Genomic DNA, 60948 nt, shown 5'->3' on the forward strand with positions numbered 1-60948 from the left:
TCCTGTTACTTTCAGTCCTGTTACTTATATGAAAAATAACAGGAGTGAGTTAAAGTAACAGGAGTGAATAGAGTCCTCTGTTTTGTTGATTTAATACTGTAAATATTATTTCTCTTTCCACCTCCTTTGCTGTGAAGTACTACTAGCATATAGTACATCACTTCAACATAGAAATATTATGCACACACAGTCATGTACACCCTCTCTTGTGCACACACATATGGACACTCATTCCTGTTTCCTGTTCCTCATTCCTGTTATGAAATAGTTCATTCCTGTTACCAAATGTTCATTCCTGTTACTATTATTTATTTATTTTCTAAAAAAATAAAGTTAAACCACTGTTTTTATCAGTTTTGTTTGGTCCATCATTTATACAATTGTTTAATAAATTAAATTATAAAAAAATATATAAACTTGAGGCTTCGGTCTTCTTTAAAATGAAAAAATGGCTTTGTGTTTTTTATTAAAATACACTTTGCCTTTATATATAGTGATTTTTTGTTAAAAAATATCAGTTATTTGAACATATAACCAACAATATCTTTAAAATAAACACTTTCTTGTGGGGAAAACAAAGGAATAATTGACATGCTTTTAAACATGCTTTTTAAATGTCACATGAGTTTTGGTAACAGGACTGTGAAAACATGCATCCATCTTCTGCTTAGAAACCTTGTAAAAAATTAAATAAAGTTGCCTGAGATTGACCAATACACATTTTGAATAGGTAAATATTTGAGTATTAGATTCAGTGTTGAAAAAAATCAAAAAATTAAGTTTAATTTTTAAGAGTTACAACAAGCAAATGTCACCCATTCGGTGGAATGGCCCATATATCATTTTGCTTAATATAATCTATATGTTTAAAAGTACAAGTGTTTTTTTTTTATTACTTTTTTTACTAGCTGTTCTTGCTCAGGAAGCTGAAGAAGAGGCTGATTGAGATGCTTTATTATCTTGTTAGTCAATAAAGAGAGAGATCTGTCTTATTTGTTTCCAGTTTTACTTTCTTTTTGTATTTGCTGCACCAAGTATTAAACTTTTATTGTCCATTTTTATTGTCTGCTCCTTCTTCTTGCATCAAGAAAACAAAAATAATTAGTTAATTCTAATGTTTTCCTGTTGTTAGTTTGATTGCTTCTATTGCTCTCCTCATTTGTAAGTCACTTTAGATAAAAGCGTCTGCTAAATGATCAAATGTAAATGTATTTTATTTAACAGATTTTATAAGGAAGCAGATTGATGGAGGTAAAATGTGTGCAATGGTACTCTTGGATCTCCAAAAAGCTTTTGACAGTGAATCATTCAGTACTGTAAGATAAATTAAGTGTCATGTGTTTTTCAAGTATGCTGATAGCCTGGTTGAACTTTTATTAAACTGTGAGAATTCAAAGTGTAGAAATTGATGGGTTTCTCTCTGAATAAACGATTATTAATAATGGAGTTCCCCAGGGAAGTGTCTTAGGCCCCCTTTTATTCCTCCTATACATAAATGATATGCAAGCAGTTTGTGACAGTAATTTGTTCTCTGCTTTACTGGTTTCAGACAAGGATGTCAGTAAAATACAATTGATATGAGGAGTTATATAAAGTAAGAGACTGGCTCTCTGAAAATAAACTCTTATTGCATTTAGGTAAGAAACGTGATCATGTTATGTGAGTCTAAAAGTAAACTGAACAAGGTTCCTAACCTGTGTGTCAAGGCAGGGGATTGTGTAATATCAAACAGAAATAGTGTTAATTATCTTGGCTGTGTCCTTGACAATGATTTAAGTGGTGCAAGTATGGCTATGAAAACTTTAGGTAAGGCTAATGCTAGAACAAAACTTCATGCTAGATATGTTAGTTTTCTGGCTAAACAAAATGTAAAACTACTTGCATCATGTTTAGTGCAATGTCATTTTGAGTAAGCATGCATTTCTTGGATGTCTGATCTGTTCTGTGTATGGTTGGATAAGTTACAGAAATCTCTAAATAAATTGATACGATTTTGGGTTTGAGTAGTTTTTCACATGTTGATGATCCCATTTTAGGGATTCATTGATTTCCCATTGATTTATTTTATTTCTTTCCCCAGCCAAAACATAAATACAATTTCTTACTGATCCCAAACTTTTGAACGGTAGTGATTAATATTACAAAAGATTTATATTTCTGTTCTTTGTAACTTTCTATTAATCAAAGAAGGATCATGTGACACTGAAGACTGGAGTAATGATGCTAAAATTCAGATTTGGTCACAGGAACAAATTATACTTTACTATATATTCACATATAATTAAAAAAAAATGTAATAACATTTGACAATATGACTGTTTTTTTAATACAGCCTTTGTGTGCAGAAGAGACTTTTAAAAACATGCCTGATAAAAGTTGAATAAGGCCACTGGGAATGGCATCAAATACTACAGCAAACTCTTTAGTAGTTACAGGGATCTTAAAATGATTAAGGAATTCACAGTAAAGAGATGTTCATTATTCTTAAATAACTGTCTGACCAAAATTATACCGTTATTGTACCAGTTTCTGTAAAATAAAGATTTATTTTTAAACGTAATATATTTTTGTTCCAAATCACAAAGTAGAGTGGAGAAAAGTTATGCTTAAAAATGAGTTTTTGATAGTCTCGCGGTGATGACGTCACCACTTTCGCGGTCGCGCGTCTCCTGAGTCTTTTGAGGTAAACAGTTCACACGTTAAATCTCGTAACTGCACAATAAAGTTTACTCAACATTTTACGGGGTGTTTTCAGGAAAGTTTTTATCGTGTGTCTTTCTTTTCCCATACAAAACGGTAAGATGTTATAGCGAACTACTTTGTTGTTATGAAGTTATTAGGGAATCGGATTCATGTGGACAAATTACAAGGGTTGATATTGTCATCAGCGGCTGTCTTTATATTTACATTTATATTACTGTTGTTATATTTTACTGTATCATTCGTGTATTCTCTATATTCTTGTTGAATGAGTATTGCTAGTCTATGGCTCATCACTATTATCAGAGCAGCTGAAAAGCCTCTTTATTTCATGTCAATAGATCCTGTTTTCTCCTCATTCATTATGCTGATGTCTTCAGATCTGTAAACACACACATTAAGCTAATTTTATTGTCAACAGATTTGAGCAATCGACACGATCAGCTATTGTGACATCTGCAAGATATAGGTAAGTTCTCTTACGAGAGTTTCTCTCGTACTTGCGTAATATCTTACGCTAGGGGAAAACCTCTTTTCCTCGAGATACTGAAGCCAAAAAATTATCCTTAATTTTGCAATGATGTAAAACGCATTGCAGCAGCATGCAGACATGGGCGAGACAGCTCGCGCGCCCATTGGCTGCTCTGCGGCAACTGCACCAGCCTATCGAGAGAGGCCCCTCATGACGTCAGAACCAATGAGGGCGCTTCGCGCCCAATACGTCATGTCCCGCCAAAAGAGGGTGGGGCTGAGCTATAAATATAGCCTCGAAGGGCTGGTTTGACCAGTTTTTTATCTCTTCAGCGAAACTCACGCATCGCTGGATCCCGAGAGGAAGAAGCCGCGCCGTCTGATAGAAGCACTGAGCGGGATTAGCGCCACATCTGAAGCTGCTGGACGACAACTCGCCGCCTTCAGTCGCCGTTCCTGCGCACGCTTTCCGGCGTACATATCCTTTCTCTGCTACTGTGTTTTGTGTATGTGTGTGTTCGCCGCCGCGACACACACTCCCTTTGCACTAAAAGAGCCGGGCGTCTTTATCAAGACACCCCTTTTTCCTGGTAAGGATCACGCAGCTCTCGCGCTCGCTGACGGCGCTGCCCTCAGCGAGCTAATGCCTACGGTGACTCTGAGGACTCGCCTGGCATCCTTCTCCGAGACTGCACCTCCGCAACCTCCCCCACCCCACAAAGCTCGCCGGTGCGCCCGCCTGCTTCACCTGCTTCGCTGAGTCTCTTCCTGATGGACAGTGGCCGCCGCGTGCCGCCGCTTCCGTCGTGGATGTAGACCAAGAAGCCGCGTCTGTGGGGGATGATATCTGTTCTCCCTCTGTTCGAGCCGCGCAAACTGCGCCGTTCACAGGGGATGTCAGGAGCGGACGATCACGGGGCTAGCTTTCTCTCTCCCTCTGTTCGAGCCGCGCAAACTGCGCCGTTCACAAGGGAGACCGGAAGCGTACGGTCACGGGGTTAGTTTTTTCTTTACGTTATAAGAAAAGCCGCCCCGCCCTAGTTGCGCCCCATTCATAATATGCCGTCAATGCTTCGCTCTGTCAGTTCCCTTAAAAGGCGACTGCAGATGTGTATTTTGCAGCCAACGAGCGCGTTGTACAACCCGCTCGCCTGCACCCATTCAAGCATGTTGACGCTCTGTTATATGCTCGTGCTAACTGAAAACTTATGTATTCTCCCCCTGTGGCTCAGCGGCAGAATCTTAGGCAGTCGCACGAGAGAACCGTGTTCGAATCCCGGGTCTACCGACACATAAAATTATGCCGTCAGTGCTTCGCTCTGTCAGTTCCCTTAAAAGGCGACTGCAGATGTGTATTTTGCAGCCAACGAGCGCGTTGTACAACCCGCTCGCCTGCACCCATTCAAGCATGTTGACGCTCTGTTATATGCTCGTGCTAACTGAAAACTTATGTATTCTCCCCCTGTGGCTCAGCGGCAGAATCTTAGGCAGTCGCACGAGAGAACCGTGTTCGAATCCCGGGTCTACCGACACATAAAATTATGCCGTCAGTGCTTCGCTCTGTCAGTTCCCTTAAAAGGCGACTGCAGATGTGTATTTTGCAGCCAACGAGCGCGTTGTACAACCCGCTCGCCTGCACCCATTCAAGCATGTTGACGCTCTGTTATATGGTCGTGCTAACTGAAAGCTTGTGTATTCTCCCCCTGTGGCTCAGTGGCAGAATCTTAGGCTTTCGCACGAGAGACCCGTGTTCGAATCTCAGGTCTACTAGAATGTAAATTATGCCATCAATGCTTTTGTTCTGTCAGTTCCCTTAAAGGCGACTGCAGATGTCTATTTTGCAGCCAACAAGCGCATTGTACTACCCGCTCGCCTGCACCCAAACACTGTTTCTATGGCAACACAAAGGATTCCTAGCCGCTGCGGCCGGACTCCCACCAAAACTTCTCGCTCGCTCAGTTCCAGTAATTGCGACTGTTCCAGCGTATTCTGCAGTAAACAAGTCGGCAACACAGCCCGCTTGCCTGCACACAAACGCCGTTTTTACGACGACCCAGATAAATCCCATAAAGAGTGTATTTTCTGGTATTCCGGCCACGGCCGATGGTGTTAGGAGTGTAGTAAAAATGCCCACTGCCCAGTGCCCATTCCTACACACAAACACGGCCCGCCACACACGGCCCGCACAAATAAAATCGACTCATGTCGATTGTGCACCAAATGTAGTGATTGTGCTTACGTCCCAGTGCCCGCAAACACTACACACTACATGTCTCATGGTTTCCGTAAAAACGAAACCAACGCACATACAGTCTGCACAAACAGACGGTGTTCTCAGCGTTTTGCATGGGCCCGATGTCCCGCGCCCTCATTCGCTCACAGACATAACAAACCCCACGGGGTTCGCCCCGCTCGCTCTCTCAGCACACCGCTGTAGGAGAACTGAGCGCGGGCAGGCTGCCCGCTCTGATCAGCGCACCCCCAGTCTCACACGCTGCAAGTGTGGCGCTCATGTTACAGCACACCGGTGCTCTCCGCTCGCCACTAGGTCGCGACCAGAGCCCAGATATCATTCTACCCTTAGCCACTCACGCGAAAGCGTGGGCAGAGCTTCCCAGGGTATCAAAGTGGGTGCTGAACACTATAGAAAGAGGCTATTCGCTACAGTTCGGTCGACGCCCGCAATGCCAAGCGGCGCGAATCGAAACTACGGTGAAAGAGGAAGTAGCACACCTACTTCGAGCCGAAATAGCGAAGTTACTGAGCAAAGGGGCTATAGAACCCTTATCACAGGCTCAGAGCGAAGGGGTCATGTACAGCAGATATTTTCTGGTACCCAAAAAAGACGGGGGTCTCAGACCCATTCTAGATCTAAGACGGCTAAACAAAGCACTTCTGAAAAGACGGTTCAGAATGCTCACGACCAGGAAAATCCTCTCGTAAATTTGCCAAGGGGACTGGTTCATGTCGATAGATCTGAAAGACGCTTATTTTCAAATAGCGTCACGTCACAGGCGATTTTTGAGATTCGCCTTCGAGGGCCAGGCATATCAGTACACAGTCCTGCCGTTTGGCCTATCCCTGGCACCTCGTGCATTCACGATGTGCATGGATGCAGCGCTCGTACCCCTCAAACTCCGAGGCATACGAGTGCTGAATTATTTGGACGATTGACTGGTTCTAGCTCGATCACAGTCAGAGCTCATAGAACACAGAACCATATTACTTGACCACCTCGAGAATTTGGGTCTCAGAGTCAATTGGGCGAAGAGTTCGCTGTCTCCCAGTCAGAAAATATCCTTTCTGGGTACAGAACTGGACTCGCTGTCTATGACAGCGCAACTGTCACCGCAGCGCAGGCTGAGTATTCGGCGCATGACAGAAACTTTTCGCCACGGCACTTTAGTCCCGCTCAAAAGGTTTCAGAAAATGCTGGGTCTCATGGCTTCAGCATCTTCAGTGCTTCAGCTGCTGCAGTACTGGTTAAAACCGCGCGTTCCGCGCAGAGCGTGGACATCCGGTCTCTTGCGCCTCAAGGTCGATCAGAAATGCATCGCAGCTCTGAAACCTTGGACAGTGACCGATTGGTACCGGTCAGGTGTAAGCCTGGGGACTTCCTCGAGTGTGAAGGTGGTGTCTACGGATGCCTCAACCTCGAGATGGGGAGCGCTGCTAGAAGGCAGACCGTTCTTCGGCCTGTGGTCAGAACGGGAGAAGCTTCTACACATAAACTGTCTGGAAATGATGGCAGTCGACAACGCGCTGAGGCGTTTTTGTCCCCATATAAAAGGACACCACGTCCTGGTCCGTTCGGGCAACATGTCAGTGGTGGCTTATATAAATCACCAAGGAGGTATCAGATCCAGAGCCCTTCACAGGCTGACGGAACGCCTCCTGGTCTGGGCTCAGCACAATCTGCGCTCGCTCAGAGCAGCGCAAGTGCCCGGCCACCTGAATGTGAGACCAAGACAGACTGTCCAGGAACAATCTTCCGGCAGGAGAATGGTCTTTACACCCGCAGACAGTCAAACTGCTGCGGAGGACATTTGGCAGAGCGAAAATAGACCTATTTGCGTCTCAAGAGAACGCTCACTGTCAGGAATTTCTCTCCAAGAGCAGGGATGCGCTGGCCCGCGTCTGGCCCCGCTGCCCGCTCTATGCGTTTTCCCCCTGTCACGCTTCTGCCCCAGGTGTTAGAGCGAATCAGGGAAAGCGGATGCTCGGTGCTACTCGTCGCCCCATTATGGACGAACCAAGCCTGGTTTCCAGTCCTGATGCAGCTGACGAGTACCGCCCCGTGGCCGATACCGGTGAGGAGGGATCTCCTCTCGCAGGCGAACGGCTCGATCTGGCATCCTTGCCCGGAGCTTTGGTCCCTACACGTGTGGGCCATCAACGGGTACCTGTTAACCTCCCAGTGGGAGTGTTAAACACGATCACGCAGGCTAGAGCTCCATCTATGAGACGGCTCTATTCCTCAAAATGGTCTGTGTTCACTAGCTGGTGTACAGCGCGTGGCACTTCACCCTCACACTGTGGGGTGTCGGAGGTTCTTTCCTTTTTACAAGAGCTTCTGGATAAGGGCAGAGCCCCATCCACGCTTAAAGTTTATGTGGCGGCCATAGCAGCGTTCGCTGAACCAGCGATTGGCCAGTCATTAGGAAGGAACGTTCTGGTCATTCGCTTCCTTAGAGGAGCTAAGAGGCTGAATCCTCCCAGACCTCCCTCGGTTCCCGTTTGGGACCTTTCCACGGTTCTGGATGCCATGAAAGGTGCCCCATTCGAGCCAATACAATCAATAGACCTAAAACACTTGTCTCTCAAAACAGTGTTTCTTCTGGCTCTCGCTTCAGTGAAGCGCATAGGGGACTTGCAAGCGCTCTCAGTGAGCGCAACGTGTATGGAGTTTGGACCTAATGACTCGAGAGTCATACTCAAACCAAAGCACGGATATGTTCCTAAATCCCTCAATACACCGTTTAGGGCACAGGTGATCTCCCTGTCGGCCCTGCCCGTGTCCGAAGAGGAAGGGGACGCAGGCTTCCTTTGCCCGGTCAGGGCGTTAAGAGCCTATGTGTCTTGCTCATCCGTTTTCAGACAGACGGAGCAGCTCTTTGTTTTGTTCAGCGGACGTTCTAAGGAACTAGCCGCATCAAAACAGAGTTTATCCAGATGGATAGTTGATGCTATAGCGCTAGCTTATACATCTAAGGGCCTGCAATGCCCGTTAGGTGTCAAAGCGCACTCCACGAGAGGCATGGCTTCGTCGTGGGCTTGGTCTAGTGGGATTGCCTTGCAAGATATCTGTATGGCGGCAGGCTGGGCCTCCCCGTCTACATTTATAAGGTTTTATAACCTCGAGGTTCCCGCTTTACAAGCTAAGTTGCTCTCGGTCTAAATTTTCAGTATGGCCTGCCCGATGCTATCGGCCCAGGATGCTGAAATTACTAGAGCGTCGATCACTGATCGTCTGTATACTTCTGTGGGCAGTGTGTAAGTCCCCCATGTTTATCAGTCCAGGCCGAGTTCGCCCTGGCTGTGTGGAACACTTGATATAATCTGCTCTTATTAGAGCTCTATATTACAGGAATGATGCTATTCTAGCCCCTCTTCCCGGATTCTCTGTGAGTCCCGTGTGATTAGGCACTGTATGAGCCCCGGGCACCTGCCCTTGGGACTTTAGTGTTGTATCTCAAGCACGCACGGCGTTTTACACTGTGTTCCCCTAGCGTAAGATATTACGCAAGTACGAGAGAAACTCTCGTAAGAGAACGTACTCGGTTACTAACGTAACCTCGGTTCTCTCTAGAGAGGGAACGAGTACTTGCGTATCTTGCCGTGCATGCATCACGCTCCGGTTCGCTTCGGCGATAAAAAACTGGTCAAACCAGCCCTTCGAGGCTATATTTATAGCTCAGCCCCACCCTCTTTTGGCGGGACATGACGTATTGGGCGCGAAGCGCCCTCATTGGTTCTGACGTCATGAGGGGCCTCTCTCGATAGGCTGGTGCAGTTGCCGCAGAGCAGCCAATGGGCGCGCGAGCTGTCTCGCCCATGTCTGCATGCTGCTGCAATGCGTTTTACATTATTGCAAAATTAAGGATAATTTTTTGGCTTCAGTATCTCGAGGAAAAGAGGTTTTCCCCTAGCGTAAGATATTACGCAAGTACTCGTTCCCTCTCTAGAGAGAACCGAGGTTACGTTAGTAACCGAGTACGTTTTATAATGCCTATTTCAATAATCTGTTTTGAACCATGTTTCATATGCAACACAGTAAACAAACAAGTTGATTTGATTTGATTAGCCTTTATTGTCTCCTAGCGGAGAAATTCATCTTGGGCATTCGGGACAACAGATGCAGCACAACATACAACACATAACATGATTTACTACACATAACATGAATTACTACACATAATTACCTTAAAAAACCGTGAACACATCCCACCTTCCTAGCACCTTCTGCTAACGCATACTGTAATCACTAGCCTCTATACCTAATTACAGCTTGCCCACACCCTATTTGTTTTTATTCAATATTTTAAAGGGGTGATGAACTGAGAAATCAAATTTTCCTTGAGCTTGTGACATATAAGAGATCATCATACTATAATAATATCCTGTAAGTTTCAGAACTGAAAACTACCTTGTTAGTCCAATAAAAGCTTTTATAGACATCAGGCTCAGCAAACGACTCGTTTTTCAAAGTGGGGAACTATGACGTCAAAGAGGATAAAACACCGCCTCCACAAAAGAAGATCAACGCCTACTTCAACACGGCCTGTTTAGCCCCGCCCACCGATTCGCCCAAACATGCTAAATAACATAGGACGACATGATGATTGCTTACCGGATCGAGCTACTTCCAAGCAATAAACATGCTGTTTACTAAATATTGTGCAGTGCCTGGTTGTGCAAGAAGACAGTCTGCATAAGCTTCCTTCGGATTCCAGCATGGTTAAACTTTATTAAATCAGTCAATCAGCACAATTTCCCGACACGGATCTGCCAGCAACATGTAAGTAACCATGTGTATTCTAATGCCTGATCTGCGATCAGTGATTTCCGATGTGTAATTATTCAAGTTCAGATATCTTTCTCTTAAAATCGTTCAATACTGTTTATGCATCAGTGACTAAACGATCAACTTCACATAATTTCTCGTAGTATTATGAAAAAAATAATAACTAATTATTAAATTATATACAGAAAGCGATCAAAGAACGATCCCTTTCCAATCGTCCAAGATGTCAATCAAACAGCACAGCGCGAGCCGCGAGAGCTTATCTGGACACTTACCAAACTCGTGATGAAATAATGACACTGTTACACTACACAACGAAGCTCTTACTGTGTATTCACATCGTGTTTGCATTGTGATTTGGTGTAAGCATTTGTGAGAGTGCAAAAATTGCGTTGCAATGATAAGATCTTTATTCACGCGATCAACAAACTGTCTGTCATCTGCTCAGTGCTCATCATGCTGCAACCTTTCATGTGATGGAATAGATTTAAATATAATGCTTTAAACGATACTTTTCACGATGTGTTAATCTCGATAGCTGTAATAGTAAAAACGTAGTCAAAGTTTTCGAGAGAGTTCATGTAATAATAGCTATTTCATATGCAAGCATGTCAGCCAATCACAGCAGTGGGCGATTGCACTGCAGTCTCACAGCAGACACGCCCCTTAAAACGGAGCGTTCAGATCTGAAGCTGAAATCAGGCTTGGAAAAATGGCTTTTATTTATAAATTATTACAATTTTTGATGTAAAAATCATACTAACATTATAAGGGCACCCCAGGCAACATTATAAAATAATAAAACAATCCAGTTCATGACCCCTTTAATAGAGAGTGGTACAAAGGAAAATTTAAACCTATTCAGTTTACAGGTCGGTACCCTGTACCTTCTGCCTGAGGGCATCAACTCATACTCACTGTAGAGAACATGATTCGGATCATTAATAATTTTAAAACTCTGTTTTCTCACCGCCTCCTCAAAAAGCTCATTAAGAGTAGTCGGTGGCACTGATCCAATTATCTTCCCTGCCCTTTTAATCAATGTTTGGAGCTGTGTTTTTAGTTTAACTGACAGGTTACCAAACCAAGCTATAATACCATATCTCAATATAGACTCAATAACTGTCTTTTGAAAAAGGAGCATAATATCTTTATCAACACCATGAACTCTTAGTCTTCTTAAAAAATATAAACGCTGACACATTTTTGATGAAACATAATCTACATGATGTGACCACTGTAACAGTTTATCTAAATTAATTCCTAAATATTTATATGTTGTTACTTGTTCAATCGGTACTCCTTCAATTTAATTGGGCTTTGGTCACCTATAGACCTAGGGTCAAAAATCATTTCTTTAGTTTTGTTAACATTAAGGAGCAAGTTATGCTTCTTGCACCACTTCTCCATCTCCTCTATCTCCTGTATATAAGTACCAATGTCTGACTCTTTGTGGAGTAAACTCAATATGGCCGTATCATCAGAAAATGTAATAATAAAATTGTTCCTATTGATGTTTCTACATTCATTTGTATATAATATAAAAAGTAAGGGCGAGCTTACACAGCCTTGAGGGGCACCTGTGCTTATATTAATCATCTCGGAAAGAGTGGAGTTAACTCTCACCTGCTGCTTCCTTTCTGTCAGGAATGAGCCATACCATTTAATAATGTAGGGGTTCACTTCCATCTGATATAATTTGTCTAGCATTGTCTGCGGAAGAATACAATTAAATGCAGAACTAAAATCCATAAATAATAAACGAACATAACATGATGGATTGTCTAAGTGTTTTAAGATAGAGTGGACAGTAGAGATGCGCGGTTGGTGGTTATAGCCGCCGGATCGGGCGGATGACGTGATGAAAAATAATATTTTAATTAAATTCGGGCGGGTGGCGGGCGGTTGAATCAATCAAATCAAAAATATATGTATACATTGTTAGATATTGTTATCTGACTATACCTACATCCAAAAAAATCGCTTTTGGAATTTTTTGCAAAGCACACTTTGAAATAGTCAAATTTTCATCAGGCAGTCGAGTCTATGCAGACTGCTTGTTATTATCAGAGATGGTAACACCGGCGAAGGAGGTACGTGACAAACTCAAAAAAGGAGAATTAAAAACAAAGGAAATAGAAGGTTATCCATACATTTTTTTTACCAAAACGCTATAAATCCATACATTTTTTCCAAAAATTGATGGTTGTCTTTTTTAAAAAGTCTTTTGTCATTTATTTTTCGTGTTTGCATTTATGAGGAAAAAACAATGTTAGCCTACGTGACAGTTCTCCATTACGGATCTGTAATCCGTCGCTCTCAGAGCGAGAGCGGCACTAAAAGACATTCAAACTTTCACAGAGACCTCAAACAGAAAGCACAAAGCCCTTCTTTAAAGCGAATTTCGTTTGGTATTAATTGTATCTTAATTTTAATCCATGTTTCATTAACTAACCATGTCCTGGATTTAATAATTAAAAAGTAAATAGGCTATCTTGATTGTATAGGCTATTTTTTCATTATAAGTGTAAAATTTTAGGCTGTGTATACCGACATGGATCAATTATTAATATTAGATTTCATCTGTCTTTTGTAGGCATAAGCCTAGCTGATGGCGCACCAACGAAAAAGCCTAAATGATGTGCCAAAATGCGTTTTCTATTAGGCTACAATGAAAATAATGTACAGTAGCCTATCAGATAAGGTCAGTTTTGCCGAAACACATTTAATTTAGGCTATTTATTTATTTATTTAAATAATTTATTTATTTTTGTCCCTGTGCGCCGATCGGAGACGGAGACGGAGTTCACTGCTGATATTCTGAAGTAAGAGCTTTCTAGTCTCGCGGCTGTCATCAGCAGCGCCTTGCATCTCCCAATCAGCGGATGGTGGGCGGTTGCGGTTTTGAAAATTGGTCAAAAACGTTGGTGCGGATGGATGGCGGACGGATGATGAGTTTTGTGATGCGGTTGCGGATGAAATAATAGCCCATCCGCGCATCTCTAGTGGACAGTTGTAATTAAAGCATCATCAGTACCCCTGCCATTATTATATGCGAATTGGTACGGGTCCAAGCGAAGCTGTACCTCACCTCTTAATTTACCAACCATAATACGTTCGAATGACTTCATCACTGTAGAAGTTAGCGCTACTGGTCTATAGTCATCATTTTGCTGTGGGCATGGTTTCTTGGGCAACGGAATGACAACTGATGTCTTCCAGATAGTAGGAATGACACATGTATCCACAGACAATTGAAATAAGGGGCACCAAGCCGGAGTTAACTCATCCGAAAATGTTTTCACAATAAAAGATGAAATACCATCAGGTCCACTTGCCTTCTTGTTATTCAACTTTTTAAAAACTGCAGTAACATCTCTGGGGTTAATTAATATTCTATCCCGTACTGGGTCACATGATATTGACATAGACAGCTCTTTACAGCTTATCACATTTGTTTCACAATTCAAATCAAAACGTTTATAAAAGATGTTAAGATCATTAGCCTTATCTAAATCATTCTCCACATTTAGTTGCTTCTTACTAGAGTTCATATTAGTCATATCTTTCACCTTGTTGTTCGTTAAAAAGGCTTCCCTAACTTGTTTACTGTGTTCCTCTCGCGCCATCTTCAGTTTCCCCCTCAGTTCTTTTTGTATTGATCTCAGTTCCATCAAATCATTATTCCGGAATGCTTGCTTTTTCCTCCTGATCAGATGTTTAATTTCAGGTGTTATATAGTCTTTATTGTTCGGATATATGGTGATTGTCTTTTTCGGCACAACAGTGTCAACACAGAAATGGATGTATCCCGTTATTGTTTCCGCAATATTGTCAATACTGTTGTCCCTATAAAAAACATCCCAGTCTGTAGCCAGAAAGCATCCACTCAACGTCTCCTTGCTCTCATCCTGCCACACACTGACAGTTTTTGAGACGGGTTTACTTTTTTTAATGGCACACTTAAAGGTGGGGATCAAATGGATGATGTTATGATCCGAGTTTGAGAGGGGGGGGGGTTAATTCTGGCAGCATATGCATCTTTAATGTTGCCATAGCATTTATCTAGCGTCCTATTCTTACGTGTGCTGTTTTTAACATATTGCTGGTAGAGACAGCTCCAGTTTACATTGATTGAAGTCTCCGAGAACAAATATAGGGGAGTCTGGTTTATCTTTTAGCTGCTGATGGACACAGTCTGCTACACATGCAGCTGCTTTAGATGCATTCCCACTTGGCGGGATATATACAGAGCATAAAAAGATGTTCCCATAGTCTCTAGGTAGATAAAAAGGTCTCAAACTAATGCAGATAAGTTCAAGATCAGGAGTGCACACCCTGTGTTTTATCGTATAATTATTGCACCAGGAGTCGTTAATATAAACACAAATCCCACCCCCCCTCATCTTCCCTGAGTCATTATTTCTGTCCATACGCACACATGAGAAGCCTCGTATCTGCACCAATGAGTCTGGAAAGTCCTCTTGTAGCCAGGTCTCTGTGTAAATCATTAGGCATGATTCGCGATATTCGTTACACGCCTTTGCATTAAGCTTCGGCTCCTCCATCTTATTCCTTAGGGAGCGGACATTGCCAAAGAGTATTGAGGGCAGCGGCGACCTTGTGGCCCTCCGTCAGAGGCGTAGTTTAATGCCCCCCCTTCTCCCTCGTTTCCGCAGCCGTTTACCTCCGCGCTGCCGTAGCAGCTCCTCCGGAACATCGACCAACAGGCCCGGTTCTGGTGTTACTTTCCTCCTCAGAGACAGCAGCCAGTCCCTGCCATCCTCCCGTAGCGTCTGCTCATTCCCTTCGGCGAGTGCGGTGACATCATATTGTAAGCGGGTGCAAAAGGTGGCTGTAATTAGCAGCAGCAACAGAAGCCACACTCCAGTGACTCTCTTTCCCATCATAACTTCTCTTCCCAGTTCACTTGTGGTCTTCCTCAATCGGCAGACCACAGAAGCACTTCAACACTCTTGACAATGACAAACAAACTTAACTTGGAAAACTTAGACAAACTTTAGACGACCACATGCACCTGTTCTCCCGTGCCCGTGTCGCAAGCAGTGCTGCGCCACCGGAAGTTGAGTTAACTCAGTTGGTGCGCCATTTGTTTCTTGCAAATCTGTAAATATATTTTTATGTTTTCATCTTTTTTTATTCTTAATTTTTTTACAATGTGACCATAAATACTTAAAGTGTGTGGACTATTTTTTTTAACTCAGTAAGTGATTTCTGCTTGATTTTGTTGGATCTGCTCCTCCTCCTTCAGTGAAGCTCCTCCTCCTTCAGTGAAGCCCCTCCTCCTTCAGTGAAGCTCCTCCCACTGCAGTTCTCCAATAAATGCTGGAATATTCCCATCAGCTACAAGTGAAGACGAGCATCAAACCATCAGGAAGAGCTGAAATCTGCAAAGACAGAGTTTATTGAAGGACAGTGAGAACATGAGAGATCCAGAACACTGCAGAATGAAACACACTGAAGAACAAAGAGGTTGGTGTTTATTCCTGATTCTTCATTATAATAATAATAATTTGTTACATTTATATAGCGCTTTTTCTGAGACCTCAAAGCGCTTTACATAGATGGGGGAATCTCTTCAACCACCACCAATGTGCAGCATCCACCTGGATGATGTGACGGCAGCCATATTGCTCCAGAACGCCCACCACACACCAGCATACTGGTGGAGAGGAGACAGTGATGAAGCCAATCAGTATATGGGGATGATTAGGAGGCCATGATGGACAGAGGCCAAGGGGCAAATTTGGCCAGGATGCCGGGGTTACACCCCTACTCTTTCGAAAGACATCCTGGGATTTTTAATGACCACAGAGAGTCAGGACCTCGGTTTAACGTCTCATCTGAAGGACGGTGCTCTTTGACAGTATAGTGTCCCCGTCACTACACTGGGGCGTTAGGTCCCACACAGACCACAGGGTGAGCACCCCCTGCTGGCCTCACTAACACCTCTTCCAGCAGCAACCGGGTTTTCTCAGGAGGTCTCCCATCCAGGTACTAACCAGGCTCAGCCCTGCTTAACTTCAGTGGGCAACCAGTCTTGGGCTACAGGGTGATATGGCTGCTGACAATTAGTGAGGCTGAAGAACATTAAGGTTATAAAGCAGTTCATCAGTTTTAGCTCTGTTATAGTAGGAAAAATCTAGTTGTGAATTAGAATTAAAGCAGCAAATAATATGAACCGGGTGCAATTATTTATTTTTTTAACAAGGATGTTTGTTATCTGTAAGTCAATATTAGTATTATCTGAGCATTTTTTTCTGTTTATTTTACTTGTGATTTTTTTTTTCACTACATAATTAGTCTTTTATTGATTTACTGAGCACTTTTTCACTTTAATTTCAGGCCCGATGGATGAGAATGAAGAAGTGAATGAAGTGGAGAAACATCAAAGAAGATCTCAGAAATCTTTCACTTGCACTCAGTGTGGAAAGAGTTTCACATACAAACAGAGTCTGAAGGTTCACATGAGGATCCACACTGGAGAGAAACCGTTCACATGTGATCAGTGTGGGAAGAGTTTTGCACATAAAGGACACCTTCAGAAACACATGAACATCCACACTAGAGAGAAACTGCATGAATGTGATCAATGTGGTAAAACATTTTTGAGGGCTTCAGGCCTGAAGAGACACATGACAGTTCATTCACAGGAGAAACCACATTCATGTTCTTTGTGTGGAAAGAGTTTTTCACGTCTGCAGGATTTAAAAGGACATCAGAAAATACACACTGGTGTAAGAAATCATATGTGCTTTGAATGTGAGAAGACTTTTATCACAGCTGAAGAGTTGAAAAAGCACCAGAGAATTCACACTGGAGAGAAACCTTACAAGTGTTCACACTGCGACAAGAGATTCAGTGAGTCAGGAACCCTGAAAACACACGAGAGGATCCACACTGGAGAGAAACCGTATCACTGCACTGCATGTGGGAAGAGCTTCACTCATTCATCTGCTCTACACAGTCACACAAAAACTCACATTAAGTAGCTTATCTTCAGTTCCAGCACTTTCAAGTGCGATGCCAACTCTCTTTCCTATTAGTTTGTCTAAACCAGCCTCAACCACGGCTGTAGCCAGTTATGAATGAAGTCACCGAGGTCCAGACTTCAGTATATTTCCGAGGTGTATATAATAAAGGTTGTGAAATAATTCCCTAATATAGTATTAACTCTACTTTAGTGCTGCAAGGATATTGCACAGCTCCAAGATCTTCTCGTCTGAGCTCTGCGGTCTGTCGCCGCTCATCAACATCAGAATATTGAGATGACCAATCAAATTAAAGTAGACGGGCTTTATGTTCACAGAAGCTGCTGAGCGCATATTCTAGCCTTCAGTAGCCTTTTTTACTTTTTTTACTAACTGTTCTTGCTCAGGAAGCTGAAGAAGAGGCAGATTGAGATGCTTTATTATCTTGTTAGTCAATAAAGAGAGAGATCTGTCTTATTTGTTTCCAGTTAACTTTATTTTTGTATTTTGTGCACCAAGTATTAAACTTTTATTGTCCATTTTTATTGTCTGCTTCTTCTTGCATCAAGAAAAAAAAAATAGTTACTATTAATGTTTTCCTGTTGTTAGTTTGATTGCTTCTATTGCTCTCCTCATTTGTAATTCGCTTTAGATAAAAGCGTCTGCTAAATGATTAAATATAAATTTATTGTATTTAACAGATTTTATAAGGAAGCAGATTGATGGAGGTAAAATGTGTGCAATGGTACTCTTGGATCTCCAAAAAGCTTTTGACAGTGAATCATTCAGTACTGTAAGATAAATTAAGTGTCATGTGTTTTTCAAGTATGCTGATAGCCTGGTTGAACTTTTATTAAACTGGGAGAATTCAAAGTGTAGAAATTGATGGGTTTCTCTCTGAATAAACGATTATTAATAATGGAGTTCCCCAGGGAAGTGTCTTAAGCCCCCTTTTATTCCTCCTATACATAAATGATATGCAAGCAGTTTGTGACTGTAATTTGTTCTCTGCTTTACTGGTTTCAGACAAGGATGTCAGAAAAATACAAGTGATATGAGGAGTTATATAAAGTAAGAGACTGGCTCTCTGAAAATAAACTCTTATTGCATTTAGGTAAGAAACGGGATCATGTTATGTGAGTCTAAAAGTAAACTGAACAAGGTTCCTAACCTGTGTGTCAAGGCAGGGGATTGTGTAATATCAAACAGAAATAGTGTTAATTATCTTGGCTGTGTCCTTGACAATGATTTAAGAGGTGCAAGTATGGCTATGAAAACTTTAGGTAAGGCTAATGCTAGAACAAAACTTCATGCTAGATATGTTAGTTTTCTGGGTAAACATTAAACAAAATGTAAAACTACTTGCATCATGTTTAGTGCAATGTCATTTTGAGTAAGCATGCATTTCTTGGATGTCTGATCTGTTTTGTGTATGGTTGGATAAGTTACAGAAATCTCTAAATAAATTTATACGATTTTGGGTTTGAGTAGTTTTTCACATGTTGATGATCTCATTTTAGGGATTCATTGATTTCCCATTGATTTATTTTATTTCTTTCCCCAGCCATAACATAAATACAATTTCTTACTGATCCCAAACTTTTGAACGGTAGTGATTAATATTACAAAAGATTTATATTTCTGTTCTTTGTAACTTTCTATTAATCAAAGAATCCTGAAAAAAAAAATTGAGCATCAAATCATCATCTTAGAATGATTTCTGAAGGATCATGTGACACTGAAGACACTAAAATTCAGCTTTGGTCTCAGGAACAAATAAGACTTTACTATAAATTCACATGGATTTTTATTTATTTATTTAATTGTAATAAAATTTCACATTATTAGTGTTTTTTAAATGCAGCCTTGGTGATCAGAATATACTTTTAAAAAACATGCCTGATAAAAGTTGAATAAGGCCACTGGGAATGGCATCAAATACTACAGCAAACTCTTTAGTAGTTACAGGGATCTTATAATGATTAAGGAATTCACAGTAAAGATGTTCATTGTTCTTAAATAACTGACCAAAATTATACCGTTATTGTACCAGTTTCTGTAAAATAAAGATTTATTTTTAAACGTAATATATTGTTTAGTTCCAAATTAAAGAGTTGAGTGGAGAAAAGTTATGCTTAAAAATGAGTTTTTGATAATCTATCATTTATTTCGTCTCGCGGTGATGACGTCACCACTTTCGCGGTCGCGCGTCTCCCGAGTCTTTTGAGGTAAACAGTTCACACGTTAAATCTCGTAACTGCACTATAAAGTTTACTCAACATTTTACGGGGTCTTTTCAGAAAGGTTTTCATCGTGTGTCTTTCTTTTCCCATACAAAACGGTAAGATGTTAGCGAACTACTTTGTTGTTGTGAAGTTATTAGGGAATCGGATTCATGTGGACAAATTACAAGGGTTGATAATGTTATCAGCGGCTGTCTTTATATTTACATTTATATTACTGTTGTTATATTTTACTGTATCATTCGTGTATTCTCTATATTCTTGTTGAATGAGTATTGATAGTCTATGGCTCATCACTATTATCAGAGCAGCTGAAAAGCCTCTTTATTTCATGTCAATAGATCCTGTTTTCTCCTCATTCATTATGCTGATGTCTTCAGATCTGTAAATTGACACATTAAGCTCATTTTATTGTCAACAGATTTGAGCAAACGACACGATCAGCTATTGTGACATCTGCAAGATATAGGTACGTTTCATAATGGCTTTTATTTCAATAATCTGTGATGAACCATGTTTCATATGCAACACAATAAACAAAAAAAAGTTGAGTTAACTGTATTGGTGCGCCATTTGTTTCTTGCAAACCCGTAAATATATTTTTATGTTTTAATCTTTTTTTTTTTTATTCTTAATTTTTTATAATGTGACCATAAATACTTGTGGGTGGGTGGACTATTTTTTTTTTACTCAGTAAGTGATTTCTTCTTGTCATATCTGCTCCTCTTCCGTCAGTGAAGCTCCTCCTCCTTCAGTGAAGCTCCTCCTCCTTCAGTGAAGCTCCTCCCACTGCAATTCCCCAATAAATGCTGGAATATTCCCATCAGCTACAAGTGAAGATGAGCATCAAACCATCAGGAAGAGCTGAAATCTGCAAAGACAGAGTTTATTGAAGGACAGTGAGAACATGAGAGATCCAGAACACTGCAGAATGAAACACACTGAAGAACAAAGAGGTTGGTGTTTATTCCTGATTCTTCATTAGTGAGGCTGAAGAACATTAATGTTATAAAGCAGTTCATCAGATTTAGCTCTGTTATAGTAGGAAAAATAGTTGAATTATAATTAAAGCAGCAAATAAAATGAACCGGGTGCAATTATTTATTTATTTTAACTAGGATGTTTGTTATCTGTAAGTCAATATTACCGTATTTTCCGCACCATAAGGCGCACTTAAAAGCCTTTATTTTTTTCAAAAAACGACAGTGCCCCTTATAATCCGGAGCGCCTTATATATGGATCTGTCTGTAAAACAACCGCTGACTTAAACCTTGTTTATACTTTCGCCTGGCACCGGAGCGCGAACCTCCCCAAACAGACGAGGCATTTATACTTGACGCAACTGTTTTGTTTTAGACTGAACACCAGACCATACAACTGATTTAGACGCGCAAACTGGGTGCCGGTGTGATGAGATGTACTAATATCCGTCTGCTCGGGCAGATTCGGCTCAAAGTCGTGCATCTTCGGATGCGGAGTCGCGCACGCTGTTACAATGACGTAATTTTGCCGCGCGCGCGCCTCCGCATCCGAAGATGCACGACTTTGAGCCGAATCTGCCCGAGCAGACGGATATTAGTTTTTATTACCTTCGCGCTCATGCGGACGCGTCAAGTATAAATAAGGTTATACAGCTCAGCCACTTGTTTTTTCATAAATTTTTGCAAGTGGTAGATCTTGGTTTACATTTGGACTTTGGATGTGATCTTAGGCTTGAAAAGGTTGGTGACCACTGCATAACGCAAACCCAGTCAAACGTTTGACTGCAGTATCTTCTATTCTATGCGCCTTATAATCCGGTGCGCCCTATATATGAAAACAGTTCTAAAATAGGCCATTCATTGAAGGTGCGCCTTATAATCCGGTGCGCCTTATAGTGCGGAAAATACGGTAGTATTATCTGAGCATTTCTTTCTGTTTATTTTACATCTGGTTCACAATTACTGCAACCATGTTACCAAAATTATGGATATGTCTTAATACAGTTTTTGCGCATTCAAAAATATTGTTATTATCTTGCTAAAACACCAACATTTAAAAACAATGATCAAATAAATAGACTTTGCTACACGTGGTTTAGTTTGTGTAAAAACAGTGAGTGTTAAAATTATAGCATTATTGCGTATTTTTTAAATGTTCATATTTTAGGTAGTTGCATAATTTATCAAATATTTAATAGTTCTCACTACAAAAATGTGATTTATTCAGAGCCCCTAAAGGGACATGGTGATGGAAAAACTATATTTCATTGTTTTTGCGTTCTTTAGGGTTGCAAATGAACAAAGACGTTTGCTTTCCTGCTCCAACCCCCTCTTTCTTACCACAAGGGCCATTAGTGATCCGTAAAGAAGTGCTGATAGTGATAAAGGTCTGTCGGCCAAGATGTGTGTGTACATCTGAGGTTTGCTAAATGTCACACCTTCAGTACGATGTGGGAAAGCTGTAATCTGCTGATTGGTCAGTTTAAATGTCTCACATTTGGTTTCAATCACATGTTCAAAAGGATTAAAGAAGATTGTGAGGCTTTGTCTACTTTGTTCAACCTGTATATGCTCCCAATGAGCCAAATAATGAGAAAGAACCAAATTGCTTACCACAGCTATGCAGACGACACACAGATCTACTTAGCCCTATCGCCTAACGACTACAGCCCCATTGACTCCCTGTGCCAATGCATTGATGAAGTCAAGTCAAGTCAAGTCAAGTTTATTTATATAGCGCTTTTCACAACATAGGTTGTATCAAAGCAGCTTCACAGTAATAAATTAGAACAATACATCAATGTTTGTTTCTAGTGGAACGTCTACGTTTGGTAATGCTGATCAATAGTATCGTTGATTGATTAATTAAATTAAATATCCCCAAATATCCCCAACTGAGCAAGCCAAAGGCAACAGTGGCAAGGAACCGAAAAACTCCATCAGGTGACCTAATGGAGAAAAAAAAACCTTGGGAGAACCCGGGCTCAGTCGGGGGCCAGTTCTCCTCTGGCGTTTATGAACTAGAGGTCGGATTTAACTGTAGGATTAAAAGTATTATATGAATGCCTGGCTGAAGAGATGCGTCTTTAATCTAGTTTTAAACTGGGAGAGCGAGTCTGAGCAACGAACAGTATCCGGAAGACTATTCCAGAGTTTTGGTGCTAAATGTGAAAAAGCTCTCCCTCCTTTGGTGGATCTGGATATCCTAGGTATGACCAAAAGCCTCGAATTTAGTGACCTTAAAGAGCGCGATGGATTATAGGGCGATAGAAGATCCGTTAAATAGACTGGAGCTAAGCCGTTTAGGGCTTTATAAGTCAGTAGCAATACCTTGTAATTAATACGGGACTTTATAGGTAACCAATGTAGGGATGATAAAATCGGTGTTATATGATCATATTTTCTTGATCTAGTTAGAACTCTAGCGGCGGCATTTTGGACTAACTGTAGCTTGTTTATTGAGGATGCAGGACAACCAGCTAATAAAGCATTACAGTAATCTAGTCTCGAGGTCATGAATGCATGAACTAACTTTTCTGCATCAGAAACAGATAGCATATTACGTAGCTTAGCAATGTTTCTAAGGTGGAAAAAGGCTGTTCTTGTAACATATGAAATATGATTTTCAAAAGAAAGGTTACAATCTAATATAACACCCAGGTCTTTTACTGTAGAGGATAAAGTAACAGGACATCCTACTATGTTAAAGTTGTATTGTGAGAGGTTTTGTGGGTGGTTTTTTGAACCGATAAGTAGTACCTCTGTCTTGTCTGGATTTAATAAAAGAAAATTATGCGTCATCCAATCTTTTATATCTTTAACACACTCTGTCAATTTGGATAATTTAGCGTTTTCATCTGGCCGTGATGAAATATAGATTTGAGTGTCATCAGCATAACAATGGAAACTAATTCCATGTTTCCTTATAATATTTCCAAGTGGCAGCATATATATTGAGAATAATAGAGGGCCTAACACAGATCCCTGCGGCACTCCATAGTTTACTGGAGTTATGATCGATTTTTCTCCATTTAAATAAACAAAATGGTAGCGGTCAGATAAATACGATCTAAACCAGCTTAATGCTTGCCCTTGAACACCAGTATAATTTTGTAGTCGATCTAAGAGTATTGTATGATCTATAGTATCGAACGCAGCACTAAGATCAAGTAAAACTAATATTGAGATACAGCCTTGGTCAGAAGCTAAAAGTAAATCATTTGTGATTTTAACGAGCGCAGTTTCAGTGCTATGATGCGGCCTGAACCCAGACTGAAACTTTTCATAGGTGTCATTTTCTTGTAAGAAAGAGCCCAGTTGAGCGGACACAACTTTTTCTAGTATTTTAGACATAAAAGGTAGATTTGAAATGGGTCTATAATTTACTAGATTATTCGGATCTAATTGTGGTTTCTTAATGAGAGGTTTTATAACTGCCAGTTTAAATGTTTTTGGAACATAACCTAAAGATAAAGACGAGTTAATAATATTGAGGAGAGGCTCTTCCACTACAGGTAACACTTCTTTCAATAGTTTAGTTGGTATAGGATCTAGTAAACATGTTGTTGTTTTAGATGAAGTAAAAAGTTTATTTAACTCTTTTTGTTCTATAGTTGTAAAGCACTGTAATTGTTCTTGCGGGGTGATAATTGAGGCTGAATTATAAGGCGCGATTGAGGATTGAACGTTTACAATTGTGGTTCTGATGTTTTCTATTTTCTCAGTGAAGAACTTCATGAAATCATTACTACTAAACTGTAATGGAATATTTTGTTCAGGAGACATCTGTTTATTTGTTAGTCTCGCCACGGTGTTAAATAAGAACTTAGGATTGTTATGGTTGTTTTCTATTAGTTTGCGGAGATGCTCAGCCCTGGCCGCTTTTAGGGCCTTTTTATAACGTGACATACTGTCTTTCCATGCGATTCTAAAGACCTCTAAGTTGGTTTGTTTCCATTTACGCTCTAAATTACGGGTTTCTCTCTTTAGAACATGCGTAGTATTGTTGTACCATGGTGCTTTACTTTTCTCTCTGACCTTTTTTAATCTAATGGGCGCAACAATATCCAATGATCCAGAGAGAATGGTGCTCATAGTGCTAGTTAATTCCTCAAGTTCATGTGTTTGTTTGGGTTCACTGAGCAGCTGAGACAGATCCGATAAGCTGTTTGAAAAATTATCTATGGTGGATGGAAGGATTGTTCTGCCTAATCGATAACGCGGCGCAGCATGATATACTACAGGGGTACGTAATATGCAAGTTACCATGTAATGGTCAGTGACATCGTCACTTTGTGGAATGATATCTATATCGGTTGGATCGGTTCCATGTGATATAATTAAATCGAGTGTATGATTAAATCGATGAGTCGGTCCGGTAATGTTTTGCTTGACCCCAAAGGAGTTTAATAAATCTGTAAACGCAGCCCCTAACGCATCATTTTGATTATCTACATGGATATTAAAGTCTCCAACAATTAATGCTTTATCGAAGTTAACTAATAGGTCTGAGAGAAAATCTGCAAACTCTTTTAGGAAATCAGCGTAAGGCCCAGGCGGTCTATATACGGTAGCCAAGGCTAGAGATAATAGGGATGTTTTTCGAACATCTAAGAGCGTAACATTTAGTACAAGTACTTCAAATGAAATAAACTTATAACCCGTTTTCTGAGTAACATTGAGAAAATCTCTATAGATTGTTGCAACACCGCCGCCACGACCATTCAGACGGGGCTCGTGCTTATAGGAGTATCCTGCTGGAGTAGACTCATTTAAACCGAAATAATCATTTGGTTTAAGCCAGGTTTCAGTAAGGCAAAGTACATCGAATCTATTATCTGTGACTATTTCATTTACAATAACTGCCTTAGGTGTGAGTGATCTAATGTTTAGAAGACCTAGCTATAAAAATTGTTTTTGATTACCAATAGCAACATTTTCTGGTTTAATAACAATTAGATTTTTTCTAGATCCTGCAGTAGATTTATGATTTGATCTCACTAAACGAGGAATAGACACAGTTTCTATGCAATGTTCAACACTATTTATATCAGTTAAATTGGTGCAGCAGAGACTATGATTTGGACTTTTGGTTACTAGTCAAAAGGTATTTAACATTTTGGAGATGTTATCTGACAGAAGATCCGATCCGAATCTGCTTGGGTGTAAGCCATCAGCACGGTAAAGCCTAGGACGCTCCCAAAACAGATTCCAATTATTTACAAAGAGAAGTTTCTGCTCATTGCACCATGACATTAACCATTCATTAAGCGCAAATAATCTACTAAACTTTTCATGACCTAGTCGGTACGTGGGAAGCGGTCCTGACACAATAATCGTTATATCAGGCGATGTGCTGCGTACCGTATCGATCAGATTCCTGAAGTCTTTCTTCAGAACCTCCGTCTGGCGCAGTCTGATGTCGGCCCCTCCCGCGTGCAGGACCACGGTTCCGACGCGCTCGTTCAGAATCTCGGGAACGTGAGCAGCGATTTCAGAAACACGAGCACCAGGAAAGCAGTGACTATGCACCTTACTTTTATTTAACGTAGCGTGTACGTGTCGAACGATGGAATCGCCGATGATCACAGCATCGCGTTCTGTTTCGCGAAGAGGGGAGAAGCGGTTTTGTGTGGATATCTCGAAAACCGGGAGGGTCGGAGAGAGTTTTCTTGGTCTAGACCTGGCTCGCGTCTTCCGCTGCGGAAAAATCCAGGCTTCGTGATGGCATGTTGGAGCCGGAGTGAACGAGACCATGGCTGATCGCGACCTCGACGTTCGGGACCGATGTTGAGGAACGCACGGAGTAGACGAGGTCGGAGTCAGCGGGTTAGTAACGTTAATCTCTGATTTGTGTGCCTCGGCACGTGATGTTTCAAGAGCTAACCGCCGGTCTATCAGCTCGGCTTTTCTTACTAAAAGGTCGTGGATCTGTTTCTCAACAGCTTCCAGCTCAGACTGCACCGCGTGCAGCTCAAATGTGTCCTCACCTGCACCAAAAGGTAGACTACTTACATTTGATATATTCGCCATTTTAACAGATGGACAGTAAGTTAAGTTAGCAACGACGCTACCAGTGGTGCTATCAATATTAATACTAATTTATGGCTTAAGTCTTGGATATAATCCGTCTTTTCAGTGGTACGGGTGTAGAGTAGACGCACGATAGGCGAAAAAATGTTTGTTTGTAAATGAGTGCGGAGAAGACGCGTTCAGCCGTGATCCACGGACGTAACCTATAAGAGTATCCAGCGTTGGATCACTAGGCTTGAGACGCGTCTGCTCAACAATCCGCGTTATAACTATGAGGTGAGGAAAAGTAGAAAATGTTCGTTGTAAGTGAGTTTAAAGAGAAATCAAGAATTATAAATCAATCGATGGAGCTCCAAAGACAACAACGCGCTCAGACGCGACGCATGCGCATTCGAAACAGGAAGTCGAAACAGGACATCCAATTCAGACAAACCTCTTTCTGAAGTCAACAGTTGGATGTGTCAAAACTTTCTTCAGTTAAACAAAGACAAAACTGAAGTCATTGCGTTTGGAAACAAAGATGAAGTTCTCAAGGTGAACGCATACCTTCACTCTAGGGGTCAAACAACTAAACATCAAGTCGGGAATCTTGGTGTGACACTAGAGTCAGACCTTAGTTTCAGTAGTCATGTCAAAGCAATAACTAAATCAGCATACTATCATCTGAAAAATATTGCAAGAATTAGATGCTTTGTTTCCAGACAAGACTTAGAGAAACTTGTTCATGCTTTCAATCTTTTCTGGAGTCAACGACAACTGTTTCATCGGGATGGCCATCACCCAAACAAACTTGGTTCAAGAGTGTTAAAGGACAATATCTACTTCTCCCTCAATCATCCTTCTGCGGTTTGTGCCAATCCACTCAATCTGAACGGCACACACACACCTGGACACAGTATGAATGACCACGGGACTTCACTTCAGCAGCAAAATGGACATGATAACACCACTCCGCCACAACAACTTCTGCTCACGGACACAATCTCAGCTGAGCCCTGCACACAGAGCTCACCACAGACAGACATATCAGAACTGCTTGAAGATTCAGCACCCAAGGACGACTTCCTGGAAAACAGCCAGGGAAGCCAGGACAGCATATTACAGCCTCCGAAGACACCAGAGCAACAGCCCCTTTCACCAGACACGTTTTCCCTCTCGCCAGCAACGCCACTTCTGTGCTTCTCACAGAAAATGGAAGAACTGGTGCCTGCTGGAACCAGACTATCCCACTCTTTTGCTGCAAGCCCCCAGATATCAACTAAAAAAAGACAGGCACCACTACCACCAAAGCCTGCGGGCCCAGCTCGCCCTCCCCCTCCTTCTGTGAGAGCTCTTCGGCCTCTGCCACAACGCCAGGGCCCACACCCTCCTCCTTCTGCTCGAGGTGAACCAAAAACAACTGATACCAGCTCTCAGTGATATGTGTCGGGTCCCCGCTCTGATAACAGTAACTTTCTCAAATGTTTACAGAACAAGCGGGAACCCAGTGTGCCTCTATCTTTCTCTATTGCTGTTCTATTACATGATAGAAAGTCTAAGGCCTTCAATAGCCGTACAGCAAACCCAACTAATCTGGTGCCTATTACACGTCAAACTAATATTGCTGTGGGGAAAAGTAAGTCTGTTAAGTTAGCTCTTTTAAACATTCGCTCACTTAAAAATAAATCACTTCTAGTCAACGACTTAATAACCACAAACAACCTGGATTTTATGCTTCCAAATGAAACCTGGCTAGAAGACAGCTGCAGTGCAACAATCCTCAATGAAGCAGCCCCTCCTAACTTTACTTTTATGAGTGTCTGCAGAGCTGTTAAGAGAGGTGGGGGTCTAGCTGCTCTTTTTAAAGATATCTATCAATGTAAGCAAATATCATTTGGGAATTACTTGTCTTTCGAATATCTGGGTACTGTGTTAAAAGGTGCTCCACGTATTTTACTTTTCATTATTTACAGGCCTCCAAAATACTCTCCAGCCTTCGCTGAGGACTTTACAGAACTGTTATCAACAATTACCTCAGAGTTTGACTGTTTTGCCATTGCAGGAGATTTTAACATTCACATAGATAGTGCAGAAAACAATATGGCAAAAGAAATCAAAAGTGTTTTAAAAACTTTTGATCTGACTCAGCATGTACATGGACCCACACACAATCGTGGACACACTCTAGATTTACTTATCAGTAAGGGTCTAAACATTTCATCGATTGTTATTAAGGATGTAGCACTGTCTGATCATTTCTGTATTTTCTTTGATATATTGATCTCTCCTGCCACTGAAGCTAGATCTGTGTCTGTCAGGAAGAGATGCTTAAATGAGAACACTGGTGTCCTATTTATGAAGGCTATATCTTTAACACCAAGCATATCTGCAGACTCTGTTGATTTTCTCCTTGATTCTTTTAACTCAAAAGTTAAAGGTGTAATTGATGATATTGCTCCTGTTAAAGTCAGGAAGAAGAGTGGCAGACAAAAAGCACGTTGGAGAAACTCAACAGCAGTGCAAAATATGAAAAGACAATGCAGAAAAGTAGAGCGCATGTGGCGGAAGACAAAACTTGTAGTCCATTATAACATCTACAAAGACAGCCTTCATGCTTTCAATATGGAACTAAGCAAAGCTAGACAGACTTTCTTCTCAAATATTATAAACAGCAATTTAAACAACACACGCACTCTTTTTGCTACTGTAGAGAGACTGACAAACCCCCCAAGCCAGATTCCCAGTGAAATGCTCTCAGACAGCAAGTGCAGTGAGTTTGCTTCTTTCTTCTCTGAGAAAATCAATAATATCAGAAAGGTGATCAGCACATCCTTGAGTTGCACTGGGGTCAGACAGATCAGACCACCTGAGAAAGTAGTTACTATGTCTGACTTCAAAGAAATTGATGGCAAAATTTTGGAAGAAACCGTACAGCACCTTAAAACATCAACCTGTGCTCTTGACACACTTCCCACATCATTTTTCAAAAGTGTGTTAAACAGTTTAGAAGCAGATCTTCTAGAAGTGGTAAATGCTTCACTTCTCTCTGGGAGTTTTCCAAACTCCCTAAAAACTGCAGTTGTCAAGCCCCTCCTGAAAAAGAGCAATCTAGATAAGACCATATTAAGCAACTATAGACCGATCTCAAATCTTCCTTTCATAGGCAAGATCATAGAAAAAGTTGTCTTCAATCAGCTGAACAAATTCTTGAGCTTGAATGGATACTTTGACAATTTTCAATCTGGTTTCCGACCGCACCACAGCACAGAGACAGCGCTCATAAAGATAATAAACGATATTCGCTTAAAAACTGATTCAGGCAAATTATCAGTGCTGGTACTACTCGACCTCAGTGCTGCATTTGACACTGTCGATCACAACATACTTCTGGACAGGCTGGAAAACTGGGTGGGGCTTTCTGGGATAGTCCTAAAATGGTTCAGGTCATACTTAGATGGGAGAGGTTATTATGTGAGTATAGGAGACCATAAGTCTGAATGGACATCCATGACATGCGGAGTCCCTCAAGGCTCAATTCTTGCGCCACTCCTGTTCAACCTGTATATGCTCCAAATGAGCCAAATAATGAGAAAGATCCAAATTGCTTACCACAGCTATGCAGACGACACACAGATCTACTTAGCCCTATCGCCTAACGATTACAGCCCCATTGACTCCCTGTGCCAATGCATTGATGAAGTCAACAGTTGGATGTGTCAAAACTTTCTTCAGTTAAACAAAGACAAAACTGAAGTCATTGCGTTTGGAAACAAAGATGAAGTTCTCAAGGTGAACGCATACCTTCACTCCAGGGGTCAAACAACTAAACATCAAGTCAGGAATCTTGGTGTGACCTAGAGTCAGACCTTAGTTTCAGTAGTCATGTCAAAGCAATAACTAAATCAGCATACTATCATCTGAAAAATATTGCAAGAATTAGATGCTTTGTTTCCAGACAAGACTTAGAGAAACTTGTGCATGCTTTCATCACCAGCAGGGTGGATTATTGTAATGGACTCCTCACTGGCCTTCCCAAAAAGACCATAAGACAGTTGCAGCTCATACAGAACGCTGCCGCCAGGATTCTGAGCAGAACCAGAAAATATGAACATATCACACCAGTCCTCAGGTCTTTACACTGGCTCCCAGTTAAATTTAGGATTGATTTTAAAGTATTATTACTGGTATATAAATCATTCAATGGCCTAGGACCTCAATACATTGCAGATATGCTCACTGAATATAAACCCAACAGATCACTCAGATCATTAGGATCATATCAGCTAGAAATACCAAGGGTTCACTCTAAGCATGGCGAGTCCGCTTTTAGCTATTATGCTGGAACAGCTTCCAGAGGAGATCAGACGTGCTCCTACAGTAGTCACATTCAAATCCAGACTCAAAACACTTCTGTTTAACTATGCATTTACTGAATGAGCACTGTGCCGCTGTTCGTCCGACTGTTTGTACTGTATTTTATTTTTTATTTTTCTAAACTGTTTTAATTATTCTTATTTCTTTTTATTATTTTAATTTCTTCTATGTAAAGCACTTTGAATTGCCATTGTGTATGAAATGTGCTATATAAATAAACTTGCCTTGCCTTGCCTTGCCTTACAGCTGGTGTTAAGATGCGTTTTGGTCAGTTGGATCACAAGTATACAAGGGCCCATTCCCGTTTACACCTGGTGCTTCAAATCCATCTCTTTTATCCACTTTCGACCACTTTTGTTCTGTTTCTTTGAGGGGACGGTCTATGGGCAGGTAAATGTACGAGCTTTCAATATAATGGGTGAAATAAGCTCATGCAATTTGCATATGAACATGACCAGAGACGGACAGAAAAATAGACGAAGAGTTTTGTTTCTGCTCTTAAAGCTGCAAGTCCACGTCAAACACAGAGTTTTCCTTCTTCAAACCAAACTCGGGTCTTCAGCCAACAAAGTTTAAATGCCATCTGGCTACAGCGCTTCCCATAATGTTTACACATTTGTGTCTGTTTGAACACACTCGACCACATGAGCGTCTACACTACCAAAGCAATCCGGTTGAATGTGTTTTCGACTACCTCTGGAAGTGGTCAAAAGTGGACAAGCTCAAATTGTTTTAGACCCTGTTTACACCAGTGTTTAGCACGTCCACTTGTAATCTAGTTTTTTTTTTCACTACATAATTGTTATTTTATTGATTTACTGAGCACTTTTTTAACTTTAATTTCAGGCCCGATGGATGAGATTGAAGAAGTGAATGAAGTGGAGAAACATCAAATAAGATCTCAGAAATCTTTCACTTGCACTCAGTGTGGAAAGAGTTTCACATACAAACCATATCTCAAGGTTCACATGAGGATCCACACTGGAGAGAAACCGTTCACATGTGATCAGTGTGGGAAGAGTTTTGCACGACAAGGACACCTTCAGGAACACATGAACATCCATACTGGAGAGAAACTGCATGAATGTGATCAATGTGGGAAAACATTTTTGTCGGCTTCAGCCCTGAGGAGACACATGACAGTTCATTCACAGGAGAAACCACATTCATGTTCTTTGTGTGGAAAGAGTTTTTCACGTCTGCAGGATTTACAAGTTCATCAGAAAATACACACTGGTGTAAAAAATCATGTGTGCTTTGAGTGTGAGAAGACTTTTGTTAGAGCTGAAGATTTGAAACGGCACCAGAGAATTCACACTGGAGAGAAACCTTACAAGTGTTCACACTGCGACAAGAGATTCAATCAATCAGGATCCCTGAAAAAACACGAGAGGATCCACACTGGAGAGAAACCTTACAAGTGTTCACACTGCGACAAGAGATTCAGTCGGTCAGGAAACCTGAAAGCACACGAGAGGATCCACACTGGAGAGAAACCGTATCACTGCACTGCATGTGGGAAGAGCTTCACTCATTCATCTAATCTACACAGTCATACAAAAACTCACATTAAGTAGCTTATCTTCAGTTCCAGCACTTTCAAGTGCGATGCCAACTCTCTTTCCTATTAGCTTGTCTAAACCAGCCTCAACCACGGCTGTAGCCAGTTATGAAGTCACAGAGGTCCAGACTTCAGTATATTTCCTAGGTGTATATAATAAAGGTTGTGAAATAATATGCTAATATAGTATTAACTCTACTTTAGTGCTGCAAGGATATTGCACAGCTCCAAGATCTTCTCATCTGAGCTCTGCGGTCTGTCGCCGCTCATCAACATCAGAATATTGAGATGACCAATCAAATTAAAGTAGACAGGCTTTATGTTCACAGAAGCTGCTGAGCGCATGTTCTAGCGCTTCAGTTAACGGTCATGAAGTGTGAGATCAAATATAGCTAAACTAAACATTTCATATTTGACAGCTATTTTAGGATAGAAATGATAAGTGACCGACAAAAATAATCAGGAAAACTGATGAATATGAATATCAGTTGAGCCTATGTTTATGACCCCGAACCCCCTGAACTACCTCATATCTGTGACACCGGCGATTCTAGAACTCTACAGCCCTGGCCACAACCATCGACAGTATAAAAGAAACATTGTCAACATTGTTAAGATCTGTCTTATTTGCTTCCAGTTTTACTTTCTTTTTGTATTTGCTGCATCAAGTATTAAACTTTTATTGTCCATTTTTATTGTCTGCTCCTTCTTGCATCAAGAAAAAAAAAATAGTTGATTCTAATGTTTTCCTGTTATTAGTTTGATTGCTTCTATTGCTCTCCTCATTTGTATGTCGTTTTAGATAAAAGCGTCTGCTATATGATCAGATGTAAATATATTGTATTTAACAGATTTTACAAGGAAGCAGATTGATGGAGGTAAAATACAAGTGATATGAGGAGTAATATAAAGTAAGAGACTCTCTGAAAATAAACTCTTATTGCATTTAGGTAAGAAACCGGATCATGTTATGTGAGTCTAAAAGTAAACTGAACAAGGTTCCTAACCTGTCTGTCAAGGTAGGGGATTGTGTAATATCAAACAGAAATAGTGTTAATTATCTTGGCTGTGTCCTTGACAATGATTTAAGTGGTGCAAGTATGGCTATGAAAACTTTAGGTAAGGCTAATGCTAGAACAAAACTTCATGCTAGATATGTTAGTTTTCTGGCTAAACAAAATGTAAAACGTACTCGGTTACTAACGTAACCTCGGTTCTCTCTAGAGAGAGGAACGAGTACTGCGTAGAATACGCTAGGGGAAAATCCTTTTCCACGAGAATACTGAAGCCAAAAAATTATCCTTAATTTTGTATTAATGTAAAACGCGTTGCGGCAGCATACAGACATAGGCGAGGCAGCTTGCGCGCCTATTGGCTGGTCTGCTGGCAACTGCTTAAGCCTATCGAGCGAGACCTAGAGTGACGTCAGACCCAATGAGGGCGCTTCGCGCCCTCTGCGTCACGTCCCGCCGAAACGGGCGTGGCTTAGGTCTATAAATACCGCTCGCAGGCTTTATATCTCTGGTTTTTCATAGTCGAAGCAACCAGAGCGCGTGCATGCACGGCAGGATACGCAGTACTCGTTCCTCTCTCTAGAGAGAACCGAGGTTACGTTAGTAACCGAGTACGTTCTCTTACGAGAGATTCTCTCGTACTGCGTAGAATACGCTAGGGGAACCTACTGTAAAACGCCGTGCGTGCTGGGATCTGATACTATAGACTCAAGGGCGACAGCCCGGAGTTCATACAGTACACAATCACCCAGGGGACTCACAGGGAATCCTGGAAGAGGAGGGGTTTAGCCACTATCTTCCTCTATGGTAGCATAGAGCAAGGACTGCAATACTCAAATAGCTGCATAACTGACAGCGCCAGTTTATGAGATTTGGCCATACTAGACCGACAGTAGTCTGGCCTGTAGTGCGGGAACCTCTAGGTTGTAAAACCTTATAAATGTAGACGGAGAGGCCCAGCCTGCCGCCATACAAATATCTTGCAAGGCAATCCCACTTGACCAGGCCCACGATGAAGCCATGCTTCTCGTGGAGTGCGCTTTGACACCCAGCGGGCACTGCATGCCCTTGGTTGTGTAAGCTAGCGCTATTGCGTCCACTACCCATCTGGATAGGGTCTGTTTCGAAGCGGCTAGTCCCTTAGAACGCCCGCTGAACGAAACAAAGAGCTGCTCCGTATGTCTGAAAACAGACGAGCGAGACACATAAGCTCTTAACGCCCTGACTGGGCAAAGGGAGCTTTCGTCCATATTTCCTTCAGTGACCGGCAGAGCAGACAGGGAGATGGCCTGTGCTCTGAACGGTGTATTGAGGGATTTAGGAACATAACCGTGCTTAGGTTTGAGTATAACTCTAGAGTCATTCGGCCCAAATTCCATGCACGTCGCGCTTACTGAGAGTGCGTGTAAGTCCCCTATGCGCTTCACTGAAGCGAGAGCCAGAAGAAACGCCGTCTTGAAAGACAGGTGTTTAAGATCAATCTTCTGCAAGGGCTCGAATGGATGACCTTTCATGGCTTCCAGTACCGTAGAAAGGTCCCATATAGGGACTGTGGGAGGTCTGGGAGGATTCAGTCTCTTAGCTCCTCTAAGGAAGCGAATGACTAAATCGTTCCTTCCAATAGACTGGCCAAGCGTGGTCGAAGAGAACACTGCTATGGCCGCTACATAGACTTTGAGCGTGGAAGGGGACCTGCCCTTATCCAACAGCTCCTGTAGGAAGGAGAGAACCTCTGTCACACCGCAATGCAGGGGTGACACACCACGAGCTGTGCACCAGCTAGAGAACACTGACCATTTTGAGGCATAGAGACGTTTAACACTCCCTGTGGGAGGTCAGCGGGTACCCGTTGATGGCCCACACATGGAGGGACCACAGCTCTGGGTGAGGATGCCAGATCGAGCCGTTGGCTTGAGAGAGGAGATCCCTCCTCAGAGGCACTGGCCACGGGGCGGTGCTCGCTAACTGCATCACAATTGGGAACCAAGGTTGGCTCATCCAAAGTGGGGCTACAAGCAGCACTGAGCATCCTTCTTCCCTGACCCGTTCTACCACCTGAGTCAGGAGGGAGACGGGGGGAAAAGCGTAGAGAGGACGGCGAGGCCACTCGTGGGTCAGCGCGTCCTTGCTCTTCGAGAAAAATTCTGGACAGTGAGCGTTTTCTTGAGACGCGAACAGGTCTACTTCCGCTCTGCCGAATTTCTTCCACAGCAGCTGGACTGTCTGTGGGTGCAAAGACCATTCCCCTGTCGGAACCTGGTTCCTGGACAGTCTGTCTGGTCCTATATTTAGGAGCCCTGGCACGTGCGCTGCTCTCAGCGAGAGCAGGTTGCTGCGGGCCCATATCAGGAGGCGCTTGGTTAGCCTGTACAGAGTCAGGGACCTGAGGCCACCCTGGCGATTTATGTAGGACACCACTGAGACGTTGTCTGAACGTATTAGCACGTGGTGTCCCTTTATGAGGGGACAAAAGCGCGTGAGCGCTTTGCTCACTGCCAACATTTCGAGGCAGTTGATATGTAAGAGCTTCTCCTGCTTTGACCATTGGCCAAAAAGCGGTCTGCCCTCGAGCAGCGCTCCCCATCCCGAGGTGGATGCGTCCGTGAAAACCACCATCACTCTCGAGGAAGTCCCCAGGCTTACACCTGATTGGTACCAGTCTTTTGCCTCCCAAGGTTTCAAAGCTGCAGTGCACGCTTGATTGACCTTGAAGCGAAGCCGACCGGACTGGCTCTCTTTCTGAGCCAGAACTGCAGTGGGCGCATGCGCAGAAGGCCCAACTGGAGAACTGAAGATGCTGAGGCCATCAGACCTAGCATCCTTTGAAATGTTTTGAGAGGGACTATCGCGCCGCAGCGGAACGAGCCGGCTGCGCGCCGAATGTCCAGTGTGCGCTGAGATGACAGGCGTGCTGTCATTAGCAGCGAGTTCAGCTCTATTCCCAGAAAAGATATAATCTGACTGGGGAATAGCGAGCTCTTTTCCCAGTTCACTGCGAGACCGAGATTCTCGAGGTGATCGAGTAAAATGGTCCTGTGCTCTACGAGCTCCGAGTGAGATTGGGCTAGAATCAGCCAGTCGTCCAGATAGTTCAGCACTCGTATACCCCGTAGTCTGAGGGGTGCGAGCGCTGCGTCCATGCACTTCGTAAATGTACGGGGTGCCAGGGACAAGCCGAAAGGCAGGACTGTACTGATATGCCTGGCCCTCGAAGGCGAATCTCAAAAATTGCCTGTGACGTGACGCTATCTGTATTTGAAAATATGCGTCCTTTAGATCTATTGACACAAACCAGTCCCCTCGGCGGACATGCGCGAGGATTTTTCTGGTCGTGAGCATCCTGAACTGGCGCTTCAGAAGCGCTCTGTTCAGCTGCCGCAGATCTAGTATGGGTCTGAGACCCCCGTCTTTCTTGGGCACCAGGAAGTATCTGCTGTAAAGCCCCCCTTCGCTTTGAGCTTGAGATAGGGGTTCTATAGCCCCTTTGCTCAACAGTTTCAGAATCTCGGCTCGAAGTAGATGAGCTACTTTCGATTCTACCATGGTCTCGACGCGCGCCATGAAGCTGATTGTACATCAGTTCGCAGAGTGATATTGTCCTGTACGTCAGAGTGATATTGTCCTGTAAGTCTGTTCGCAGAGTGATATTGTCCTGTAAGACAGTTTGCAGAGTGATATTGTCCTGTACATCAGTTCGCATAGTGATATTGTCCTGTACGTCAGTTCGCAGAGTGATATTGTCCTGTACGTCAGTTCGCAGAGTGATATTGTCCTGTACGTCAGTTCGCAGAGTGATATTGTCCTGTAAGTCAGTTCACAGAGTGATATTGTCCTGTACGTCAGTTTGCATAGTGATATTGTCCTGTACATCAGTTCGCAGAGTGATATTGTCCTGTACGTCAGAGTGATATTGTCCTGTAAGTCAGTTCGCAGAGTGATATTGTCCTGTACGTCAGTTTGCAGAGTGATATTGTCCTGTAAGTCAGTTTGCAGAGTGATATTGTCCTGTACGTCAGTTTGCATAGTGATATTGTCCTGTACATCAGTTCGCAGAGTGATATTGTCCTGTACGTCAGAGTGATATTGTCCTGTAAGTCAGTTCGCAGAGTGATATTGTCCTGTACGTCAGTTTGCAGCGTGATATTGTCCTGTAAGTCAGTTTGCAGAGTGATATTGTCCTGTACGTCAGTTCGCAGAGTGATATTGTCCTGTAAGTCAGTTTGCAGAGTGATATTGTCCTGTACGTCAGTTCGCAGAGTGATATTGTCCTGTACGTCAGTTCGCAGAGTGATATTGTCCTGTAAGTCTGTTTGCAGAGTGATATTGTCCTGTACATCAGTTCGCAGAGTGATATTGTCCTGTAAGTCAGTTCGCAGAGTGATATTGTCCTGTACGTCAGTTCGCATAGTGATATTGTCCTGTACATCAGTTCGCAGAGTGATATTGTCCTGTACGTCAGAGTGATATTGTCCTGTACATCAGTTCGCAGAGTGATATTGTCCTGTACATCAGTTCGCAGAGTGATATTGTCCTGTACGTCAGAGTGATATTGTCCTGTACATCAGTTCGCAGAGTGATATTGTCCTGTACGTCAGTTCGCAGAGTGATATTGTCCTGTAAGTCAGTTCGCAGAGTGATATTGTCCTGTAAGTCAGTTTGCAGAGTGATATTGTCCTGTACGTCAGAGTGATATTGTCCTGTACATCAGTTTGCAGAGTGATATTGTCCTGTACGTCAGAGTGATATTGTCCTGTAAGTCTGTTCGCAGAGTGATATTGTCCTGTACGTCAGAGTGATATTGTCCTGTAAGTCTGTTCGCAGAGTGATATTGTCCTGTACGTCAGAGTGATATTGTCCTGTAAGTCTGTTCGCAGAGTGATATTGTCCTGTACGTCAGAGTGATATTGTCCTGTACATCAGTTCGCAGAGTGATATTGTCCTGTACGTCAGAGTGATATTGTCCTGTAAGTCTGTTCGCAGAGTGATATTGTCCTGTACGTCAGAGTGATATTGTCCTGTACATCAGTTCGCAGAGTGATATTGTCCTGTACGTCAGAGTGATATTGTCCTGTAAGTCTGTTCGCAGAGTGATATTGTCCTGTAAGTCAGTTCGCAGAGTGATATTGTCCTGTACGTCAGTTCGCAGAGTGATATTGTCCTGTACGTCAGTTTGCAGAGTGATATTGTCCTGTACATCAGTTCGCAGAGTGATATTGTCCTGTACGTCAGAGTGATATTGTCCTGTAAGTCTGTTCGCAAAGTCGATTTTTATGTGCGCAAGCCCTGTGTGAAGGGCTGTGCTTGTGTGTAGGAATGGGCACTGAGTAGTGGGCATTTTTTCTACACATGAAACACCGTCGGCCGTGGCCGGGACACCAGAAAATACACTCTTTAAGGGATTTATCTGGGTAGCCGTAAAAACGGCTTTTTTGTGCAGGCAAGCGGGCAATGGAACCGGCTTGTTGGCTGCTAAATACGCTGGACCAGTCACATTTCCTGGAACTGGACGAGCGGCAAGCTTTGGTGGAAGTCCGGCCGCAGCGGGACTTGGACACCGTCGCTTTCCTAGGCGTGCTAGGACGATTTCGGGGCCTCTGGCTTCAACGCAACCTTTTGCCGCGGGGCGGCGGCCGGATGAGCGAGAGCGCGGTCTCGAGCTCTGGGTTTGGCGGCGTTGTGAAGAGGAGGCGGTGGGCGGAGGCTTAGGCTGTGAGCTCTGAGCAGACGGTTTCGCACGGCCTGCTGCAGAACTGGAGCGCTTCGGGAGGAAGTGCTTCATGGCCTGGGTCGCTTTCTGCACCTCAGCGAACCTATCGGCGAAGTCTTTGACCGAGGTTCCGAAGAGGCCGGCAGGGGAAAGCGGCGCGTCGAGGAACGCGGTGCGTTCTGACTCAGTCATGTCCGAGAGCGTCAGCCACAGATGTCTCTCAGACACGGTGAGCGAGGCCATGCTCCGTCCAATGGCCTGTGCTGCTGACTTGGTGGTGCGAAGAGCTGTAGCGCTCCTCAAGTCCGGCATGCAGATTGCGTCAGGTCCTCTCTCATCCAGCTTACGGAGGAGATCGGCCTGGTATATAAGGAGCGTGGCCATGGTGTGCAATGCTGACGCGGCCTGCCCGGCGGCGGAGAAAGCGCGGCGGAGCAGGGCTGACGTCATGCGGCAGGCTTTTGAGGGCAGCGCCATCTTAGCACGCCGTCCAGCGGAGGGCGGGCATAAGTGCGCTGCAATAGCCTCTTCGACCGGCGGCAGGGAGTGGTAGCCTCTGTTCTTTGCGTCGTCGACAGCGGAGAACGCCAAAGAGACAGAGGATCGTGTCCTGGCCGAAAAAGGGGAGCCCCAAGACTTAGCGACTTCTTCATGAAGCTCAGGAAGAAAAGGCGCTGGCTTGGATGCAGGTGAAACGCGCTCCCCAGGCAGGAAGTAGCCGTCCAGCCGGTTGTGAGCAGGCTGCTCAGGCGTAATCCACTCGAGGCCGAGGCTCGCCGTGGCCTGAGTGAGTACGCGCACGAGCTCCGCCTCAATGCTCGCTCTCTTCCCCGTAGAAGCACGGGCAGGGGGGGCGGGATCCTCAGAGCTCGCCCAATCCTCAGAGCTCGCCCAATCCTCACTGCCTGATGCTAGGAGAGAGCAGGAATCCCCCTCTCGCAGCAGCGCGTCGATCTCATCAGCGTCATTGACAGAAGCGGCGGCAGACCGCGGCCGCTGTCCGTCCGGAAGTGAAGCTGATGAAACCGGAGAAGCAGGCGGGCGCACCGGCGAGCTTCGACGGCTGGGAGAGGGCTCCGGGATTCGCTGAGCGCGGCGCTTTTTACGGCGCGGCACAACAGCAGGTGTGGGCGCAGTCTCGCTGAATAGTGCCAAGCGAGTCCTCAGAGTCGCTAATGGCAACAGCTCGCAGTGAGGGCAGCCGCCGTCAGCGAGCGCGAGAGCTGCGTGATCTTGACCCAGGCAGGAAGCGCATATGACATGGCGGTCCCCGTCGCTGAGTGCGGCTTTGCACGAGCCGCAAGAAGGCATCTTGAAAAAGACGCAGCTCTTTTAGATAGTGTGAGTCGCACCGGCGAACACACACACACAGTGCAGAGAAAGGATATGGGCGCTGGATAGCGCAGCAGGAAGGCGATGAAGGCGGCGCGGCCAGCAGCTTCGTCGACTCGTCCCGCCGAGGTGCTTCTTCAACAGCGCGGCTTCTTCTCGGATCCAGCGATGTGAGTTGCTTCGCTGAAGGATGAAAAACCAGAGATATAAAGCCTGCGAGCGGTATTTATAGACCTAAGCCACGCCCGTTTCGGCGGGACGTGACGCAGAGGGCGCAAAGCGCCCTCATTGGGTCTGACGTCACTCTAGGTCTCGCTCGATAGGCTTAAGCAGTTGCCAGCAGACCAGCCAATAGGCGCGCGAGCTGCCTCGCCTATGTCTGTATGCTGCCGCAACGCGTTTTACATTAATACAAAATTAAGGATAATTTTTTGGCTTCAGTATTCTCATGGAAAAGGATTTTCCCCTAGCGTATTCTACGCAGTACGAGAGAATCTCTCGTAAGAGAACTACTTGCATCATGTTTAGTGCAATGTCATTTTGAGTAAGCATGCATTTCTTGGATGTCTGATCTGTATTGTGTATGGTTGGATAAGTTACAGAAATCTCTAAATAAATTGATACGATTCGGGTTTGAGTAGTTTTGCACATGTTGATGATCCCATTTTAGGGATTCATTGATTTCCCATTGATTTATTTTATTTATTTCCCCAGCCAAAAAATAAATACAATTTCTTACTGATCCCAAACTTTTGAACGGTAGTGATTAATATTACACAAAATACTACAAAAGATTTATATTTCTGTTATTTGTAACTTTCTATTAATCAAAGAATCCAGAAAAAAAAAAAATTAGCATCAAATCCTCATATTAGAATGATTTCTGAAGGATCATGTGACACTGAAGACTGGAGTAATGATGCTAAAATTCAGCTTTGGTCTCAGGAACAAATTATACTTTTCTTTTTTTTTAATTGTAATAACATTTCACAACATTACTGTTTTTTTAAATGCAGCCTTGGCGAGCAGGAGAGGCTTTTAAAAATATGCCTGATAAAAGTTGAATAAGGCTACTGGGAATGGCATCAAATACTACAGCAAACTCTTTAGTAGTTACAGGGATCTTATAATGATTAAGGAATTCACAGTAAAGAGATGTTCATTATTCTTATAACTGTCTGACCAAAATTATACCGTTATTGTACAAGTTTCTGTAAAATAAAGATTTATTTTTAAACGTAATATATTGTTTGGTTCCAAATTACAGAGTTGAGTGGAGAAAAGGTATGCTTAAAAATGAGTTTTTGATAATCTATCGTTTATTTCGTCTCGCGGTGATGACGTCAAAACTTTCGCGGTCGCGCGTCTCCTGAGTCTTTTGAGGTAAACAGTTCACACGTTAAATCTCGTAACTGCACAGTAAAGTTTACTCAACATTTTACGGGGTCTTTTCAGAAAGGTTTTCATCGTGTGTCTTTCTTTTCCCATACAAAACGGTAAGATGTTAGCGTACTTTGTTGTTATGAAGTTATTAGGGAATCGGATTCATGTGGACAAATTACAAGGGTTGATAATGTCATCAGCGGCTGTCTTTATATTTACATTTATATTACTGTTGTAATATTTTACCGTATCATTCTTGTATTCTCTATATTCTTGTTGAATGAGTATTGATAGTCTATGGCTCATCACTATTATCAGAGCAGCTGAAAAGCCTCTTTATTTCATGTCAATAGATCCTGTTTTCTCCTCATTCATTATGCTGATGTCTTCAGATCTGTAAATTCACACATTAAGCTCATTTTATTGTCAACAGATTTGAGCAAACGACACGATCAGCTATTGTGACATCTGCAAGATATAAGTTTCATAATGGCTTTTATTTCAATAATCTGTGATGAACCATGTTTCATATGCAACTCAATAAACAAAACAAAAAGTTGAGTTAACTCAATTGGTGCGCCATTTGTTTCTTGCAAACCTGTAAATATATTTTTATGTTTTAATCTTTTTTTTTTATTCTTAATTTTTTATAATGTGACCATAAATACTTAAAGTGGGTGGACTATTTTTTTTTTTACTCAGTAAGTGATTTCTTCTTGATTTTGTCAGATCTGCTCCTCCTCTGTCAGTGAAGCTCCTCCTCCTTCAGTGAAGCTCCTCCCACTGCAATTCACCAATAAGTGCTGGAATATTCCCATCAGCTACAAGTGAAGACGAGCATCAAACCATCAGGAAGAGCTGAAATCTGCAAAGACAGAGTTTATTGAAGGACAGTGAGAACATGAGAGATCCAGAACACTGTAGAATGAAACACACTGAAGAACAAAGAGGTTGGTGTTTATTCCTGATTCTTCATTAGTGAGGCTGAAGAACATTAAAGGGCACCTATTATGTTATTTCATGTAGTGTGTAACATAGAGCTAAGTGAACAAAAACATCCTGCAAAGTTTTATATATGAAAGTTCACCGTAAAAAAAGTTATTGTCTCTCAAAAGTAGGAGTCGACTCTGAGTCAATTTAATGAATCGTTTTTCCAATGAGTCATTTTCCTTTTTGTTGTGACATCAAGACGAAAAATTATCAGTATAATAAAAAAAAATAATTAAAAAAAAAAAATAATAAAATTATTATTATTATTATTATCATTATTAATTAAGGGCTTAAAGTATTCCGGCATGAGGGCAGGTCCGGCCTCCGGCGCAGGCAAAATGTATTTATCAGGCTGCAAATTACAGTGGGAGGCACTTTAATCTGACTTGAATAACACACCGGTCCCCTTCAACCTACCTGTCACCACTATTGCCACCCGCTGGAGAACTCGACTGTTATATATTTGTCCCGATTTTCCACGCATTTGTGAAAAAAAACTCGCCTTTCCCGCACTTCTTACGGTCCCTGAATGCATCTCACACGCAGCCTCGCTCTAACGTGCTTCTCTCAGAAACCAAAACAATGAATACATGGATGCTGTAGCTAGTGTTAATGGCTTATTTACAACTTTAAACATATAAAAGAAGCTGCGATGGGCGTTTTTTTTTTTTTCTTAAAAACGGCCAGATTTTCATCCTAGGTCTTAAATTTCATTTAGGCAGGTCTAAAAAAGTGTTTACCCTCGTTCACTTCCTGAAACGCTGGCCGCAGAAAGTTATTACAAAGTAGCAAAAAAGTATGGAGTTGTAGCCTTCAAAGCGGAGCCCTAGAGCAGGGTCTCCAACACATCGCTCGCGTGCTCCAGTCGCTCGTGGCTTGATATGAGCAGGGCTCCAGACTAACTTTTTTTATTAGGAGCGCTGTAGCCCCTGACTTAAAATTTTAGGAGCGCAAGCAGAAAATTTAGAGGCATACCTTAAATCACCTTGCAATGCAATTATTCACATTTTCCCCCAAAATAACTGTATTACTGACAAATGCTTTGATAATAAATAGCCTTAACGTACAGAAATTACAATGTGCAGTTTTATTTTAAGTTCACAGGGCTCCAGACTAACATTTGAGGGCAGCGGCACTAAGTTCTACAGAACGTATTTGGTAGCACTGTGGGATGACAAAGCACTGAGCTTAATTTGAGGTGTATAGATAAAGTTAACTTTAATTATTATCATTCATAATGTCTTAATATTAATTCAAAAGCAAAATGAGTGACAAAATATATATTAGGGAGTGAAAATAGCCAGTAAGCGTCCTCTGCAGCTATGTTTACAATAGTAATTTAATCTTTATCTTTTTTTTTTTTAAATAAGTGTGAATTTCCCTACTTCTTGAAACTTTTAGTTTTATAAATAGGTCTTTAAAGGATGAACAAAAAATGTTTTGGTCAACACATTATTAAAAATAACATTTAAATATGATAATATAGTTTTGAAGTGCTGGAAAAATATGTGTAGGCTACTGTTATAACCACAGTATACCATAGTTACAGTTAGTGTTACTACAGTAAATCCAAGGTGAATGTTGCTGATCTGTGGACCTAAATCCTTCTATAACTTGTTCGCTCATTGCACATGTTTCTCCTGGTTTCCACATCAGCGCTGTTTGATCTGATATGGTTTATAACAGAGAATTCTGCGTCAAATCTGAATGTTTCTCATTGGATCTCGCAGCAATGTTATTAATTCTGTCGCGAACTCAATGGATTTCTTCACTGGATCTCCACGATGTAACTGTTTCGCGTGATCGCGATCGGCCCGCGACTGTCGAGGAGCTCTGCGCTGTCTATTATTGGTTCGAACTATTAAACGGTCTGTGAAGCAGAATCAGTACTGAGTAGCGCAGTTTTTTCCACTTTCATTTTGTTTTTATTTATTAACATGTCACGGCATACTCTATGCTTGAGGCTGAGATTGAGTGTTTAAACTGCGAAGTGCCGGCACTGTCTGCAAACTTCGTTTTCCCCGCAGTTCTGGGACTGCAACATTCGCAGCTCATGGAGTTCATCTCCTTACAGTACCTCAACCAGCTGAATTCTCGTAGCCAGTCTTCCAGACAATAGTGGGTTCAGGCCTTTATCACCTTACAAACCTCTGACTCTGAATCATCATCATCCGACTGTGTCTGTCCGTGACATTGATATTTGTCTCCGTCTCCTTCCCACCACGGACGTTTACGCGCGCTCGATTATCTCTAGGACCCTCCCCCTCCACACATTAGCCAGTTATAGTGGCCATTCCCTATTTTTCTCACACTCATTGGCCTGCCACACATTCCAGATTCATTGACGCGCCCCTTCCACGTTTAACGTGAAAAAATAAAAAAATAAATTACTGGTCGCACATGTGCGACTGGGTGTAAAATTCAGTCGCACACTCTCAAATTTTGGTCGCAAAATGCGACCATTTGGTCGCAGTCTGGAGCCCTGATGAGCTAGCTCGCCAGAGGCCGTTCACATATCGCATCTTTTGCGCGCTCAAGTTTGTTCAAATGTAGGCGTGTGGTAAGGTTGATAATATCAGGAACAAAATTATAACTATGCAACCGTCTACTACAGTATCGCATCAGGCAGTGCATTGTAGTCTCCCTGAGGAAAAACTCCATTCATTCGTTGCTATAGGAGAGGAAGAATTTGCTAAACTCATTAAATCATCTAAATCTACAACATGTATGTAAGACCCTATACCGACTAAGCTACTGAAAGAGATGCTCCCAGAGGTCATAGATCCTCTTCTTAATATCATTAATTCATCTTTGTCACTAGGATATGTACCGAAAACTTTTAAGCTGGCTATGATTAAACCGCTCGTTAAAAAAACGCAACTTGATCCTACAGAATTAGTCAATTACAGGCCGATCTCGAATCTACCTTTTCTGTCAAAGATACTAGAAAAGGCAGTATCTTCACAACTGTGTTCCTTTCTTGAAAGAAATGATATCTGCGAGGATTTCCAGTCAGGATTTAGACCGTACCATAGTACTGAGACTAGTTCAGTATGGCGTACCACAAGGCTCAGTACTAGGACCGCTGCTGTTCACTCTGTACAAGCTACCCTCACTCACTCACACACACACACACACACACACACACTCTGTACATGCTACCTTTAGGAGATATCATTAGGAAGCATGGCATTAGTTGTCACTGTTATGCTGATGATACTCAGCTCTATATTTCTTCAAAACCTAACGAAACTTACTAATTCACAAAATTAACGGAATGTATAGCTGATTTAAAAAATTGGATGACTAGTAATTTCGTACTACTTGTAGGGACCCCTAAAATATATATGCCTTTTGTTTTGAAGTATTTTAAAATATTGAATATTTGTGCTTTTCATTTTCTGTTTTCACATTTCAATATCATTTCAATGTGATATAACCAAATGTTTTTGTTTCATATCCAATGAGATAGCATTGAATGTAAATGTACTATTGCTGGCCAGTGATTGTTGAGCATGATTAGTTTGCATCATAACGTGAGTTACGTGAAGGCTTCCCCTTCACGTAACTCACGTTATGACGCAAACTAATCACTAATCACTCCTTCCGAGCATCGCACATGGCATGAAAAGACGGTAATTTGACTGCTTTTGAGAAGTGCGTCATTTTGGAGACTTAATATATTCTGTGTAATATAAGGCCCAAAGTGTAGAGAAACAACGTGTGGTTTATTTTGTTTTTGCTATTTGAAATGGTTTTTTTTTATTTCTGTTATCTTCTCCGTGATCTTTGAGTCATAGTGCTGAGTCAAGACGTGCGTGATGAGGGCTTAACAGCTAGTGACATTCAAATTCATGGTCAATAACTGTGTCGAAGTTATTGGACGTTCATGGTGGAATTCGGAATTTTTCCGGGACTGGAAAGATTGTGTGGTTCGTTGTCATGGGATGTGGATCAACTGCATTCATCGCGTATCAGGACTGCTCGTGTGAAACTGTTCATATCGTAGACTGTTTTCGGGACTGTTGAATGTGTGAGAGTACATTAAATTCGTCAGCTGTTAATGTGCACCAACGAACTGGGCCCCAACGATAACGAACGACCGTATATTTGACTGCGTCACTGACTCGTGTATATTTGACTGCGTCACTGACTCATAACTAATTTGCATACTGAAAGGAAAAAACCTGTTGCAGGGTCCCCGCGGGTCCTTAAAAAGTCTTAAAACGTCTTAAATAAAATATACGTTTTTTAAGGTCTTAAAATGTATTAAATTTCACTAATTTTTGAAGAGTGGCATTAAATTTCATCTGGCGGCATTAAATTTCATCTGGCGGAGTTTCTCCTTTTGTCGGGAGAAACTACCGGTATTTTCCATTTCACCAGCGCACGTCCCTGTCTAAAGACAGTAAAAAGTAGCGTGTGCCTATTGCACAGGCATCACACACCATTTAGGGTGCAGTACGTGTTTTCCGTAGGCCTGTCATAAACAGACGAAGAAGTCTAGCGGCAGACGCGAGCTAAGATAGGGAAGTGCAAATTTAATGATAACTTGCTCAATGATGAGAAATATAGCGGCTGGTTACAAAAAAACGACGGTATACGAAATGCGGTGGGCTGCAAAGCCCTTGACGCGCATATGAAAGGGGAGAAGCACAAGCGCGACGGTCAGGCAACAACTGTCCCCATTCAGCTGTTTGCCTATATCGTGATTTTTTTATTCAAAAAGTCAAGGATAGTCTATCTACATACGTGACTTTCACGTTTCCATGGTAATCAGTCACTCGTGCATCACGCCCAAATGCACGCAACCGCGCGGCCGCGCCGAATAATTTTCATAGAGGTCGCAATGAGTTCAAAACGGCAAAAAAAACTCTTCACTCCTTATTCACAAAAAAGTCAAGTAAGTTGCAAGTAAGTTGTCATCTATAATTCATGTGGTATTCGAATTGTGTTGCACAATGCGGATAACTCAGCCTATTTCTCTTGTTGAATAATTAACAAGTTTTGTTGTAAATTTAAAATATTCACTAACTGTTTTATTCGTAATATCTTTTATTTTCACAGATATATTATCGAAGCCCTTCAAATTAGAATAAACATGGTGATTGTTAATGCGGAATTTGTATTTTCATGCATTAACAGCCACTATCTGCTTGAATCAGGCAGTAACGTTAGGTTAGATTATGTTTACCATAATTTGTTAACACTTTACAATTAGATAAAATTTGTCTACGTTTGTCTAAAAGTTGTCTACAAACTAAGTTCTCTTGAAAAAGCCTAACTAGAAAGTTTGAAGTAGTTTTAAAAGGTTTGCAATTGTAAAGTTTTAGTAAGACTCTGCTAGGCTATTAAGGAAATGTAATTTTGCCAAAATAACAACTTTTATTTTAAGTAAATGTTATTTTTAAAATCAGCTTAATTCAGTGTGATTTTACCATATTTTCATGCTTAACACTGATCATTTGAATAATTGTAATGCGATGATCAGATGCAGATATCTAAATCAGAGAATATAACGTTAGGTTTGGGCGGTTGGCCGGTGGATTATTTATTTTTAACAGTGGATTCGAGTGACTAAGTGCACCAGATTAATGAATTTATCTTTAAAATGTACAAAATTTTCTTTTTATTAGCTTACTTTATTAACTAGTAAAATACATGATCAGGATTTTACCATAAGTATATAAAGTATAAGTATACTTTTTTATAGGCTATAAAGTACGGTATACTCAACATCTGCATTTCTTTCTTTCTGTTGTATTGCTTTAAAAATAAATAGCATTTTAAGCCAATTAAAGGTGCTGTATGTAGCTTTTCAACCAAAACGAATCATTTTTTTATTGCCTGTGTGTGAAGGGGTTGTAATCTCACATTAAAATTATCCACTTTGCGGGTTTTGCTATTACCTCTTAAAGCAAGTATTCTTATTTTTATGTGAAGGTCCCGGGTCGGATTTACCGCCAGTGACGTCACCTGCATGCGCGCTCCAGAGCCTCTCGCCTCGTCTAGCCTACTGACTTTGCACTCAACAGCGACGACACTGCAACTTATGACATGGACTTATGACTTATGCAACTTATGACATGTCTGATAACACTAAGAAACGACCGGCGCCCAGCAAAACACAGACTCCAACACAAACTCCACATATTGATAAAAAACAACAAAAAACTTTTTTTCTGCTGAAGCTCGTAAGGCCAGACGTGAATCGGATGAACTTCGGGTAAAAAACACGGATCAACATCGGCAGGACATTTGAATAATGGAGAAACCTTATCTACAAACCTAGAATGTACATTTCCTGAAGAAAATGTGAAGTAGTGCTTGCAGTGGGGCAATTCCACGCAAAACTGTCACATCCATAACGCCAACTCAATACCATGGCATTGAGTTGGCGTTATGGATGTGACAGTTTTGCGTGGAATTGCCCAGTGGCAAAATTCGGCACGGTTGATAGGATCCATACTTATCATGGTAGGAGCATGGAGCATTAGTTCAACGTCAAGCTGATTAAAGTAGCCTATTATTTTAACGTTGCAGTGGGAGTTTACCTGAGTTTCCAGCATGTTGTGGGATGCTTTGTGAGTTACGTCCGGTTGCGTCTCAGTCTGGCCGGTACCCACAGTGCTCGCTCATAAATTCGAGCACGCGTAAGAGCACGCGCTTGAAAACTTATTGGTTGCAATCTGAAACATCACAGCTAGAGGCCGCTAAAAACTACATACAGCTCCTTTAAGGAAAAACCTGTCAACAAGCCTGAAAAAAGAATTGGTAGTTATTCTGTCCCCCTCACTTTTGAAATGATGGCTAGGCTACGGCCCTGAGGCTAACATTACAGCCGCGTTGGTGTCTTTGGGGCACCATTTTACATTCTCCCCAACTAATACACTGAAGGCTGAAATGCTGTGGGTTTTGCACACGGTTAGCCGACATCACTCCTATACGTCCAACGAAGACATGAGCACTTCAGGGCAATGTTCCCTGAGGAATGTGCAAAAACATTTAGTTGTGGCAGGGACAAAACCTCTTCTCTTACTCGATTTGGACTTGTTCAGTACATAAAAAGGGGACTTCTGTCAAGTGTGAATCAAGGCAGCTTCGTTGTCATGTTTGACGAAAGCATGAATTGGACCACCAAAGGCTATTAAGACTATTTGCACTGTTGCTCAAATACAAATGTGCTTTGTTAACCTGAACACCCTAGAGTGTCATTTTTATATAGGCTATTTATTTTTTCCATGGTAATGGTCTTAATTTTTATTCTTGAAGGTCTTAAAAAGGTCTTAAAAGTCATTAAATTTGTTGATCAAAAATGTGCAGATACCCTGTGTTGTGAATCGTGGGTTTTTTTCAAGTGTTTAATTGTTTTGAAAGAAATATTGTTTTATTTTCCTTATTGCTCTACATGTTTCAGGAGAAAAGTGTTTAGCCTATATCTAACAGGGTTTTGAATTTGTCAACTTGTATGCTGATTGAGGACAGTGTTTTAAAGTAGAAAAGGAAAAAGGTAAAATGCAAGTGTAAAAACAAACATAAGAGAGACAAGGAACAGTTCTGAGACTGAACAGGTGATTTGTAATTTACATACCATTGGGTATAAGCGTTTATCTGTCTTCATATAAAAAAGGTGGTTCCTTGTTTTTTTCCTTTTAAAGGGGGTTATTACATTAATGTAAAACAAATAAATATTTGTTATTTTCTTTTACCATTAACATTTGTATTCTGGTATTTCTTTGGAGTTTGGCAAGCTCATTCATTTAACAAGGTACTGATTTCTAGGAAACTAGAATTAAGAATTGTTTAATTTATTATTTTAGTAAAAGTATTGTGTAATTGGTATAGGGAAAAAGATACTTTACGTTAATTTTCATTTAACCCCTTAGCTGTCACCCCCCTTTTTGAGAATGGACATTAAAATGCACTATTCAAGCTTAAATGCTTGTAATTCAAGAATGCTTTGGAGTATAGACCTAAGTTTGGTCTTGTTTTAAAGGTAAAAAATTATTTTTTTGCAGATTATTGCTGAAGTGAAAGCACTTCAAAAAATGAAAGTATGAAAAAGTTATGGAAGTTTAAATTTACATTAATTCAAATATAATTTATTAAATATTTTTATTTTATATAAAATATATATTTTACAAAATATGTTTTACAAAAAAATTACTATAAATTCAAAGCCAAATATCTAACCAAGTTGTGTTCCAAATTTGAAGTTGATATCACAAAAAATGAAGTTCCTATGAGATTTTGTTTAGGCGTATTACCAAAAATAGCCACCGGGTGTCATTGAATTCCATTGAATTTTACTGTATGCATTCTACCATAAAAAAATAATAAATTTCTGTCCAAATATCACTTCTGTCACAAAATATGGAACCTTGAGACTCAGACCTTTCTGACAATATGTGTTTTGTCAAGATTAGAAAATATTTTGATCATAAATTATGAAACATAATGATGCCAAAAAGGGGAGGAGCCTGATAAAATAATTTAGAGTACCGTTTCTATGGAAACACAATGTCCAATTTCAAAACAGTTTTCACAGGATGAATTCTGAGATCGTAAGCTTTCAAATGATACCTAATTTATGATAACTAATAAAATATGTAATATAATAAAAAAAAGCGATAAAAAATATAATACAATATTTTAGAAGATAGTATATATTATACTTTTTAGAAGATAATATTATTTTATAATTTTTTTTTTTATTGACAAATACTAGATTATATATTTTCTAATGAAATTTTAGCATAAAAACCAACATATCAATTATTAAAAGTGTGTGCGTCAACTTTTTGTGACGGAGGTCAGAACTCCTGTTATTATGTCGATTTTTTGAGGTGCACTCTTGTCATAAATTCATCTATTTCTGTTCCTACATAATTTATAACAAAAAAACAGTCCTAAATATCTGTTTAGGAGTCTTAGAACTTTACAACGATATATAGTTTGTCATAATTAGATTAGGATTAAATAGTAATATAGGCAAGTAAAGTTAGGCGTCCCGTATACGGGACGGTGACAGTTAAGGGGTTAAAGAAAAAAATACCGGCCAAATTCACCATTCACTGCTGGGAATCCAGGTTTTTTTCTTAATTGGGAAACATTAAAATGAACCCTTAGAGCAGCCTTTCTCAAAGTGGGTGCCGCGGCACACTGGGGTGCCCCCTGACTGTGTCAGGGGTGCCGCCAAAAAATTACGTAGGCTAAAAAAAAAAATCTAAAAAAATAAAATAAAAATCTGACATTTCATATATAAATATATTTGAATTTACATAAATACATTCTTCTTTTAACCCTTTCGCACATACGATCACATTTAATGTGATTAGAACGGTCAGTGCATGCGGTGATCAACTGCTAAATTAAAATGTGCTTTCGCGTTGGCTGGAGCTGAGCCAGAGGCGCGCTCAGCTGTCATATATCACAACTTTTCAGTGTTTTCATCCACATAATGTTTGTTTTAGGTTTCAGACATATAAGTACTAAAAAAACAATACATTTAGAGTTTGTAAAATACACACTGATGTCAAAGGAAGAGGCAATAATAATCCTTTCCATTATAATTAGTTTTATTAATATCAGATACACATTGTGCAAGTAACTTTAAAGTTTACTCTATTCTTCTCCCAGTTCACCTGCCACTTACTTTGATGTATTTCGGGAGAAGTGGATGAATTCACTTGTTGTAAATCCAACAGATCCGATTCTCTGAACTGCGTCTGCGGCACAAACTAACATGGCGGCGCCCATCGCGCATACAGCTCAACTAACGCGATCGTTATAATGGTGTTCAAAAAACAAAACACTTCCACTTGCATATATTTGACAATCGGAATATCAGATATTTCATGCCATATCTAACAAATTTGTGAATATTTTGAATAAAAAAGGAAAAATGACATAAAAGCAGATCATCATTCATTCAGCTCTGTTGTTGCTGCGGTGTGTCACGTGACAAGCAATAACGCGTCACCATGGAAACCTTAAAGGTCCCATGACATGAAATTTTCACTTTCTGAGGTTTTTTAGCATTAATATGAGTTCCCCTAGCCTGTATATGGTCCCCAAGTTTCTAGAAATTTTAATCGGTGTAAATCGAGCTTTTGCTATCTTTCTCTGCCTTTGAGAAAATGGACGCTCAACCGCGCTGATCTTGAATCTCCTCCTTATGACGTTATAAGGAGGAATGTTACCTCCCCTGTCTCTGCTTTGCCCGCCCAGAGAATATTTTCCGCCCATGAGAAAATGAGCTAGGAAGTAGGAACGCGCGCGATTTTAGTTTGTCCACGAGAGATATAATGGCTTTTGAGCGAGCGAAGCATAATAATTGCTCAATAATTGGATGTACAAATGAACACCGAGGGGTTAATACAGAACTGGGCTTGCTGAACGTCTGAAACTAAAGTCTGGATCAGTACCAACTCTCTTTGGCTCAGCTAACGTTACACAACTCGGACAAGTAAGTCAACTAATGATAAAAGTTGTTGCTTTACTGTTTATGGTTACCTAGCTTGTTACACGTAGAATGTGGCTGTAACATTAGCTATGCAGTTACTTGCGCTAATGTAAAGGTAGACAGCATCAAGTATGTGTGTGAATACACACACTGTAACGCGAGTGTTGTACACTTCTTTGTTATTTGGATTTGGATAGCGTTTTCCTGTTGGTTATACGGCGTGCGCGATATCCGCATTTCAAGATCGCAGAGCTTGATGTAATTGTAATAAGATAAATTACAGACGTTACAGATCTCCCGTGAAAAGGCTGTTAGGTTAGCGTTAGCTACATGATAATAACTAAACCATCCGAATAAAGTACCGTATCCAGACATAATATTTTAAACTAACCATTCGGAAACGTCCTGCTGGAGCTGCTGAGTTGCAACTTCTTCATCCGTTGCTTCTCCATCCGGATCAGATTCTGGGTCAAACTGAAATGCTTGAACGACTGCGTGTCTCCGTGCCATTGCAATATATCCAATGTAAACATGCATGGTCTACCGTTGCCGCAGATGGTCAAGGCCACACCCACCCTCCACCTTACGCCGCCTATCTCCTCCTCATTAACATTTAAAGCTACAGACACCGAAACGGCCCGTCTGAAGGAAGCTCATTCTGGGACTGGCTTATAGTGGCTATAATTCTGCACTGAGACTGAATTTTTGGAAAGAGATTTCAGATACAGTACTAGGGACCACTAAGGCCTATATTAAAGCCTACAAAAAGTAGCATGTCATGGGACCTTTAAAGTGACACGTTCTAAATAACGGTCACCTTGAAAAACTAACGCTGGGGGGTCAGCCAGAATATTTTAAACTTACGTGTGAAAGGGTTAGGAACCTGGGTGTGTGTGTGTGTGTGTGCTCATTGATACCAATCTTTCATTTGAAAGTCACGTGTCTAGTATCAGTAAAACCGCATTTTTCCATCTTAAAAAATATATCTAAATTACGCCATATGCTCTCATTGACAAATGCGGAACAATTAGTTCATGCGTTCATGAGCTCAAGGCTAGATTGTAATGCTCTACTGGGTGGTTGTCCTGCACGCTTAATAAACAAACCACAGCTGGTCCAAAACGCAGCAGCTCGAGTTCTTACCAGAACCAGGAAGTATGACCATATTAGCCCGGTTCTGTCAACACTGCACTGGCTCCCTATTAAACATCGCATACATTTTAAAATATTGCTGATCACGTACAAAGCACTAAATGGTTTAGCTCCGCAGTGCTTGAGCGAGCTCTTAACGCATTATAGTCCTTCACGTCTATTGCGATCTCTAAGTCGACTGCTGGCGGTAGATCCTTCTCCTGTTTAGCACCAAAACTCTGGAACAGTCTTCCTAACACTGTCCGGGAAGCAGACACACTCTGTCAGTTCAAAGCTAGACGAAAAAGACATCTCTTTGACCTAGCATTCACATAATACATTATAGACTTCTATAATTCAATGTTAGAATTACAATGCTACAATTAACAACAGAGCTCAAACTATGTGCTATTTATTTTTAGATATAATAATCAACACTCAAATAAAAAAATGTACTATAAATTGCACATGTGGCAGGTTTTGCTTGCTAAATCTAATTATAAAGTACATTTTCTAGTCCAAGTCATTGGACAGAAATGGAATCATTTACTCAGTGGCTGTTGTTTTCATGACAAATTTATTTAAACATACAATAAATAATCAAAACTTTATTAACAGGTTAAGTAAATATAATGAATAGACTAATATAGTGCATATATGAAATGCCTCTCTAAATGCAACACTAAAAGCTCGGAGGTAAATGTGAGATATTATTCTCAAGCTGTTTTATTGATATCTTTCCGCAGTTGAAACACTGGTTGAGAGACGTAAACATATCGATCAATTGTCTCTTCTTCTTCTGCAATTTTTACTGTTAGCAAACAGCATTACAGCATGCCTAGTGCCATGCCCCCTTCTGGATTTGAGCCTGGATCGCCTTTGACAATGTATTCGTCGAGCGACTGCATGCGCCGAACCATGACATCCGTACCGAACGGTTCTGTGTGAATACATGTACTGTTGCACCCCTAAAATATAGTCACAAACTTGCAATGGTCTCCCACATATTTTTTACAATACTAACTGTCCGTGGTTGGTAGTGATAATAGATGAGAAATATACAGTTTTACACCAGCATGCTGATAATGTTTCTTTATTGGACAATCCTAAAGCCTGAACCACTGCCTGAGGACGCCCGTACATCTCCCTCGCAAAAGCGTTTGCCTTCCCACGTGTAATTTTGCGTTTACTCGCAAATATCTCTGAGGTTTTGCGAATATCAAACAGTTTCTTGCAGGAACACAAAAGCATTGAAATATTATTTCCTCCCATCATAATATCCAATTATTAGGGGCTCTATAGATTTGTGCCTTTAATGAATAAATAAAAATAATGTCTAGTACATTAATGAACCCCTTTCATGGAAAATTCCAGGGACATGATGGATCAAAATCATCATAATCTTGTATAACAGTTGTTTGAACACAACTCAGTACTTTCTGCCATTACATCTGGGTTTTATTTTTATTTTTTTTCACTACATCATTTTTCTTTTATTGATTTACTGAGCACTTTTTTAACTTTAATTTCAGGCCTGATGGATGAGAATGAAGAAGTGAATGAAGTGGAGAAACATCAGAGAAGATCTCAGAAATCTTTCACTTGCACTCAGTGTGGAAAGAGTTTCACATACAAACAGAGTCTCAATGTTCACATGAGGATCCACACTGGAGAGAAACCGTTCACATGTGATCAGTGTGGGAAGAGTTTTAGACATCAAGGAAACCTTCAGGTTCACATGATCATCCACACTGGAGAGAAACTGCACAAATGTGATCAATGTGGCAGAATATTTTTGAGGGCTTCAGGCCTGAAGAGCCACATGACAGTTCATTCACAGGAGAAACCACATTCATGTTCTTTGTGTGGAAAGAGTTTTTCACGTCTGCAGGATTTAAAAGGACATCAAAAAATACACACTGGTGTAAGAAATTATATGTGCTTTGAGTGTGAGAAGACTTTTGTCACAGCTGAAGAGTTGAAACGGCACCAGAGGATCCACACTGGAGAGAAACCTTACAAGTGTTCACACTGCGACAAGAGATTCAGTGTGTCAGGATCCCTGAAATCACATGAGAGGATCCACACTGGAGAGAAACCTTATCACTGCACTGCATGTGGGAAGAGCTTCACTCAATTATCTCATCTACACAGTCACACAAAAACTCACATTAAGTAGCTTATCTTCAGTTCCAGCACTTTCAAGTGCGATGCCAACTCTCTTTCCTATTAGTTTGTTTAACCAGCCTCAACCACGGCTGTAGCCAGTTATGAAGTCACCGAGGTCCAGACTTCAGTATATTTCCGAGGTGTATATAATAAAGGTTGTGAAATAATATGCTAATATAGTATTAACTCTACTTTAGTGCTGCAAGGATATTGCACAGCTCCAAGATCTTCTCGTCTGAGCTCTGCGGTCTGTCGCCGCTCATCAACATCAGAATATTGAGATGACCAATCAAATTAAAGTAAACAGGCTTTATGTTCACAGAAGCTGCTGAGCGCATGTTCTAGCCTTCAGTTAACGGTCATGAAGTGTGGGATCAAATATAGCTAAACTAAACATTTCATATTTGACAGCTATTTTAGGATAGAAATGTTAAACAGTCGACAAAAATAATCAGGAAAACTGATGTATATAAATATCAGTTGAGCCTATGTTTACTTTCTTCACTGACACAGACAAAAATCAAAAGAATATCAGAGAAAGCTCAGCTTTAGGAGGGGAAGAGACAGACCATAGTAGAGAGACTGAGAGAAAAAGAAAGTGATGGAGATGAAGAGAGAGCAGATATTGACAAACAATCTACTGCCCACTGACATGATTTTAAAGCTATTACTATTTAAAGCTTGAAATGCACATATGTAAATCAGAGAAATAAAAAATTTCTCGGGGGAGCGATTCTAGAACTCTACAGCCCTGGCCACAACGATCGAAAGTATAAACAAAACATTGTCAAAATTTGTCACATTAAATAGTTTATCTTTAAGAACAGCAGTTTTAACTGTGAGATTCACATCAACTCAAAGATGAAGTTCCTTCCCAAAGAGCAATATTGCATATATAATGTTGCTTAATATAATCTATACGTTTAAAAGTACAAGTGTTTTTTTTTACTAACTGTTCTTGCTCAGGAAGCTGAAGAAGAGGCTGATTGAGATGCTTTGCTATCTTGTTAGTCAATAAAGAGAGAGATCTGTCTTATTTGCTTCCAATTTTACTTTCTTTTTGTATTTTCTGCACCAAGTATTAAACTTTTATTGTCATTTTTATTGTCTGCTCCTTCTTGCATCAAGAATAAATAATTTGATAATTTTACTTTAGTTACATCTAAAAGTCATGCTGAGTAGAAATACATAATCATGTTTCTCTTGGTCCCTTCAAAGTTGCATTGGATTTTCTCCTCAGCGTAAAGGTTAAGAGACCCATCTATCACTGTTTTACAAATGTTTGTAGAGTTAGTTACTAGAGTATATATATAGGCTTTAATCTGTATCTCGCATCTTCATGAAAGTCGTCGAGGCAGCCCTTGTGCCACTCCGGCAACACAGGGTACTCATCCTGAACTATCTCAACGACTGGCTGATCCTAGTTCACTCTCGAGACCAGGTTTGCGAACACAGGGACATGGTGCTCTGGCACGGCGCCCGTTTGGGCCTTCGGGTATACTTGTATGCTTGGCTCTGCACTGTTTCTAGGCGTTGCTCAAGGACCAACACGTAGTAGTCCGTTCAGACAACACGGCGACAGTAGTGTATATCAACCAACAAGGTGGTCTACATTCCCGCCGTATGTCGCAACTCGCCCGCCATCTCCTCCTATGGAGTCAGAAGCATCTGAGGTCGCTTCAAGCCATTCTCATTCCGGGAGAGCTGAACTGTGTGGCCGACGAGCTCTCATGGGTTCAGCCACTTCCTGGAGAATGGAGACTCCATCCCCAGACGGTTCAGCTGATTTGGGAACAGTTTGGCGATGCACAGGTTGATCTCTTTGCCTCCCTAGACTCTTCCCACTGCCCCTTGTTTTATTCCCTGACAGAGGGGACCCTCGGCACGGATGCACTAGCGCACAGCTGGCCGCGGGGCCTCTGCAAATATGCAAAAAATGCACAAAGAAACTCAGTGAACAACACACTGCCTATAAAATCTTAATATTTTTAACATATGATACTGTTAAGCAACCTCACGCGCCAAGTGCTGTTTCCCGAATACCTTCACGATTGAAAATATGACATTGATTTCATACAACAGTTCAAATTAAGTCACTTAGAGGAACCATTCCCCTTGGCAACAACTTCTCCCTTCTTATAACACCAGTGACATCCATGTTCCCCATTAAATTGTTTTATATTTCTGACAGTGCAGTGATCAACACACAGACAAGATTAAACACACGAACATTCAAGCTTTGTGCATTACTGTTAGACATTCCTGCTCTAGCTGAATGCATTTATCGACAAATGGCTGCATAAAATAATCCATTTTGGGCTTAGAAGCACCAAACCACTAACCAGCCAGCAGCACATCTGCTTCTCATGTCTGGGGGAAGCCCGTCGATTATGATTTGGATCAGCCAAATGTGGAAGGGAGACGCTTTAAAAATGGGGATACCAACAACATTCCTTTTGGTTGCGCTTATTGGCCCACCCGGACTTGGTTCTCCGAACTGGTGCTCTTCGCGACAGCCCCTTCCTAGCCAATCCCTCTGAGGAAGGACCTCCTTTCTCAGAGATGGGACACTCTCTGGCACCCACGTCCTGATCTGTGGAACCTGCATGTGTGGGTCCTGGACGGGACGCGTCAGGTTTGAGTACCCTTCCACCTCAGGTGGTGGCTACCATCAATTCCGCTAGGGCCCTGTCCACGAGACACACCTATGACTGCATGTCTGTGTTGACTGCGTTGAAGTGGAACCTCTTCGTCTCTTGGTGTTCTCGCAGAGAAGACCCCAGAAAATGCACGGTCGGGTCCGTGCTCTCCTTCCTCCAAGAATGGTTAGAACGAAGGCTGTCTCCTTCCACCCTGAAGGTTTACGTGGCTGCGATCTCTGCGCACCACGACCTTGTGGAGTCGAAAACGGTGGGACAGCATGACCCAGTCATCAGGTTCCTGAGGGGGGCGAGAAGACTAAGGGCCTGTCCCAATACCTCCCCTTACCCTAGATTTCTGCCCTAACCCTTGTTTTTGCGCGTTCTCGTGTAGAGGTAGGGTGTCCCAATACTCTAAAGAGCAAGGGGGAGTGCTATTCTCCCCTTAAAATCAACCCTCAAAACATAGTGAGGCCCGATGCAGGCTTAAAACGAAGTGGAAGATGAAATTACCCAGGATACCTTGCGGCCTCAGCAAGCCGGTAAATTTTTTTTAACAAGATGGCGGACACCGCTGGAAAGGAACAATTAAATTGTAGATATATTTTCGCAAATAAGCATGTTAAAATTTCTAAATATGTTGGAATATGTTAGTTTGATGCACATCCAAAGGACTGTTAAGTTTTGAACACTAATGTTAGAAAATATTTCACGAAGCTATCTATACGATGTTGATGATATCTGCCGAGTGCTTCGAGAGAGTCTGCCCATCAAATATACATCTTATCTGGGTAGTTCATCTAATTTTATTTTCGATTTTGGCTTCCAAGGATTATAAAAAGAAGATGTGAGGTAAACCTATTTAAAACTAGCCGCGTTCGTCTAGTGCTTCATCTTTTTCTTAACAGCGCGCTGTCACTTCTCCCTAACGTTAAACCCAAACAGCACTGAGCACAATCAGTGATGGTTGTAAAATGCAGTGTCTGCTGATTATAAATTGCGGGAGGTGTTTGATTGTAAAAAGAGCTATTATAAGCACAATGATCCGCGCAAGAGACGTTGACCTTGTTCCCATGGAGGCGCGCGTTCGGAAACGGACTGCAACTAGACAAGCAAACTATACTTTGGGTTTCATGTGCGCGTCTAAACGATCAAATACAGACAAAAATATGGCTAAATGACCGGTTTGGAGATTCACTTTAACACAGTTTATGTCTTAAATGGGAGTTAGTTGTGGAATAGTTGGGAGAAAATGTGTATTATTAGATCTGCATTCGGTCTTAAAGTGGCAGCGTCTAAATTTTCTGAATGAAAATAGTAGTAATAGTAGACACGTCGACGCTGTGCGTGATGTAGTGAGGTTTGCCACGCTAATTTGCATATTGTGGTGTCCCATTTCATAGGGAAAATTCTTCAACTCCACTTCCCTCGTTGAGGGGACTTTACTTACGAGGGCACTCAAAACCAAGTGGAAGTTTTAAGGGGGGAGAAATGGGACAGGGCCTAAATCCTCCTCGCTCTCCTCTTATACCCTCTTGGGACCTCGCAGTGGTCTTATCAGCCCTGCAGAGAGCTCCCTTTGAGCCATTGCGATCAGTGGAGCTTAGGTTCATGTCTATGAAGACAACGCTCCTGGTCGCTTTGGCCTCCATCAAGAGGGCAGGGGACCTGCAGGCATTTTCGGTTGGTAAAGCGTGCCTGGAATTCGGGCCGGCTAACTCTCACATTATCTTGAGACCCCGGCCTGGATACATGCCCAAGG

At 41.6% G+C, this 60948-nt stretch overlaps 2 long non-coding RNA genes across 2 annotated transcripts; both read left to right on the forward strand.

The window, feature by feature from the left end:
* The first annotated feature begins 19394 nt into the window (after positions 1-19394).
* Positions 19395-33051, forward strand: LOC307170289. Its single transcript, XR_013823333.1, has 4 exons — positions 19395-19528; positions 19852-19899; positions 20166-20386; positions 31643-33051. It is a non-coding gene; the product is annotated as an uncharacterized lncRNA (long non-coding RNA).
* Positions 33052-41748: 8697 nt separating this feature from the next.
* On the forward strand, positions 41749-57650 carry LOC307170073. Its single transcript, XR_013823284.1, has 3 exons — positions 41749-41905; positions 42522-42742; positions 55911-57650. It is a non-coding gene; the product is annotated as an uncharacterized lncRNA (long non-coding RNA).
* Positions 57651-60948: the final 3298 nt, after the last annotated feature.

Source organism: Squalius cephalus (genome assembly GCF_949319135.1).
Source record: "Squalius cephalus genome assembly, chromosome: 13".
NCBI classification, from domain to species: domain Eukaryota; kingdom Metazoa; phylum Chordata; class Actinopteri; order Cypriniformes; family Leuciscidae; genus Squalius; species Squalius cephalus.